Source organism: Triturus cristatus, chromosome 11 (assembly GCF_964204655.1).
Source record: "Triturus cristatus chromosome 11, aTriCri1.1, whole genome shotgun sequence".
Lineage (NCBI taxonomy): Eukaryota > Metazoa > Chordata > Amphibia > Caudata > Salamandridae > Triturus > Triturus cristatus.
Genome location: NC_140594.1, coordinates 1,149,596,324 through 1,149,668,412, shown reverse-complemented (window position 1 = coordinate 1,149,668,412; position 72,089 = coordinate 1,149,596,324).

Below are 72,089 nucleotides of genomic sequence, written 5' to 3'. Positions count from 1 at the left end.
ATGTAGAAATGGCAAGAACCTGGGATGTTGGCCATAGTTGCTATAGAACGGAGATGACTGTGTGGAGTTGTGAGTGGCGTTGTTATAGGCTATCTCTGCAACCCATAGCAAGTCGACCCATTCTTCCCTGCCCTGGTCCACAAAACATCGCAGATACTGTTTGAGCGTTTGGTTCAGGCGCTCGGTTTGGCCGTCCGTTTGAGGGTGGTAGCTGGTGGACAGGGCGGTCTTAACATGCAGCGCAGTGCACCAAGTCTTCCAGAATTGCGCAGTAAACTGCGACCCCCGGTCCGACACGATCACCCCAGGTAATCCATGCAGTCGTACCACATTCTTGAGGAGTAGTGACGCCAATTCCCTGGCCGTAGGGACTCTCTTGCAGGGGATGAAGTGCCCCATTTTCGTCAAGTAATCCACCACCACCAGTATTGCCGTCATCCCCTGGTCTACCGGTAGGCCCACCACGAAGTCCAGTGATATGCTATCCCATGGTCTATCCGGGGCCGGAAGTGGATGTAAGAGCCCTTGGGTTCGGCCATGGTCGGCCTTCATGGTAGCACACGTAGGACACTCCTGTCCCCACCTCCTGACATCCACTCTCATGGTTGGCCAACAGAAATGCCGTCCCATGCTAGCCACCGTTTTTTCAAAGCCCAAATGACCTGCGCATGGAGAGTCATGGCACCAGATGAATGCTTGTTTCCTTAGCCTAGGCGTGGGTATCAATAGGCACCTGCCCTTCAGGGGTATCCCGTCGTTCAGCTGCCATTCTCTGTGACTGAGGAGCCACCTCCGCCATGCGAATGACCTGATCCCTCTCTTTATTCCCCTCAGGAAAGTATCCGGTTGGATAACCCCCAATACCATCCTCGGGGAAATGATGGAATGCTCGGTCGCAGGCAATGGTTCCTTAACTGCAGATTGACGGGACAGGGCGTCCGCCTTCCGGTTTTCCGTCCCCGGCCGATATGTGATGCGGAAGTTGAACCCCGCAAAGAAGATCATCCACCGCAGCTGTCTGGGAGAAAGGTGTCTTGTGGCCGTCATGAACTGTAGATTCCGATGGTCCGTGTACACCGATACCACATGTCTTGCCCCCATCAACCAATGCCTCCATTCGGTGAAGGCGTCCTTGATTGCGAGAAGCTCCTTCTCCGCAATATGGTAGTTGCGTTCGGCGTCGTTGAGTTTGCGGGACATGTACGCAACGGGATGAAGCACCCCTGTGTCGTGGTTGCGTTGGGACAAGATAGCCCCCAGCGCCACATCCGATGCGTCCGCTTCCACCACGTAGGGGAGATCCGGATCGGGGTGAGCCAACACCGGCGCCTTACCAAAGGCGCTTTTCAGGGCCTCAAAGGCTTTGTTTGCTTCAGGGGACCAGACAAACTCCTTGGACTTCCTCAGTAGCTGTGTGATTGGGGCCACCAATCCTGAAAATCCATCTATAAACCGCCTGTAAAAGTTGGCGAAGCCAATGAAACTTTGGACGTCCTTCACGCTTTGGGGCACCGGCCATTCTTTCACCGCCTTGATCTTTCGTTCTGCCATCTCCTGTCCCTCTGGACTCAGCATCACTCCGAGGAATTCCACGGATGTGACGTGGAAGTCACACTTGCTGAGTTTACAAAACAGCATGTTTTCCCTCAGCTTTTGGAGCGCAGCTTTGACGTGGTGTACGTGCTCCTCCACACTGGACGAATAGATGAGGATGTCGTCGATATATACGACCACGTAGATATCCAACTCCTCTCTGAATACCTCATTCAAAAAGTACTGAAAGGCTGCCGGGGCATTGCACAGACCGATCGGCATGACGAGGTACTCAAAAAGGCCGAACCTGGTCTTAAAGGCGGTCTTCCATTCGTCTCCGTCCCTCATGCGCACCAGATGGTATGCCCCTTTCAAATCCAACTTGGTGTAGATACGAGCTTTCTTGACCTGTTCCAGAAGTACACTGATGAGAGGCAAGGGGTACCGATTCTTTACGGTTATCGCATTCAATGCCCTAAAGTCCACACAGGCTCTCAGCTCCCCATTAGCCTTCGGGATGAAGAAGAGTGGCGAGGCAGCCGGAGACTTGGACGGGCGGATGAATCCTAGCTTGAGGAGTTTATCCAGGTACCCCCGGAGATGCACGTTTTCAGGCTCCGTCAGGGCATACAGCCTGCCGCTGGGAACGCTGGCCCCTGGCACCAGGTCGATCTGGCAGTCAAACTGTCTATGTGGTGGTAGCACTTCCGCCTTCACCTCATCAAATACATCCTCAAAACTGTGATAAGCCTGGGGGAGAGCCACATCTTTTTCTGCCGCTGTAGCCACCGTCTGACTCCCGCTCTCATCTGCGTCAAGGGATTCCGTTCTTATTCCACAATGCAGGATGCAATACGGTGACGTCAGTTCGATGCGATGTGTTGGCCAATCCACAGAGGGGTTGTGTTTCTGTAGCCACGGCAATCCCAATATGACGCCATATTGGGGCGCTCGGATGATGTTAAAATCGATTTGTTCCAAATGGTTCCTCCCACATCTCATCGGAAGGACCCCCGTGTGCTGCCCGATGGGCCCCGTCACCAATCGCCTTCCGTCTACAGCATAGACGTCTTCGGGTACAGCTTTGGGAAGAAGCACTAGCCCTAGCCTGCATGCCTCGTTGTGGTCCATAAACATGCCAGTGGCCCCTGAATCCACCATGGCCACAACGGGTATCCACTGGTCATGCACTCCCACGTGCACCGTGAGAAACAGGTGTCGTTGTCCCTTAGTGACCGAGTTGGAAAGTGAAGGGATGGATGAGTGACTCCGAGATGCCCCTTCTTTGGTCTGGGAGTCCTCTAGTTTTCCGCCGGTACGTCCACCACGGCTGTTACCGACCGGTTGGCCCGATAACGTGACGTCTTCGGTTTGGCAGGGCATTCACGTACGTAGTGGCCTTTTTTGCCACAATATAGGCACAATCCTTGTTTACGGCGTGACTCTTTTTCCGTGGCTGTGAGGCTCACTCGTATTGCGCCGATGTCCATGGGTTCTCCCTTGGATGCGGTGGAAGTTTCAGGACTTCCCACTGTCACATAGGATGGAAGGGATTTTCCTTTTCTCCCATGATCCCCCTTTCTTTCACTTAGCCTATGTTCCAGCCGTAATACCAGGTTGATAAGGCCCTCACATGTCTTGGGTTGTGGGTCAATATGAGCCACGGCGTCCTTGAGCTCATCGCACAGCCCGTGATGGAAGAGCGCCGTCTGTTTAGCAACAGGCCACTTGGTTTCCGCAACCAGCCTTCGGAACGCGTTGAGATACTGAACCAGGTCGTTGGATCCCTGTCTCAACTCAAGCATTTCACGGTCCGCCGTGTACGAGTCAGCCCTTCTGTCGAAGACCTTCAGGAATTCCTCGCGAAAAGCACCCCAATCACATAAGATGGGGTCGTCCCTGCTCACCAGAGGTACGGCCCATTGTGCCGCGTTTCCAGCCAAATAGGATATAAGGAAAGCCACACGAGCCTGACTCGTGGGGAACGCCCTTGGTTTGCACGATAAATGTAGCGCCACTTGTGTGAGGAATACCTGCACTGTGTTAGGATCCCCACTGTACCTCTCTGGTGTTGCCAAGGGGACGGCTACCGGCATTTCCACTACTACCGCAGGGGTCTGGTTCGTGAGGGAGGTGCTGGGCGTGAGCGGGTCCAATTGGATAGCATCCAGTCTGGCTTTTACATCGGCTGTTTCTTGCCTGGAAGCAGCCAATTCAATTTGCACGGTCGCTAAAGCAGCCAGCACATCATCAAGTGTTGCCATGTCTGTTATCGACCGGGAGACAGTTAGTGTTATTAAGGTCGGATATTTTGTAACGCCCTGAACGTCTCAGGATCGTTTAACAGACACGATAATGAGAACGCAACCACTTGTGAAGGTTTAGTTATTTTAATGAAGGCAAAAATAATACAAGGAATAAACAAAGGTTATAGTCACTGGAATCCTCCAGGCTAAGTACGTTACCAGCCCACAGCACGGATGGTCCTAACCGTCCTCTGCATATACGCCGATCCCGGCGTATGCCAACAGAGGGCAGAAATGAAATGGCCGACAATGCCAATCGGTAGGCTGTGAGGGGCACGAAGAGTGTTGGGGAGAATCGAGGAGTCAGGGAAACACCCAGCCGGGGTCTCTACCTGAAGGGAGCAGCCGCTCAACCTCTTCCTCAGACTGCACCGGGACGCGGAGTCACCTCCTGGTGATGAGTCACCGATACCCCAATCACAAGCAAAGAAGACTGAACCGAGAGCAGCCGCTCGATCGATCCTGTGGACTTCAGAGTCTGTAACGCGGCAAACACCTCCTGGTGTGCGTTACAGCTGGCAGTCCCTGTATCTCTGGTCGGGCTGGGAGTTACGACTCCAACCAGCAAAAGCACCCCTGCGCTTTGACTCAGCCGAGTCAAAAAGCGAAGCTCAATGGTTATCCGGTAGAGCTTCCGGGTCCTTCACAGGTGACGATGGGGCAAGACACGGCCCAGGGAGTAACGACTCAACCTACCTCCGTTCTTGCCTTACTGGAGCACCACTCCGAAACACTGCTCTTCACTAAGCAGGTACGTCGGTGTAAACACAATATCCGACAGCGTTGTACCTCCCGGTTCCTCCATTTATAGGGCGTGTTTTCCTTGAGTTATGTAACAGCTCTCCTGTTTACATAAGGGCGTGTTTTCCTTGAGTTATGTAACAGCTCTCCTGTTTACATAACCTCTCAAGCATCCTGGGAGATGTAGTCCGTTTTCGCTGGTTACCGTTTTCCTCCCCTCGCATGACAGGAATTCTTGACACTTCCATCATCGGTGGTCATTGCTCTTCCATGACTCCTGGTACCCCTGAGAGGCATAGACACTTTTCCCTCTGCTTGCAGGTCCTTCTGTTAAATAATCCACCCTTGGATTCCACAGGACTCTTTCACCTTCTTTACCAGCGGCATCTTTCCTGAAGTCCTAGGTTGTGATCTACAGCGGTTTCCTTTGTCACTTCACACCTAAGCACCGGCTTCCCTGGTGTAGGTAAGGTATCCTGGTTCCTGTGGTTTCCACAGGTGGGTTGACTCTACAACCTTCCGTCTTCCATGTGGTTTCTTCAGGGTCCACTGGAAAGGGTTCTTCTTCTTGAAAACTACAACCACGACTTTCCCATTGACTTGCATTGAGTACGTGACTGTGTTTCCACACTGCACATAGCCTCCATGACGTTCCTGGGTACTTATCTCAGGTTGTTCCTTGTGTCCCCAGCTCTTTTGAGTCTCCTGGTCCAAGTCCGACATCGGTCCCAGTTCTCATTCTATTTCTTTAGTATATGGTTTGGTCTCCCCCTTGAGACCACTGTGTATTGTGCTTACTCACCTCTTGCAATTGAAGTATTCTTGTATATTTGTGTTGATATCTCCAGGTAGAAGATATACCAGTGTGTTAGTGAGTGTTGTGTAATAAATAGCCTTATTTTTATAACTACACTGTGTGGTTCATTTTCATTTAACCTACACTACATGATTAGACAAGGTAAAACAAGCTGCTTAACACTCCTTTGGGACGAAGCCTGAATGCTACTCTCCACAGCTACCACTTAGAGAGCTTTCTATGGTTGTCTAAGACCCCTAAAAACACCATAAGGGTTGTCTGGATTAGTGCAGAGTGCTTCACTTACAAAGTGAGCACCACCATCTACTAAGTTAGCCTCCTTCAAAAGGCTTCCCCCAGTGTTATGTAATAAGAAATTTGTAGGTCAAGCTTGGCGCAAAATACAAGCTACTGAATTAAATTCCCTACTTATAAACTCACTGCCCGAAATAGGGGATAACTTAGATCAGGTGGCAGACCACTACCTCGATTGGATTAGCTCCACCCTCAACAACATCGCCCCCATCAAATTAAGAGCTAATAATACAAAAGAGGTATTATAACCATGGTTTCAGGAAACACTCAGGGCTGCTAAACAGGGATGTAGGAGACAAGAGCAAAAATGCTGTAGGGGATATATTGAGGAAGAGAGAGATAAACTACAAACTCTGCTTAGCAGAATATAAAAAGATTTAATTTGTGGCCAAATCAGGATATTACACAGAGCAAATAAAACTAGCAAGTTATTCTAACAAAACTCTCTTTCTAACAGTAAAAAAAAGCTAGCCCTCCCTACAGCAAGCATCTCAGCAGTAAGTAATCAAGATTTTTGTGACTGTTTCGCTAGTTTCTTCAGAGAGAAAGTAGTGTCCATCTTTAACAAATTTACCGTTAGCTGCCCCAGTATTCGTTAAAATAACCATCCCTTACAGATGAGCACCAAAAATGCTGGTTTCAGGCCATTTGAGGCCAATTCAGTAGAGCAACTAGCAAACATCATTCCCAGTATTGAACCCGGGTCGCCTAAGGATCTCTGTCCCCCTAAGATAGTGCACTTAGCACCCAAGGCGGTAGCATTACATCTGATAAAAATGTATACCACTACGCAGGAGTCTGTCCTACCCCTTGGAAGCTAGCATCAGCTTTCCCAGTATTGCAAAAAGCTAATCCTAATGTTATGGATTTCAATAATCACTGCCCTTTATTGCGGCTTCCCTATCCAGCAAAGCTGGCAGAGAAGGTGATGAATATGCAACTTGCCTCCTTTATAGATACAAATCATCTCCTTGATGATACTCAGTTCGGCTTTAGGTAGGGCTACAGAATGGAATCCACACTTATTGTGGCTATAGAGGAAATTAGAGCGACGCTGGATGGGGGCGGAAGTGCAGCCATCATCTTGCTGGACTTGTCAGTGGCCTTCGATATGGTCAACTATGAGCTTTTGGTTGACCGTATATGAGAAGTCAGGCTAGAGGGTCCTACGCTGGCTCTATCACATTTATTCCTTTATGGCCAGCGACAAGCAGTGTCCTTGGGGGAGTTCACCTTAGAGTCTTATACTCTACCATGTGGTGTCCCTCAGGGATCATTGCTAAGCCTCACAATGTTCAATCTATACGTAACTCCTCTGGCCACGCTCATAAAATCATTTGGTCTGTCATTAGCATCATATGCTGCCGACACACAAATAGAAGATTCCCTTGCCAAAAATGATGCTCATTCCAGCGGTGTATTTAGGAAATGCGGTGAGCAAATAGATGGATTGTAATTGCTTAAAGTTAAATTAATCAATGGCAGAGTTTATTCTGTTTGGGAACAGCCCGTCTTTTTGGTCCACAGCCTGGTGGCCGCCTGAGTTAGGATCCCTCCCCACACCTGTCTCAAAAGTAAAAAAAATCTGGGGTTGTTACTGGAGAGTAAATACGATCACCTCATCCTCATTCCATGCTCTCAGAGTGATTAAGAAGATTGAGAAAAGTCTTACCCTTTGATCTCCTAAAAACAGTAGTCTTTACCTAGACCTGCCCAAGGTTTCTTTAAAGAAAACACAAACTCTCCAGAATGCTGCTGCTCGGTTCCTCTTGATATTTCCCAAATTCCAGTTGGGGAAAACAGCCATCAGCACATTTCACTGCCTCCTCGTCAGGGAGTGCATTCTTTTCAAGGCCTTGTGTATGGCCTAGAAGACCCTTCATGGGCATGGCCAATCCCACTTCAAGAAGTAACCCCCCAGTAGGACCTTGTGCTATAGCTCTGTGAGGCCCTTGTTGGTGCCAGCTTTCAAGCGTTCCTCCTGGGGCAGCAGAAGCTTTATAAAGCCCATGGCCCTGCATTGAAACCATCTTCCCTGTGAATTGAAAGCAGCAACAGAACTCACTGTCTTTAGGGAATCGCCGAAAACGTAGCTTTGTATCCAGTAAATAAAAATAAAAATAACTGAGCTCCACCGTCCTCATGGTTACAGCGCCAAGATGCCTCTGGGCAATAGTTGAGCTCAATAAAAACACGTATTCATTCATTCAGACATTCATTCATACAGTTACCCCTGATGAAGAGACCTTTCCGGAAATGCATTGGGTTTTATGAGTTTGGATGACAGCATCACTGACACAAGTAGAGGAATTACGTTCCCAATGACCTTTGCACAGAAAACATCAAGTTGCAAATACAAACATGGAAAACTTGAATACATACGTTTCATTTTGTTTAAAATTGATTAAAATTGGCTAAAATGGATTAAAATGAGAACACCAAGATTGTTGCTGAAATACAATGGGCTACCTCCTGGACATCAGCTTGTTGCTGAACCCTCTTGCAAAAGACATACCTGTCCACTGAGCTTTCTATATTGCCTACATGTAAAATGCTTCTGAGTCATGTAATAGAAAACAATTTTTTCAAGGTATAAATAATACAACCGCTTGGAACGCTGTGGACAATAGGGCTTCGATGCTCATTATATATACTTTGATTTTGATATATTTTGTGACCCTTAATTATTTTTCTTCTTTAGACGTTTCAGTTCAGACCAGTGTGAGATCACCCACTGTAAGAAGTTCATCTCATACTTTAGCACCTGTACCTGAAGAAGCTACAAAAACAAAAATAAAGTCAGTGCACAGTACAACCTCAACATTAACGTCTCCCAAAGACGAAACAACATTGTCAGCCTCAGGAGCATCACCGATCAGTCGAAAACATGAACATCAAAGCCAGTCTCAAGGCTCAGCTGTTGTCACTGTACTCATGATAAGTCAAAGCGCTTTGGTACATGCAAAGTCCAAGAATTCATCATCAGCAAAGTCAACCTCTGTAGGTGCAGCCCAAGGGCACATGAACAACACAAGCACAGCTACAACTGTCCATGTGCGACCAACCAGGTTAAGTAGGAAGATACATATGGCACAAATGTTCCACAATGCAACAACTAGGACAGCTGCTGACATGACGCTGACCACTGACTCTACACACAAGGACATCTCACTGGTGGAAACATTGTCCATCTCCGTTGGAGGTCCTCATATGCGCAGGAAAAGGCTTTCTGCATCTACTGATGCAGAACAGAACTATTCCACTTTAGTGCCAACGCCACTGAAACAAGAAGCCACAGCACTGCATTCTTCATACCCGATTTCAAGTTCTACTGCTCTGGCAAGAGAAACTTCACCCACATCTGATGATGAAAGCATGTCCACGACGCCTCCCACGTCAGTATCCACAGGAAGCCAAGCATCGGTAACAGGATCGACTCATTTGGTGCATGCTCTTCAGAGTGCTCCAGATGCACCCACAGTCACTGGCCCAGCACCCACAAATAACAGCTCTACACCCCTGACCAGTTCTACACTAGACTCCAAGATTGTTCCAGACACATTGACTGAGGAATCATTGAGCACCAACACTGGGGATACAGGTGAGTGTATTCACGCAGGCACATGAATTTTAGGATGGTGTGTTATTTTGTAGGCTTGGGAGCTGATTTAGTGTCTGGTGGTAACGGAAATGTCTCCAATTTCTGCAGGGAACTCTATGGGCTCCATCCCAAGCTGTGCAATAAAATGTGACCCAAAATGTTCAATAGCGCAGCGGTCATTACTTTAGGGATGCAGAATTAGTGTATTGTTTCATATTTGTCCATAATAAATAATGAATTACTGGATAAACCAGTGTTTTCCAACTAATTGGTGCATGTGTTTGCCTTTCAAACGGTTTTCCACACGTTCAACCAACATCTCATACAATAGACTTTCTAGGAGAGCCATCTGTTGGATGATGTCACAGTGTGTCTCAAAACCCAAGCAGATGTCATCAAACACAGCAACATTCACGTATGCCTCTTGTGGGTAATTGAGGTGCAGGTCTTCATAGATTGAACTGTGGCGTTTGTTTACACTGGATTACCCCTTTAATGTGAAAGTCATGTTTTTAAATCATTTGTTAGTAAAGATCAGCAACATGAGATTGGGTCAAAAGAATAATGTGTACAGTAATATTGTAGGAGGAATAGGTCACGTGGTGGTGTAAAACAAGCAGGCAGCATCCTGTGTCTTATCTCTGTCCAGCAAATCTACCTTTCAATTGTCCTCTGCATACCCTACCACCAGGATAGTGTAGCAATTTCATATGTGAGCTGCGTTCTTTAATGTCCATACAGAAGGAAACAAGCGTTGGTCATGACAATAGTTCTGCAACATGAATGGAAGAATCCTGGCACTCTAAAATTGTAACAGTTATTTGGTGTATAACCTCAGTCAATTTCTATACGAATATGACAAAATTCCGTTCATTCACAGGTTGGAGACCAGAGATAAATTCATAAACAAAGAATTTTTGTAACTCAAATTTTGAGAATTTAATTCATTTCAAAAGTGATTTGGCAAGTAAGCTAAAATCACCATCAGAGTACTAAGAGTCAGGACTGAATACATTTGTAATTAATCCCAAGATAAGTAATACCAGCAAAGTATTCCTCTGGTGATTACGTGCATCAGTCCAGATGAACAGAAACAGCCCACACGTGTTTGGTCACATTCAGTAACTTCCTCAAGGCTGTAGAGACAATATTGCAAACATAAATATACCATCCTTCCCAACCAAATGGTTAGGTCACAATACTAAAAATTCAAGTGCCAGACCACTAGGTTTAAGTCAATAGAAAGTATGCTCAGAATGAAGACCCAAAAGAAGCATAAGAACCAGTGAGATAAAAGAGATAGAAAATAGTTTTGAAAGAACAGTGTTCAGAAAAATTGCCAGAGTGGTGTTTAAGTGTTTATTTGCACCCATGATAGTGGGGTGTTAATAATCCTGAGTGGCACCACGACTTTTCTGATTACCTGTTTTTGGACACAAATTTGTTGGTTTTGTCACTTCATTAGACCTGTACACTTCTAGATTTTTTTCGATGTGTGATTCGTTTATACATCGATAACATAGTTCTGCAACATGGTGCAAGAGTGATGCAAACCTTAAGGCACATTTTTGAAGCCACGCAAGGCCACTTTGCGTGGCCCTGATTAGCTCCATAGATCCGGAGCAAGGCAAAGAGGCATAAATTGCAGCGTTGCCTTACTCTGCCATGTGAAGGCGTTCAATAGGCATTGCGTCGGTGTTCCCATGCAACTCCCATGGTTTTTTAGTCATTCCCAGATTTTTCAGAACTTGTAGACAAGGGAATGTGCCCAAAATATATGCCTTCCCATGAGAGATGTAACGAGGAGAAATAACTGAACTTTATTTTGCCTTGTTACTTCCTCTGCCTCTTTGTTCTGCATTCTGCAGCACACATAGAGAAATATGCCTCTCATGACTGTTTTTGTTCAGGAAGGTGTCCCTTCCTGCTTAAAAACAATCCTACATGCAATGCAGGCACCATTGCACCTTGGTGAAAGTGTACTTGCATTGGCGGTAGGAAGCCAAAAGAGTGCCAGCAAAGAGTAATAGACAGGATTTTGCTGTATTGCTTTAAATACGGCGCATTCCTGCTCTTCCCTTGACACACAACATTTTCATAATTAGGACTTTAGTGCTTTCCCTTACTCAACAAAGTTTGCCAGACTTTACTGTGAAGGGGTACCTGCCCAAACTTTCCTCCATTCCGTGTCTTCCTTACCAAGATTCAGGCATCCATCTGTGGTATAATTCCCAATCCCTTTATTGTTCCATAGTGTGATTTAAATTTAGTGTTGACTTTTCCCATGGTATCATCCTCTGCTCTGTTCTACAGTTGTTCAGTTTGTCTACTTACTCTTCAAACTGCATTTCTATTGACAATCATGTCAGCCTGAAGGTTCAGTGAGTTACTGGCCCTGTCAGTCTGGCTACCTCAGTCCAGGAGTTCCTGTTACATATAAGTAAATAAGAATGTGCAGTATCCTAAAGAGAGTCATCAAATGCAGGGGCTATTCATAGTCATGCATGTAATGAAACATAACATTCTGTGGTCATTAAGGATTACAGGATAACATAGTACAGTTTAACCAGCGATGTAACACAATCTGATCTGACAGCATTGATCTTAACATCGGCATATCAAAGAATCCCCCACAGAACACCCCCTGTCCCCCACTTGTCTTGTATTAGGTCATACAGGAAACAATAAGGCATCATCAGTAATGGATAGTTCGTGACATGACCACCAGAAGACGTCCTCCAGCCCCTTGGTCCTTTCGGTTTTCCGAATCATAGTGCCATGTGGGTATTCAGAGCCATCTCCCTGGCTGCGTGAGGGAGTATTATCCATGGGTTTTCATACTTCAGAGATCATGGCTGCACATTGCCGCAGATCATCCTTGAGCCTATCATCTTTGCAGATGTGTTTCATGCGGATTTCCTCTGCAGTTGCCCATTCAGTGACATATCTGAGCCTGTCCACATGTGTTGAAGGGTTCGTGTTCAGGTGCCTGATGGCAATTTGGCGTTTTGCCATCACAAGACAAAGTAGAATACATTTTTGACTAAGTTTTTTCTGGGCACATAATGGGATCAGACCTAACAACACCTGCTTCATTGAGAGTTGTAGGTTTCAACCCATGGCACTGTTGACGTTGTTGAGCACTGTTTTCTAAGTAGTTAGTCAGCGCTACATAGGATCATACCATGTGTCCGAATTGCAATTCAGGCCTACTACAGTGCGGACAGTAACGGCTAAGAGTAGTGTATATGACATGTAGGGTATTTGGAGATAAATAGCTTTGGTGTATGTAATTGTATTAAAGCAAACATGAGATGATGACGGAGCGCTGAAATGTTTCAGAAACTCACCCCCAGTGACAGATCTTGATTGAATCCATCATCATTCTTTAGCTCACTTTGCCACCTCAGTTCAGACCTTGTTCAATGCAAATCAGTCTTGACCCTGTGCCTCATGGGAACAGTCCAGTCCGAACTGCCAAGCCAGGTCTTCCTTGAACCAGAAACAAGCATCCTGGGACTGGTTTCTGGGTAACACCCTTCATCAGCCAGGCTAGCTGGAATCCAGTGGCAAAGTGAGCAAGGGACCCACGTCTGGGCATACACTGCTAACTTAGGGCAAACAAAGCAAACAGAAGGAGATAATGGACGGAGCGCTGAAACTTTTCAGACACTCACCCCCAGTCACAGATCTGGGTCGAATCCATCATCATTCTTTAGCTCACTTCACCACCTCAGTTCAGACCCAGCTATATGCAAATCAGTCCTGACCCTGTGCCTCAGGGGAACAGTCTAGCCCAAACTGCCAAGCCAGGTCTTCCTTGAACCAGAAACAAGCATCCTGGGACTGCTTTCAAGGTAACACCCTTCATCAGCCAGGCAAGCTTGAATTCATGGGCAAAGTGACCAAGGAACCCACCTCTGGGCAACCCTGCCAACTCCAGAAAGGTTTTGGTATCGCCCAGGTCACCACCAGGTTTTGGTGGGGGAGCTAGCTCTCTGTGAGCCCTTTCTATGATGAAGAACTTTGACAGCCATTTAGGGTTGAGAGAGTTGGTAATCCACTGACTGACCTTCAGCCTTCTCTGGGAACCCCACAAATCTCAAATTGTTTCTTCAGGATCTTCCCTACGCGTCTTCTGTTTGTTCATCAAGATGGACAGCTGGTTTTTTGGAGGGCAGAGATCGTGCCATGAAGGGACTGAACTTCCCGTTCCAGGGCATCCACAGTCTTTTCCGCAGTGGTGACCCTGTCTGTAACCCTTCATTGGTCAGCATGGAGGACGGTGACGTCAATTATGACTGAATCAATTTTGATAGCCAGTTCCGCCTTCGAGTTCTGTATTGCTGCCAATAGATCTGCGATTGTAGGGGGCGAGGTCCGCTGTTGTTGCATCTCTGCTTAACACGCCCCCCTCCCTGGGCTGTTTTCAAACCTGGAGACCCCATGCTTCAGGGCCTGGCCTCATCTCTTGGGTGCCCCCAGGGCACCCGGTATGCTATGGGACAGCGGGGTATACTGAAGGCCTCCGCAGTCCCGCTGGCTCCCTGCCTCCTGCAGGAGACGGCATTGCTTTCACAGTTATGAAGCTTCTAAACATGCAGCTCTCTTTATGTAAGTGTAATTATTTCGCCTGTTTCCCTGCCTACTTAACAGCAGATGAAACCTCTGCATCCAGCAAGTGAGAGTATTTTGTCAGCTCTCGCTTGCTAGAAGTGGAGTGTTTGCTCTGACTTGGCAGGAGCTGTCAAAGCTCCCATCAGGTCAGAGCAAACAGATATGTTTTGGGGGTGGGCAACGTTTGCACAGGAATGACCAAGTTACAAATAAAAGCACAGAAATCTTGAAAATGTATGTTTCGTTTCGTTTAAAATTGATTAAATTTACTAAAATGGAACTCATCCAAGCACAAACACTCTTAACATTCCAACCATACAATGACCTCACTCACTGCCTGAGCAGCAGGGAACATTAAGACTGTGGAGTGAATGCATAAGATATCCAGAGGCCACAACACATCTCCCTCCTTATGAAAACAATAGAAAATTCAGCAGGACGGGAAAACACCGCCCACACAAAATGTCAAATAAAACTATAAATACCACCCCAACGAAAGAAACAGAAAAGGTTACACAAACAATCTCTGCATAACTTCAATACTCCAATGGGATGTAAGGAGGTAAAATCCACAGGCAATCAATATGTCCCACAAATTTACAATAACAGTGTACAGATAACCCCAAACTCCTCTGCTTATTCATCAGGAAACATTAACTACCCTTGCCCCTCCACAACACGTTCACTCTAACAGGACCAGCCCGTTGCCCTCCACAGCACAAACACTCAAACAAGACTAGGGCTTCTTCCACACACTACTGCATTGGGGTGTAAACATGTACCCCCATTGCCATACACTTAAACAGAACCAGGGTTTCCCCTACCCTCTACTGTAGTGGAATGTAACAGCATACTCCCTTAACATTGGGATTAACACACCACCCCCACATCCTAAACCCCTTCGGAACAATGTTTAAAAATGTATTAAATAGGGTGTGCATTCCATTATTTATGTCATTACAAACTTTTTCTGTCCATCTAGAGTCTGCACCCCGTAATTAGTATTATAAACCGAATACATTGTATTTCAAGCTAGTGGTAATATCGAAGATCAGCCACTTGTTTACTTGTCTAGGTTATACTGCATTGGGTCAGTAACGGTTTCGGAACAGTTTATGCACTGAGGTAGTCTCGTGGAATATAAACATGTTTTGACAGCTTTACAAACGAGCATAAAGTGCATCACAATTGATGTTTATATGTACATATTTTAGGCAAAATGGTGGTTCGGTTCATTGTAGTTCATTTTATTTAGGCGCATGATTATTTACTTGTTTTCAGCCATGCTAGCATTTCTATCTGCACCATAGTATTTTGTTTATGTTCTTGTCTTTCACTGTGAACACTTGGGTCATGTGGGATTAATTAACTCCAGGATTCTTAAGAACAGGTATATTAGGTTTCGTTCAGCATCACTCAAGGTGGGGCTATAGGATGATGGCTAGATTTCACAAACTCTTGTGATTTCACTGGTGACACAATCTATAGCCCCATTGGCAGCCTGTTCTTTTGAAGCAGTAGTATATTGACTTTGGTGGACACAAGATGATGTCGCTTTTATGGCATATACACTGTAAATCCATGTTATGGTTTATTTGTCATCACACATTTTTAGTAATGTTTTGTCTTCACAGAATAAGCTGGTCTTGTAGTTTCACATCTTTAGTTTCTGAGTTTCAGCTGATTGTATGTGGGCTCTTCGGTACTCACTTTCACTGTTTTGGGAGGGACGCCATGTCACGTTTGGTCGTTTACAGCATATATTTTAAATTTGCAGGGGATTATGTGTCCTTGTGGGACAAAATGTTTGTTATAATATGTTTAGGATAACACAATACACTGTGTTATTATATTGAGCATCACTGTATCTTTATGCCCATTATGTGTGTTGGAAACATGTTAACTGATGTTTATGCTGATAGGACCTTTGTTAATTTTCATATTATAACCATTGCTTACTTCTTGCCTGGATTGACCCAGCAGAATCATCAATCTTAGCCCTTTACCTAAGGCCAAAAGTCAGGAGAACCCATTCTGTGATAAGAGTAGCAAATTAAAATCTCAAAATTTTAGGGTATCAAGTGCGCCCTCATGAAGCACCATTTTGAATTTGCAGAGTTTCTGACAGGACACGAAACTGACTTGGCATTCATCCTGGAAACTTGGGATGATGATAACTCGGACCCTGAACTTATTGTGGTGGTCCCTAGAGGATACACTATCTTTTGTTTAAACAGACCTAGTTATAGGGTTGAAGGGCTGGCAGTAATCTATCGAGAACACGCCCCAGCTGTTTTAATTCTATCTCGGTAGAGGGGTTTGAAGCGCTGTTGTTTAACATTGAATTAACTAAAACTCATTAATTTAATGGAATGCTTCTCTATCGTCCCCCAGGTCCTAGAGCAGTTTTTGCTGATAAGATCAGCTTGTTTCTCAAATCCCCTATTCTGAAGTCTGATTTCGCAGTCATTGCTGATTTTAACTTCCACTTAGAAAATAACCTAGATCTCGACACAGAACGGCTAATAGGCACTTTCTCTGGTTTGGTCTTTCCGAGATAGTGAACAAACCCACACATCAGGCGGAACATTTGCTGGATGGGATATTTACTTATAAACCAAACAATGTAAACCCTAACTCCCTCTCATTGATTTGGTCGGATCACCATGTGGTGAACTGGCATAGAAAATTATAAGGAAGGTGTAGGAAATAGGATTTGCTTTCATGGTTACCCTCACTTTTTGCTGCTGTTATTGTGTTTTATGACTAGTCTGACTGTGATCCTGCTAATCAGGACCCCAATCACTATGCTTTCTCCCTAAATTTGACAGTGATAAGTACTTTGGTAGCTTCCCAATTGGCTACTAGTGTACCCTTCTTAGTCCCTAGTATATGGTACTGAGGTACCCAGGGCATAGGTACACCAGAGTTCTCCCCTGGGCTGCAGCATGTATTGTGCCTCCCAGGTGAGCTCACTTAAACTGTGACTACAGGCTTGCATTTGCTGCCTGTGTGGGTTAGTACTTGCACCTCTCACAGCAGATATGTTTCCTTAATTCTGAGGTCACTACACTTAACCTATAAGTCACCCCTGTGGCAGGCTCTTCAGTCCTGATGGAAGGGTGCTGTTTTATAAGTGTGAGGGTGCCCCTGCATCAGCAGTACACCGCTACAAACCCCAGACTTGATTCTCCAGGCTTCGTAAGTGCAGTCAGCCATTTAATACATATAGTGAACCTAAAGTAAATGACGAGATGTCTAACTATATATATGAGCTGCACTGAAACCGGTCATGTTTGGTATCAAACATGTTTGAATACTACCCCTACGCCGATTCCAATGATGGCTGTAGGAGCCCTTTACTGGTGGGCTCCCCTAGGGTACCCCCTGTATTCCTGGTACCAGCCTTTCAGGGTCTAACAGCAAGGTAATAATGCTGCTGACCACAGACACATTTATACCCTCCTACTGCTGAGCTGAGCTCGAGCAGCGAAGGTAGAACAATAGGTTTCCTGTCACGGGGAGGTGTGACCACCTCCCAGACAGGACTTAGTGTATTGGGCTAGGGTGGGGGCGCTTGCCAGCACATTTGGTGCCCTCCTTGCATACTCCAGTTAGACCCAGTTCAGGAAGCCATTGGCACCTGCTCTGGCTAGAAACTGGACAAAGGACATGGAAGTATCCTCCCCTCTGTCCAGCCCCTCTTCTGGGAGGGACCCCGGAATCATTCCAAACCTTTCCCTAGGGTAATAAGGGCTTACCCATGGTTGGCTCTTCAGATTGATTGTGGGACAACATTCAGATCCGAAAACACTTCATCTTCAACCGTCTGTGCACTTTGGACTTGGCTTTAGGCACTGAGACTGCATCTGGGAAGTCTCCTGCTGCTCCTGGTCTTGATGTTCTGCAAATCTTCTTCATTGTCCGTGCCTGTGCTCCATCAAGGTTCCTCTCCAGGCCTGTGGGCATCAGTGACACCCAAAGCAATCTCCCGTGGAGTGAAGGAGTCACTTCCCTGCATCTGCAGATACCACAACAAACCTGACTGGTCTGCTGCTCCTGAAGTCCCACGAACTTTGAACGGCTCAACAACGCAGGTGGTGGTTCTATAACTCCCTCAAGGCCTGCCCTGTCCTCTCAGCATGTTTGAGGCCAGTATCCCTAGTTGGAACCGCTGGAACAGAACCTCTGTACAATGCTTCGTCTTGCCAAGGCGTTTTGGCTCTGTACTCCCGAGATCTTCGGGCTACATGAAGCTCCAGCCTCGAGCATCTCTTCCTGCCAATATTTTCACCCTCACCACATCTTCTGCGCAGTGGACCTACATCTGTGGTGAGCTGCTCGAGATCCTCTTGTGACTCCTGTGCCTTCGGCCTGTGGGTCCTCTTGAGGGTCTTCTTTGGCTTCAGTGACCTCCCCTGCTTGCTCGGGGCCTGTTATGACTCTCCTGCAATAGGTGAGTCAACCGACCTTGCTGGTCCCAACGTTGCTTCTTTTTCGTTTACCATGTCTGTTGCTGCTGCCAATGCTTTTTGGTGCTCCCGCAGGACACAACACCGTGGTTCTCGACTTCCAATGTTGAACAGCTTGTGAACTGCTCCTGTCCTTCCACCGCATCGCCTAGTCCTCACAACTGCAGCGACAAGTTCACCGTCATCACTCCAGCATCTTCCATCATCGGTGGTCATTGCTCTTCCTTGACTACTGGTCCCCCTGAGAGGCATAGACACTGTTTCCTCTGCTTGCAGGTCCTTCTGTTAAATAATCCACCCTTGGATTCCACAGGACTCTTTCACCTTCTTTACCAGCGGCATCTTTCCTAAAGTCCTAGATTGTGATCTACAGCGGTTTCCTTGTCACTTCACACCTAAGCACCCGGCTTCCCTGGTGTAGGTATCCTGGTTCCTGGGGTATCCACGGGTGGGTTAACTCCACAACCTTCTGTCTTCCATGTGGTTTCTTCAGGGTCCACTGGGAAGGGTCCTTCTTCTTGAAAACTACAGCCACGACTTTCCCATTGACTTGCATTGAGTACGTGACTGTGTTTCCACACTGCACATAGCCTCCATGAAGTTCCTAGGTACTTATCTCAGGTTGTTCCTTGTGTCTCCAGCTCTTTTGAGTCTCCTGGTCCAAGTCCGACATCGGTCGCAGTTCTCATTCTACTTTTTTAGTATATGGTTTGGTCTCCCCCTTGAGACCACTGTGTATTGTGCTTACTCACCTCTTGCAATTGAAGTATTCTTGTATATTTGTGTTGATATCTCCAGGTAGAAGATATACCAGTGTGTTAGTAAGTGTTGTGTAATAAATAGCCTTATTTTTATAACTACACTGTGTGGTTCATTTTCATTTAACCTACACTACATGATTAGACAAGGTAAAACAAGCTGCTTAACACTCCTTTGGGACGAAGCCTGAAGGCTACTCTCCACAGCTACCACTTAGAGAGCTTTCTATGGTTGTATAAGACCCCTAAAATCACCATAAGGGTTGTCTGGATTAGTGCAGAGTGCTTCACTTACAAAGTGAACACCATCTACTAAGTTAGCCTCCTACAAAAGGCTTCCCCCAGTGTTATGTAATAAGAAATTTGTAGGTCAAGCTTGGCGCAAAATACAAGCTACTGAATTAAATTCCCTACTTATAAACTCACTGCCCGAAATAGGGGATAACTTAGATCAGGTGGCAGACCACTACCTCGATTGGATTAGCTCCACCCTCAACAACATCGCCCTCATCAAACTATGAGCTAATAATACAAAAGACGTATTATAACCATGGTTTCAGGAAAGCTCAGGGCTGCTAAACAGGGACTTAGGAGACAAGAGCAAAAATGCTGTAGTGGATATATTGAGGAAGAGAGAGATAAACTACAAACTCTGCTTAGCAGAATATAAAAAGATTTAATTTGTAGCCAAATCAGGATATTACGCAGAGCAAATAAAACTAGCAAGTTATTCTAACAAAACTCTCAGCAGTAAATAATCAAGATTTTTGTGACTGTTTAGCTAGTTTCTTTAAGGAGAAAGTAGTGTCCATCTTTAACAAATTTACCGTTAGCTGCCCCAGCATTCGTTACAATAACCATCCCTTACAGATGAGCACCAAAAATGCTGGTTTCAGGCCATTTGAGGCCACTTCATTAGAGCAACTAGCAAACATCATTCCCAGTATTGAACCCGGGTCACCTAAGGATCTCTGTCCCCCTAAGATAGTGCACTTAGCACCCAAGGCGGTAGCATTACATCTGATAAAAATGTATACCACTACGCAGGAGTCTGTCCTACCCCTTGGAAGCTAGAATCAGCTTTCCCAGTACTGCAAAAAGCTAATCCTAATGTTATGGATTTCAATAATCACTGCCCTATATTGCGGCTTCCCTATCCAGCAAAGCTGGCAGAGAAGGTGATGAATATGCAACTTGCCTCCTTTATAGATACAAATCATCTCCTTGATGATACTCAGTTCGGCTTTAGGTAGGGCCACAGAATTCAATTCACACTTATTGTGGCTACAGAGGAAATTAGAGCGACGCTGGATGGGGGCGGAAGTGCAGCCATCATCTTGCTGGACTTGTCAGTGGCCTTCGATATGGTCAACTATGAGCTTTTGGTTGACCGTATATGAGAAGTCAGGCTAGAGGGTCCTACGCTGGCTCTATCACATTTATTCCTTTATGGCCAGCGACAAGCAGTGTCCCTGGGGGAGTTCACCTTAGAGTCGTATACTCTACCATGTGGTGTCCCTCAGGAATCATTGCTAAGCCTCACAATGTTCAATCGATACGTAACACTTCTGGCCACGCTCATAAAATCATTTGGTCTGTCATTGGCATCATATGCTGCCGACACACAAATAGAAGATTCCCTTGCCAAAATTGATGTTCATTCCAGGGGTGTATTTAGGAACTGCATGAGTGCGGTGAGCAAATAGATGGATTGTAATTGCTTAAAGTTAAATTAATCAATGGCAGAGTTTATTCTGTTTGGGAACAGCCCGTCTTTTTGGTCCACAGCCTGGTGGCCGCCTGAGTTAGGATCCCTCCCCACACCTGTCTCAAAAGTAAAAAAAATCTGGGGTTGTTACTGGAGAGTAAATACGATCACCTCATCCTCATTCCATGCTCTCAGAGCGATTAAGAAGATTGAGAAAATTCTTACCCTCTGATCTCCTAAAAACAGTAGTCTTTACCTAGACCTGCCCAAGGTTTCTTTAAAGAAAACACAAACTCTCCAGAATGCTGCTGCTCGGTTCCTCTTGATATTTCCCAAATTCCAGTTGGGGAAAACAGCCATCAGCACATTTCACTGCCTCCTCGTCAGGGAGTGCATTCTTTTCAAGGCCTTGTGTATGGCCTAGAAGACCCTTCATGGGCATGGCCAATCCCACTTCAAGAAGTAACCCCCCAGTAGGACCTTGTGCTATAGCTCTGTGAGGCCCTTGTTGGTGCCAGCTTTCAAGCGTGCCTCCTGGGGCAGCAGAAGCTTTATAGAGCCCATGGCCCTGCATTGAAACCATCTTCCCTGTGAATTGAAAGCAGCAACAGAACTCACTGTCTTTAGGGAATCGCCGAAAACGTAGCTTTGTATCCAGTAAATAAAAATAAAAATAACTGAGCACCACCGTCCTCATGGTTACAGCGCCAAGATGCCTCTGGGCAATAGTTGAGCTCAATAAAACCACTTATTCATTCATTCAGACATTCATTCATACAGTTACCCCTGATGAAGAGACCTTTCTGGAAATGCATTGGGTTTTATGAGTTTGGATGACAGCATCACTGACACAAGTAGAGGAATTACGTTCCCAATAACCTTTGCACAGAAAACATCAAGTTGCAAATACAAACATGGAAAACCTGAATACATACGTTTCATTTTGTTTAAAATTTATTAAAATTGGCTAAAATGGATTAAAATGAGAACACCAAGATTGTTGCTGAAATACAATGGGCTACCTCCTGGACATCAGCTTGTTGCTGAACCCTCTTGAAAAAGACATTCCTGTCCACTGAGCTTTCTATATTGCCTACATGTAAAATGCTTCTGAGTCATGTAATAGAAAACAATTTTTTCAAGGTATAAATATAACAACCGCTTGGAACGCTGTGGACAATAGGGCTTCGATGCTCATTATATATACTTTGATTTTGATATATTTTGTGACCCTTAATTCTTTTTCTTCTTTAGACGTTTCAGTTCAGACCAGTGTGATATCACCCACTGTAAGAAGTTCATCTCATACTTTAGCACCTGTACCTGAAGAAGCTACAAAAACAAAAATAAAGTCAGTGCACAGTACAACCTCAACATTAACGTCTCCCAAAGACGAAGCAACATTGTCAGCCTCAGGAGCATCACCGATCAGTCGAAAACATGAACATCAAAGCCAGTCTCAAGGCTCAGCTGTTGTCACTGTACTCATGATAAGTCAAAGCGCTTTGGTACATGCAAAGTCCAAGAATTCATCATCAGCAAAGTCAACCTCTGTAGGTGCAGCCCAAGGGCACATGAACGACACAAGCACAGCTACAACTGTCCATGTGCGACCAACCAGGTTAAGTAGGAAGATACATATGGCACAAATGTTCCACAATGCAACAACTAGGACAGCTGCTGACATGACGCTGACCACTGACTCTACACACAAGGACATCTCACTGGTGGAAACATTGTCCATCTCCATTGGAGGTCCTCAGATGCGCAGGAAAAGGCTTTCTGCATCTACTGATGCAGAACAGAACTATTCCACTTTAGTGCCAACGCCACTGAAACAAGAAGCCACAGCACTGCATTCTTCATACCCGATTTCAAGTTCTACTGCTCTGGCAAGAGAAACTTCACCCACATCTGATGATGAAAGCATGTCCACGACGCCTCCCACGTCAGTCTCCACAGGAAGCCAAGCATCGGTAACAGGATTGACTCATTTGGTGCATGCTCTTCAGAGTGCTCCAGATGCACCCACAGTCACTGGCCCAGCACCCACAGATAACAGCTCTACACCCCTGACCAGTTCTACACTAGACTCCAAGATTGCTCCAGACACATTGACTGAGGAATCATTGAGCACCAACACTGGTGATGCAGGTAAGTGTATTCACGCAGGCACATGAATTTAAGGATTGTGTGTTATTTTGTAGGCTTGGGGGCTGATTTAGAGTCTGGTGGTAACGGAAAAGTCTCCAATTTCTGCAGGTAACTCTATGGGCTCCATCACAAACTGTGCAATAAAATGGGACCCAAAATGTTCAATAGCACAGCGGTCATTACTTTAGGGATGCAGAATTAGTGTATTCTTTCATATGTGTCCATAACGAATAATGAATTACTGGATAAACCAGTGTTTTCCAACTAATTGGCGCATGTGTTCAACTTCCAAACAGTTTTCCACACGTTCACCCAAGATCTCATACAATAGACATTCTAGGAGGGCCATCTGTTGGATGATGGCACAGTGTGTCTCAAAACCCAAGCAGACGTCATCAAACACAGCAACATCACGTATGGCTCTGTGGGTGAATGTTTGAGGTGCAGTTCTTCGTAGATCGAACCGTGGTGTTTGTTTACACTGGATGGTCTCTTTAATGTGAAAGTCATGTTTTTAAATCATTAGTTATTGAAGATTAGTAACATAAGATTAGGTCAGAAGAATAATGTGTACAGTAATATTGTAGGAGGAATAGGTCAGGTGGTGGTATATAACAAGCAGCCAGCATCCTGTGTCTTATCTCTATTCAGCAAATGTACTTTTCAATATTCCTCTGCATACCCTACCACCAGGATAGTGTAGCAATTTCATATGTGAGTAGTTCTTTATTGTCCAGACAGAAAAAAACCAGCATGTATCATGGCATTAGGTCTGCAACACAGTGCAAGAGTGATTAAAACCTTCAGTCACATTTATGAAAACACGCAAGGCCGCTTTGCGTGGCCCTGAGTAGCTCCATAGACCCGGAGCAAGGCAAAGAGGTGCAAATTGCAGCATTGCCTTACTCTGCCATGTGAAGGCGTCCCAAAGGCTTTGCATCAGTGTTCCCATGCAACTCCCTTGGTTTTTTATTAATTCCTAGATTTATCAGAACAAGTAAGCCTGGGAATGTGCCAAAAAAGGCACACCATCCCAGGAGATGTGTAACAAGGAGAAATAACTTTATTTCTCCTCATTTCTTTCTGTGTGTGCTGCATTCTGGTGCAAGTGTGCCTGCATCGGTGCTAGTCAGCCAAAAGGATGCCAGCACAGGGTAAAAGAAATGAATGTACTGTATTGTCTTAAATACGGAACATTCCTGACCTTTCCTTGACACACAACCTTTTCATAATTAGTCCTTGTAGTGCTTTCCCTCACTCAACACAGCTTGCCAGTCTATACTGGGAAGGGGTACCTGCCCACTCTTTCCTCCATTTTATGTCTTCCTAGCCAAGAATCTTTATTCAGGCCTCCATCAGTAGTATAATTCCCAAACCCTTTATTGTTCCAAAGTGTTTTTTAAATTTAGTGTTGACTTTTCTCATGGTGTCATCCTCTAAACTGTTCCACAGTTGTTCAGTTTGTCTACTTACTCTTGAAACTGCATTTCTATTGGCAATCATGTCAGCCTGAAGGGTCAGTGAGTTACAGGCCCTGTCAGTCTTGTTATATTTCATATCGGTACCCCAATATAGGTTCAGGGAACATCGTACACTTTCCCTATACCATCTCCCCATTTTTTCATATAAACAAGCCTTATAAGGACATAACTCCAAATAAGGACAGAATACCTTATTGGGACATCACGCCTTAGAAGGACTGCAGCCTTTTATGGACTAAACCTTTCACCTAGTTGCATGCCGAAGGTGGGTTTTTCCCAATCGATATTGCTAAGACGTCATCCTTAGCACATATGAATAATTGATGAGTACACTCTCTAGGAGGTACACTTCACCTCTCCTAGCTACGCACAAAGGTTTAATCACTCAACGTCATCCTCATACTGAACAATGGGTAACACACATACATAGACTGTATAAATACAGCACCTCTTCCTACCAGAGAGCAGGAGGGAACCAAGACTTCAAGACCGACACACTGACCAGAGACGCTGCAGCTCTGGCATGCCATCGCTCCAGCAAACAGTGGTCTAACGATCCCTCGCGGGGTGTCCAGCTCAAGTCCAGGACCAAGTCCCACACTCTCACTATTCAGGTATGGGGGTTCGACTCAATCCTAGCGGGATTCTTGGCTCCTAGGCTTCTAGGCTCTGTAGCGCCTACTCACATGCTAGGTACACTTAGGTACATCTAGTCAGGCATCTTAGGAGTACGCACTTTATTTTATAAATGCATTTCATATTCATGTATATGTTTGTGACTATTGCAAAATGATAGAACAATACTATTCCTTTTTATTCACTGTACTGCTGGTTCTATATCTCTGCTACTGTGTTACAAGTGTAACAGCACACTTATTTTACATGAGGAGAACTACGGTGCAATAAATTCCTATTGTAAAGACGCTTGACTGTTTCTTCTCTGTATCTCTCTGAGAACAAAACAAGCAAGCATGAGTGACTAGGTGAAAAGTAGTATATTGTTTCCATGAGTCTGAGGTTATTGTGTTCTGAGGTTGCAAAAACTAATCTCTCTGATAACAGGAGATTCTAGTGGCACTGCGAGCAAGGTAATGCGAAAACAGGCTAACGTATTCAGCGGGGGTGTACAGAATCAGTCTGCAACCAGACCCACCGTTTATGTTATCCGCAAATGCGTGGGTCCTGCAAACGTGGTATATTGATGGCGCACTTACTCAACAGTAGAATCTGAGTAGCCCAGTCATGCTTATTCTCAGAGACCCTACTTGCAAAACCAAGAGACGTCTGGAGTAAGTTGGCAAAAACTCCGGCACAGCTGAGTAGGCGAGATATCCCATGTATTGGCTGTTGGTTAATCAAGCTTAAAGGACAAATTTCTCAAAATTGTGCATAAAACCTTTGCATAAAAACCTTTACATAAACTTCCTTAAAAACAGTAATTTCGTGTTCTAAACACAATGATTGAACAAGGGGAAGATTTAGACAATCTAGCCCGCGGACTTTATCAATCTGGTGAGGAAGATGCAAATGCAATACAAATTGCAGCCAAAGTAAGACAAACTTTGACAGTTAAACTACTCAAACATGGGTTACCACCCAGAGTAGGTGTAGTAATATTCGTGATGGAGGGACATGAAGATTTCAAAACAGAGGTATTCTACTCATGGGTTATATTCCCAGCAGCCGATGCTGTAACAAAAACTTTTCATTATTACATACATGATGACATTCAAGCGGTCTACACTCCTTTTGAGGAGACTGAGATTGCGCTTCCTTTCCAGGAACATATTTTCTGGTTTAATGGCGCCCTACCCCACATAAAAACAAGAGCAAGGCTTGGTCCTTTAGGGATTCCAGGAGCAACATGGCCGATATTAGTGACCTATGCACCACATCCAGACATTGACACAATGCCACAGGATGAACTACTTGTTCAACACAAAGAGTTGATAAAACTCTACCGAAACATGACACACTTTGTCTTGAGGACACTCGCGGTCCAACCTACAGTAATTACACCTACTGCAGCTCCTTCACAGAGCACAGGTACTAACATTACTCCACAAACATTACACGTGGTAATGGGCAAAGTGCCCACAAAAAGTGAACAAATTCCTTTCTGGGTAGGTCAGAAAATAATCCAGTCAGGAGCAGTATTCCCAAATACCACACCATTTGAAAAACACAGAATGTTAGCAATCTGTTTGCCCATGGGGATTACACCACAGTTAGAGGATGGCACCTCTTGGGGCACAGTCTTTGCTGCTGTATATACCAGAACACATGGTATTCATTCATTAGCAGTAGTACCAGATTTATTAAGACAAATACAAAACGACTATGGAGCAGAACCTGCCCTGAACGTAGGGATGAAATTTTTAATCTATGATCAGGTATCAGCCATAATACTAGCTAACATTAAAGGGGAAGCAGCATCAGTGGCAATCTGCCAACGCCTAAGGGAGTTCTCTCCATTGGAACAGGAGAATGAACTACCCAAAATAATTGACACTGGATATGCAGAATTAGGCAGGGATGGTTTGGGGGTGAAAAGCTTTGAAACCTCAACTACAGGACAGTCCTGAAAAGGACACTTTTAAACAGACACCTACTTCTTCTAAAAAGAAGTTGGATAAAAAGAAATCTCTAAAGACAAGAGATCTCAGTGCCGAGGTAAGTCTCCTCAGCAGGAGCACTCTGAAAAGAGGTACAACCTTAGAAATAGAGACAATATTAGGAAACCTGACAGGTATCAGGATACTGATACACGTTCCTCTCGTTCCTTTCAGGGCTCTAAGAAAGGCTCCAAAAGAGAAGGGCGGTCAGAACACAGAGAGGAGCGCACACGGTTCAGAGATAAGCAGCGCGCTCAAGACTTTACTTCTAAAAAAGAAGATAAGCAAAATCCAAAACCTCAATTTAAGAAATAGAAAGTTGCTGGTCTGAAAATCAGACATGCCCAGAATTCTGAGGACTCAACTTCTGAACGGGGAATGGGCTTTGACGATGTTAGACAGTGCGGCAGAAGTAGCAATAGCTCGCCTGAACCTGAAGGAATTTCTGGTGACAGCGGAGTTGAATGATTACATCACAGTGGAAACACCAGACACCAGGGTGAGCGCCCCACATAAGTTATATGAAATAACACTCCGGCTGAAGGGGGACAAGCCCAGGAAAGTAAAAGCTCTTTTTTGGAAGAACTTATCATCTGGTTATGACATCCTGTTAGCAGAACAAGATTGGCCGCCTGCATTCGTAATTGGGTGCCCCAGGGGAGAAAGTGTAAGTTTTCCTGCATTTTCAAACCACGTTCCCGTTCACCTTAAATATACATATGCACAGGAGTGGGCAGTATTCCAAGCTCCAGCATTGTACAAAAATCACGCAGGGTGGGATGAGAACTCAACCTACCACGTGATCCAGTTAAAAGTTTCACCTAATGCTCAGAGGCAATACCCAATAAAGCAAGAAGCTACAAAACAAGTCAGATAGATCTTAGACCAACTTGAATATCAAGGGGACATTGAAAAATGTACCTCACCAATGAACAATCCTTTGTTTCCCGTTTCTAAACCAGACAATACATATCGTCTAGTATTAGATTAGACACTTAAACTCATGCACAAATACATTTGCTGTCCAAAATGTACACAGTGCCACATTAGTGAATAACATTGTGTGCAAAAAATACAAAACCACACTTGATACCTCAAATGGAATTTTCTGCCAAAATATGGCGCCTGAAAGCAGGTACCTAACAGCCTTCAGTGCGTTAGGGTCCCAGCGACAATTCTGTCAGTTGGCACAAGGGTATAAAAACAGACCAAGTGTATTTTCAGCAAGAGTAACAGAGTTACTTCAAAATTTTGATGAAGAAGCGTTGTCCTATGTGGATGATATTTATCTGACTGACGACGACTTAGGGAGGCACTTGACCAGGGTAAGCACCATTATTATGGGATTTGCTGCAGAAGGCTACAAGTTCAACTTTAAAAAGTCGAAAATAGCCCACCTCAATGTCCTATTTTTGGTATATGAGTTGTCAAGTGAAGGCAAAAGTCTGGCAGCTAACTTTTTAGAAAAGAGTGCGCTGCTCCAGCCTCCAAAATCACTGAAAAATTTACAATCAATACTAGAATTCCTAAATTTCGGCAGAACATACATTTTAGATTACGCACAGAGGGTAAAACCTTTCTATGAATTAATCAAACCTGACTTTTCAGCCAAAGATTGGACACAAGAACATACTAATATTCTTCATTTACACCAGGAAGACATGATTGCTTCCAAACACTTACAGACACGCGTAAACGTACGCCACTTAGTGATCCGAGTAATAGCGGGTCAATGCGGGTACACTTATTTGACCTTTAATGATGGAGAAACTGTACCTATCGCTTACAAATCACACCTGTACACAAATGCAGAAATGTGTTTCACTTCAGCAGAAAAAATTCTGACAGTCGTTCAGACTGCTGTAGCAAGAAAAAGAGCACTGGCTCAGGAGAAACGCATCATTGTCATGACTCCAGTACCAGCTTTAGAAGCTGTTACAAAGGCCAGCATCCCAAATGCGAAAGTGTTACATCCTAGGTAGATACAATGGGCTAATTCTCTTACTGCAACAGACGTTGAATACAGATTTGACCGCAGTTTAAAAACTCAGGCATTCCTGCAATATGAAAATGAAATCTTGCCTCTTGACTAGTATGAATATATTATATACACTGATGGATCTGCGCAACTGGCCATAGGAAGTAAGCAACAATATTTTTCAGCATGTGCTATCGTTAAAGGTCGCATGTGTAATGGCAAGTTCCATCCTAGTTGCACAAAACGCAGTCTCTAGGAGACTGCACGGCTCAGTTGGCAGAATTAAAAGCACTAATACTTGCACCTGTAGATCCGGACCACGAATTCCCCACACTAATCGTGTGTGATTCTTTTTACTGCGTACTGTTGTACAATGAGTACTTCCAAAATTGGGAACAAAACGGGTTTAAGGACGCAAAAGGTGGCACAATTAAGCACAAAATTCTATGGGAACAAGTAGAGGAATTGAAATCGGAGCTACCAAGGACTCACGTGATCCATACACTGAGTCATTAACGAGATGGCTTTAACGTTGAAGGGAATTCATTGGCTGATAAAGCAGCAAAGGGGGCTGTATGCACAGCTTCCGTATCTGCGCTGACTCGTTCAAAAACGAGAATAGACGGAGATATAGTGGTAGCTGTCATCGCATCACGCAAAGGCAGCACAGCAGTACCTAAAAAATTTCCACTTAAATACTCCTACAAATTAGATGCACAAAACATTCCATATGCTCAGATTCCTGGAATGGGGAATAGAGTAATACCAAATATGGATCGTAGGCAAGGTTTAATACTAGCTGCATATGAGGGTTTGGGCTCTGCGCACACAGACGTTACGGCAACTATTTCTTTACTGAAACAACGCTACTGGTGGCCAGGGTTGTCCAAGCAAACTAAAGACTATGTCTTGAAATGTGACATCTGCCAGCAAATGAAAGGCTCCACCGTTACACGCCCTGCACAGACGCCATTACCAAAGTCAGACAAACCTCTCACATGTGTGTACTTGGACCACTGCGGCCCCTTACAAACGGACAGGGCTTACAGGTATATCATGGTGGCAGTGGATTCATGCTCGAGATTCCTATGGGTTTGGCCTCAGCGTTCTGCTGACGTTCGAACTGTTATAAAAGATTTGCAAGTCTTTATCGGTACATACGCAGTTAGCACGTTACACTCTGACCGCGGCCCTGCGTTTAGCTCACAGGCTTACAAAGAGGCCATGGAAGGAATGGGCTTAGCTTTGCGGTTCTCATCTCTGTATCATCCTGAGGGAAATTCTGTTATGGAGAGAAAAAAACGAGACTTAAAGCAATCTTTAACAGCTAGGTTATTAGGCAAGGGCGGTAGTTGGGTCACACACCTGTATGAGGTACAGCGGGTATTAAATAACCAGCCAAGAAGCTCTCTAGGGGGTGTCACTCCATATGAAGTCCTCTTTGGGACACGAATGTGGGTACCAGATCTTGATTGTGAAGGCGCAGTGGCGGATGAAAAACCATTTGATATCCATGATCGTTTGGCTGTTTTACAGTATCTAAAAGAGTCCAGGACAAAACAAAGCAATGTCCATCTAAAGCAGACGGCCACTGAAGAAGTCATGGTAGTCACGGCAAGACCTGTCTGGATCCCAATAGTCAGGGATGTGGTCAGAGAGAAAATTGTGGACAAAAAGGAATTTGGACCCTCTTACAGAAAACCTGTACCTGTCCTTGTAGTACACGGAACAAGAACTGCGCTGCTCTCGCCTCTTGCAGGAAAAAAGGAGAAAGATTTGTCTCAATCGACTTAATCAAACCACACTATGTGGCTGATACTAAACAGTAGGCCTAGTGGACTCCGATGTAGCAGACGTCCTCCTCTAGCTACAATCCAAGAAGTTCAAACAGAAAGACTTATCACGTTTGAAGAGCCACCTGTAAGGAATGAAGAACTAAGCAACGATGCTATGGAACTTGTTCCACTTGAACCAAACATTCAAAATCAAAATGAAAATCAGAATAATTCACAAGTTGCAATTAGACCCCATACAGATGTCTACATCAACATGCCTCGTCGAGAGGAAAAGGATATTTCAACTAATCCCGATGCAATTCCAACAATTGATCAAACTGCTTCTGGCTACTTCATTAACTTTGCTGGATCCAAGCGAGCCGGAAACGACGCCAGCCAAAACACCATTGAAGCAAGAATTAAAGAAATGTCTTCTCTTTCTTCAAAAGACAAACCTGGTATCACCTTGGATTGATCTCTGGGCAATTTCTGGGATAATGTTTTTTCTTTTATGGCTAGGTTTATTATTGACTTTTAGTATGCTTATTAATGGACATTATCTTCAACAAGATTCCACAGCCCGAAAGGTCAACATCCTCCTGAAGCCACACACATCGTCACATCGTGAACGAAGAGACTTGTCATCAGTGAACATCACAGCTGTTCCTATACTGGATGGTATAGTATGGGACAAGGTTGAATTCAATATTTTCGGACTAACCAAACTTTTAAAAATTAACCATGTATTTAAAATATCTTTGAGTGATATCATTACCTCGAGTACATTTTCTGATGATTGGGACACTGAAACAGTTAATAACATGTTATCTGATTTAGAGAAAACTGCTGCATTTTCTAATAATGAAATGTTAGAATGTTCTTCAGATTATGACACATTGTACGTTACCAACATTTTGGTAATCATTTCCTGCACAAATCCATTTCACCTAGGAATGTATTTGAATACAATCAGTGGGAACATTGCCCAACACCACCAAAAAGTAGTTCATATACGTTTGCACAGAAATTTGCATACTTTTCAGGGTTTAACATCACTGATCCAGCCTCATTCTATTATAAGGTTACACCAACATCAGCACTGAAAATCATGCTAACAAGCACTAAACAGATTTACTCTGCTTCATCTTTGGCCCAATTGTCTGAACAGGGTTTCGACCTATGGCAAGACGAAATTGACACAAAATTGATTTGGGGTTCAAAGGACTGGCAAGTCCAGGGTACAGAGGCACTATTTAGAGCATGTCTCATTCCACAGCAGATGATCTTTTTAAATGATACAGTACAAGAGACATCCTGTCTTGGAATAGCCAAGACAAAGGACATGAACTCTCCAAAGTTTCCAACACCAACACATGGGTGGCAGAATTCTTCTACAAAGGAAGGGGCAACAATTGATGACATATTGAAGTACAATAGAACAGACCCCAATTGGAAGGAGTGGGCAGTTTGGCCATTAGACACAATCAGATGTCATAAAAGGTTCCTGCACATCACCGTGGGACTCAATATGCATAGGTCGGACCCACGTTATGTACAGAAAGAACATCCAGGGTTAGTGACATCCTATAGTGTTGGGAAGTTGTGCCTACAATGGCTAGAAACCTTAACACTTGCAGAAGTGAAACAATACTTATCTTTACTCTCACAAGACATGGATCTTAGGGACTTTTTGCAAGGACCTAGGAAACAATGTCAAAAACGTTTCCTACATGCAGGTATTTGTCCTGCTTATGATGAAATCTGGAAGATTTCCCAACAAGAAGCCGCAGAGAGAATACAGGAAATAGACCGTATAAACTTAGAAAAAACTTTTGCTCTGGTGGATAATGGGTTAACAACTTTGACCTCCAGAGTATTTTCATTGGGCAACGTTGTATCTTCTGCTATTGACATACTGGAACAGGATTTAGCCATATTACAAAACAGCCAATCACAGTTACGTTCTATTATGTTATTGAGATGGACGCTACAATCTTTAAATGCAGGCCTTGTGCCTTGGCGTTTTATAAACAGTAAATCTCTGTTTTCATAATATAATCTAACTGATACACAGATTGAAATGGCACAAAAGGGCGCTAAATATACAATGCTGCAAATTGAAAAACTGGACAGACTACCATTTACAATAGCTGAATTACCATCAACTGAGTGGCTAATCCATGGCCAAATCACTATCCCGATCACTACATTTCAGTTTCACTATTGCCTTGAGCAAAGGCAGGCAGGCAGATATGAAAAATTGGGTAAAGAATGCATTAAGAAATTCTGGGATTTACCATATAGATGTCGATGCCGGAGTGGGGATCGAGAAGTGTTTCTTAGTGGTACCAACTGCAAGAACGCTTTAAGTGGTTCTCTCTCATATGCCAAGATATCGTTTTGCACTGAGCCTGTAATGGTTCAGTTTCAAATCTGTCTTGCCACATGAAAAGAACAACAGCTGCCGTAATATTGCCAGTGTTCAAGTTACTTTCGAATGGGAGCTACTTGATGCTGAACGATCAAGGTTGTTGTGGCATGCTTCCAGGCATTGGATATCTGGTCAGAGTGAACACCAGGGTTACTTGCTGTATGCAAGTAGTGTTTCCTCTGATAAATACAGGGAGGTGCTAGTATGACCTTCACTGAATGTTTTGTTGATACAGTTTGATGCTTTGAGCAGAATGAAAGCCATGCTTGTACAGAAAACCGTGCCACTGACCTCCGCTCTAGAAACCTTTGAACTTCAAGTTGCAAGGACCTCGACCGAGATACAGGCGCTAATTCGAACAAATTGCCCCCTACATTTTGTAGAAATGGCGGGACGTATCTTTAATATGTCTGATATGAGTGGCATTATACACCTATTTAAGACCATAGCGTCCCGATTCCTTAGCACTTTCCAGACTATCCTCTGAGTTATTCCTAACTTCATACACTCCGAGTTTGGAAGTATTTTCGGGGATCTACCTCTGATACTGCTCGCTGTAGCTGGAATCCTGATTATCGTCTACCTGCTGCGCAATGGACGGAGCATCCGCCAGTGAGATTGCGAAGGCTCTCCTGGAAACACATTCCCGTGAGCGCATGGTACAGCATCTCGGTGCACCTTGCCTACGAGAACTAAGTGCTTCTTGGTTCTCATCCTTCAGACCAGTCTTTGAGGACTGCATCGTACCTGTCTCCCGATGCCTGTTCTGCAGAGGCGAATGCGAGTTGGACATCCGTCTGACACCTCTGACGGAGACGCCAGCGGACTTAGACTCCAGTCTGGAACCTTTGTGGTCCCATGCACGACTCTGTCCCCAGCGTATTCCTATCTTGACGCATGCCTTCCTTGAGGAGCTGCAGGTGCCTTTCATGACTGAATTAAATTTCAGCTCCAGCATTGACACCGAGGTTTAGAATCCGGTACCGGAAGCCTACACACCAGCTACTGGCAACAAGGAGTTACATCTATGCACGCTTTACGTGCTATGCGAGGTATTGCATTGTTTGTCCCCTACTGTAGCAGGCAGCGATAATAATATGTCTCCCAGCCAGGACTTCTAATCTGAATCTGGCTCATCGTGTGGTGGGAACAAATATGGAACTTTTTTCCTTTCATTTTGTTTTTCTTCAAGGACTCTTTTTCAAATTGACACTTTCTATCTCAAAGCATGGCCTTCTAAGTACACTTGCAGTAGTTCAACTTGTGTGATCGAACTCGTTTAGAACTGTGATAAGCGGAACTTTACAACAATGTCAAACAATACCAAAGAACATTTTTTCCTCATTTTTTAAACTGTTTTTAACCCTTTTAGAAACTTTTTAAAATGATTACTTGATAATTTTATGCACTGACACTGTTATAAATGTGTATTCCAGAAATGTGTATTATTAGTGTTAAGTATAAGGTGGATTGGGTGTTATATTTGTTATCTGTACCCTAATATAGGTCCAGGGAACATCGTACACTTTCCCTATATCATCTCCCTGTTATTTCATATGAACAAGCCTTATGAGGACATAACTCCAAATAAGGACAGAATACCTTATAGGGACATCACGCCTTTAAAGGACTGCAGCCTTTTATGGACTAAACCTTTCACCTAGTTCCAAACCGAGGGTGGGGTTTTTCCAATCGATATTGCTAAGACGTCATCCTTAGCACATATGAATAATTGATGAGTGCACTCTCCAGGAGCTATACTTCACCTCTCCCATCGACGCACAAGGTTTAATCCCCAACATCATCCTCAAACTGAACAATGGGTAACACACGTACATAGACTGTATAAATACGACACCTCTTGCTACCAGAGAGCAGGAGGGAATCGAGACTTCAAGACCGACACACTGACCAGAGACGCTGCAGCTCCGGCATGCCTTTGCTACAGCTGACAGTGGTCTGACAATCCCTCGCGGGGTGTCCAGCTCAAGTCCTGGACGAAGTCCCACACTCTCACTATTAAGGTATGGGGGTTCTACTCAATCCTAGCGGGATGCTTGGCTCTTAGGCTCTGTAGCACCTACTCACATGCTAGGTACACTTAGGTACATCTAGTCAGGAATCTTAGAAGTATGCACTTTATTTTATAAATACATTTCATATTCATGTATATGTTCTTGACTATTGCAAAATGGTAGAACAATACTATTCCTTTTTATTAGGTCTCGCCTATGCAGCGCGCATGCGCTGTCTCTCCGAGACATCTAGTAATCCGTATAGCAAGGGTAATCCCGCCTGCTGCTTGCCTGCTGCTTTTAATTGGCTTATTTACCCATCACTGTGATTTCAGGCCTCCCTATTGGTTGCTGGTCCAATGCATCACTTCAGTTTTTATCGGCAGCAGCACCGACCAACTACAGTTGTATTGCGCCGTAGGGCTTTGTCAGTTTCGTTTAGGGACTACTTGGATTTTTTTTTACTCGCCAAGGCGCCTGCTTCATGGGCTGTGACGATTTAAAAAAACAGATGCTTCGTGTTTTGTTGTTTCTGTCAGTGCAGCACCCGTTTAATTTTAATTAGGGTGCGAAATGTTATTTTTTTTAAACCTGCACTTTCACTTTCATGGCGAGCACGCAGCTTTCTTTGTAAGTGGCTCCCCGTATTTATCTTTTTTGCTCCCAATCTCAGTTGCACGCCTGAACACATCTGCAATACCTATTGCACTTCTCGTATATCACTGTGATACAGTGACCACAGCCCACTGCTCCCCTGTCTAATGCCTATAGAACTACAAATGGCCAGTGTTCCCATTTAGCAAACCTGAGACCAATCGCATTGCAAGCTCACCGGTGCGGCATGGACCCCAGCGCCAACCAAAGGCAAGTGTCAATGAGGACAGTCCGGGCCGAGTCGCTGTGAGCCCTTAGTACAGCAATAGAGGAGCTGCTCGCCACTTGCATTTTACTGCAGTGATATTCATCCCACAAGTATACCAGTGTGGCTTGCGCTTCTATGCTTCTCGCTTACTTGTTGGTTCTACCAGTGAAACTCGATCAACCCTGCGGCGAGCTGACGTATTTAATGTCTGTAATGCAACTTGTGCTCATGTAAAACGCTCTGATACCTTTGGGTCCAGTTCGCGCTATATAAGATTTGTAAGATTATGTTCCATATGCATTCAATAGGTGTAACGTAACTCACTATGTAAATAGATTTATTTGAGGTATTCTTTGGAAAAATTACATCTCCATCTGTTAGGGCGCTATGCTATGGTATACATTCTTGCTACATTGATGGGCGTGGTACCAAGTCATGACTGACACATCCAGACAGTTTTTCCATTTTAGCCAGGAGGACTGCACCGGTCGTTTCAATCCCTTACTTCTAATGAGATGAGTGAAACTACAAGTCTCACCATGCACAGAGTTAGATGTTCCTTGAAATCTATGACTGCTTGAGGATGGCTACGCACGACATATGCAAAACGGCAACACTTAGGGCGCTTCGAACTTCTATGACGTAAGCATTTCGATTATGTAGGAAAGAGAAGGGAATGGTCCATCACAGCGCATCTCCAAGGAGTTAAAAGGAGTGACCAGGCTTTCACCAGGGAGTGCAGAAGTGTGTTCTGGGAGTGCTGCGCTCGTGAGGACACTGGTGGACCAGGCAGGTGAGGAAGACTGATGCTTTTCAGGTATATATTTACGTTTAGTCTATCAGGGGATGAATGCACAATATATAAAGTGAATGTATGTATGCGTTGTCCTGCCACTAGTGCTCTGAAGCGGCCGTGAGCTACCAATAGCACTATAAGGAGTTCAACCAATGAAAACTGAATTCTTATATGATGCGCTATGCTAAGAACGGATGCTGTATGTACCTTAGAGTCAGGAACCAATGTTCTTTTGTCAGAAAGTATGTGAACAGTTTAGATAAAACTTAAAAAAACTTGGAAACATCGTTCCTAATAGATTTCACCCACTCTAACCTCTGCTTAATAACATCAGGCATCATTATTAAAAGTCTATTCAGACTTTAAAGTTCCACCATTTTCCTCTATACACCCACCATCTTCGGCACACTAAAGTAATATGATAGCCACTTGAAGCGCTTTACAAAACTACTCATAAATATGTAACATTCCATTGCCCAAGGACATTGCCTACAGCAAGGAGACAATCTACTACATTCCTTCATCCTAAGGTGTATCCAAATAAGTTTCACCAGGTGTCATTTGGAGGCAAATCCCGTTTTCCTTCTTTGGCCTATTTCAGGTTTAAATTCTGCCTCCCTATATTCATTTTCGTGAGGGTGATTTAACTGTGGAATCACGTGTAGGCATTAGTCCGTGCTTGAGCTGCACAGAAACAGACCTGGTACAATTCCTTGGAAATCTTCTGTTCTATGCTCGCAGACAGTGCAGAGAATAGGGAGGTGTTTTTCATAAGGGTGCACTGACATCACCGCCTCTGTGAGCCCTGTCCTCGGGGGTGGCAATGGCAATGCCAAGGACAAAAGGTGAACAGTGCCCTCAGCCATGAGCACTATTTATCCCTGCAGTTCCCACTGCGACAAGGTGCATTAAACGTTTGGTTTTATAAAACAAATAATTTCAGCAGTGAAAGACTCTCGTCCAAATATATTTATTATTTATTATTATTATAGCATTTGTAGAGCGCTCTGCAACCCTACGGGCATCCTGGCGCTAAGGTACATACAGCTGAGGGCCTGTTGAGCAGAAGGAAGCCGTGGACAGGTACTGATCAGTTAAGTTTTTGAGGTTTTTTTTTGCAGAAATTTTGGGAAGATTTTTTTGGGAAGAGCCATGTTTTCACCTTTTTTCGAAAGGCCATCAGTTCATTTGTTTTTCTGATGTCAGTAGTGAGATTATTCCACAGGTGCGCTGCGGCAATACTGAAGGCTCTTCCCCCACATGTCGCTTTCTTGATTCTGGGAATACTGATGAGATTTAGGGAAGAGGATCGGAGAGACTGGGTCGGCTCATACCAATTGAATTTGTTTTGAAGTGGTCGAGGGCCTAGCCCATGGACTGCCTTAAAGACAGTACATAAGGATTTAAAACAAATCCTCTGATGTATGGGCAACCAATGAAGATCGGCCAGGGCAGAAGTGGTGGAAGATCCTCGTTCCCAAGAGAGTGCCAGTTTGGCTGCAGCCGCTTGGATACTTTGAAGTCTGTAAATGAGATAGGCAGGAGATTCCAGCAAAAGAGCATTGCAGTAATCCAAACGGCTGAGGATGGTACTCCTAACTATGTTGGCTCTAGTCTGTGGGGGCAAGAGAGGTAGCAGTTTTCGCAATCCACGAGGCAAGGCAAGACAGTAGCTAACCTGCTTGTTGACGTTAGTCTCAAGGCTCAGAGTATTACTAATAATGACTCCGAGGTTCCTTGCTGAGTTCACAGGGATAGGCGAGTCTCCTAACAGCTGAGACCAGAAATCTGTAGGTAAGTTTGTAGGGATTCTTCCTACTGCACAATGCAGTATTTCAGTTTTATCACTGTTAAATTGTAGTGAATTCTGGTTCAGCCAGAGTGACATTTGCAGCATGCAGGTGTGGAAAGTCTCCATTGAATTTGCCTGGGCTCCATCAAGAGAGATCGTCAACTGGGTGTCATCAGCATAATTTATTACGCTAATGCCATGACTTTTTATGATCCTCAACAGGGGTTGCATATAAATGTTAAACAGTATAGGGCTGATAGCAGACCCCTGTGGGACCCCATGCCCAACCAGTCAAGCACAATTCCTCCAACTCCGATGTTCTTCAATCTTTTTAACAGGATGACATGATTCACCGTATCGAAAGCGGCGGACAGGTCCAGCAGAATGAGAATTGCTGATTCGCCCCTGTCCGCCCTCATGCGAAGGTCATCCATGACTGTCAGCAAGGCTGACTCAGTTCCATGAGCTGGTCTGAAACCAAATTGCTCCTCTTCCAAGATGACATTACTTTCAAGGAAGAGGGCTAGAGATCTGCTGACCCAGCGCTCTATGATCTTTATCGGGTATGGTAAGAGGGACATGGGTCGGTAGTTCTTTTGGCTGTTAGGGTCCAGATTTGGCTTCTTTAGTAACGGGGTCACAACCGCCAATTTCCAGTTTCTTGGTACGGAGCCTGTGAGGAGGGATTGATTACAGAGCTGATGCAAAACTGGAAAGATATCAGCCTCAAAATTCTTGGCCATTTTATGGGGAAGAGGGTCTAGAGGGGATCCTGATGACGTGTTAAGGGCTGTTCCAAGAAATTCCTGTTTAGAAGGGATCACAAAATTTTCCAAGCTAGCGTTTGGAGAGAAGCTCCTGGTAAATTCCACCAATTCATCTCTGTTTGCTTGGTTGCTATTGTCCTGCGATGTGGAGGTGGGCTTACTATTCATTCCCTCGATTATTTTATTGATTTTTTCTTGAAAGAATACTGCAAGGCCGTCACAAAGTTCTTGCGAGGGCTTAATTTGGCTATCAGCACAAGCAGGATGAGAGAGCTCTCTAATGATCTTGAAGGTGTCGCGGGACTTATTAGAACTTTTGATAATAAGATCTGCGAAATGGCTAGTTTTAGCTATAGTAATTTCCTTCTTATATTGTAAAATAGTGAGCCTCCATCGTTCTTTCTCCTGATCTGAATAGTTTTTCCTCCAGAGCTTCTCTGCCTTTTTGCAGATGTTTTTCAAATCCTTCAGTTTGTCCGTTTACCAGGGGGCGGAGGGTTTACCCCTTCTCTTGATTATTTTCAGCGGTATGATGTCGTCCAGTTTCTTAGTTATCTCATTGCAGAATGAGAGATATAAATGAACAAGCATTTGTATTGCAGTAGGTCTTGCATTTACGTGAGTTTGAGCTATTGAAATTGTTTTCGTTTTTAAAACATAAATAAAAGGAATTGTCAATTACAATGCCAACAGCTGAAACTTGTGTAAATGCGAGACCTATTGCATTGCAAATGCTTGTTCACTGTACTGCTGGTTCTATATCTCTGCTACTGTGTTACAATTGTAACAGCGCACTTATTTTACATGATAAGAACTACGGTACAATAAGTTCTTATTGTAAAAATGCTCGACTGTTTCTTCTCTGTATCTCTCTGAGAACAAAACAAGCAAGCACGAGTGACTGGGTGAAAAGTAGTATATTGTTTCCAAGAGTCTGAGGTTATTGTGTTCTGAGGTTGCAAAAACGAATCTCTCTGATAACAGGAGATTCTAGTAGCACTATGAGCTAACTAATGCGAAAACAGGCTAACATATTCGGCGGGGGTGTACAGAGTCAGTCTGCCACCAGACCCACAGTTTATGTTATCCGCAAATGCATAGGTCCTGCACGAAGGGTACTATTGGAACTACACTACAGTCTGGCTACATCGGTCCAGGAGTTCCTGTTACAAGGATGTGATCTCATCCAAACTGCTGTAGAAATATGAGATTTAAGAATGTGCAGTATCCTTAAGAGAGTCATCAAACACAGGGCCTAATCATAGTCTTGCACGTAATGAAACATAACATTCTGTGGTCATTGAGGCTTACAGGATAAAAAAAATGCAGTTTAACCAGCGATGTAACAAAATCTGATCAGACAGCAGTGAGCCTAACATTGGCATATCAAAGAATTCCCAATGAAACAACCCCTTTTCCCCTGCTGCTCTTGAATTAGGTCATACAGTAAACAATAAGGAATCATCAGTAGTGGATAGTTGATTCACCGCAATGGAAAAGGCACAGGATACACCCACCAGTGTGGCGGGCACATCCTAATGTGCATCGTGGGACCGCTGCAGCTTCGGCGGGTGTTCCCACACTTCGCTACGGTCCGCCATCGTAATAGGCCCCTTAGTGTCCTGGGAGATAAATAGGCTTGGTGTACGTAATTGTATTGCAAAAATTTGAATCATGCATTGGAACTAACCATCTTCAACCTCTCATGTATCCGATTCCAATGCTTTGGGGTCATAGGGTCATCTAGTACTTCTTCCCATGTGGTCTGGACACAGAGCATCACAGTCGGGACATCAGCTTGTTTAGCTTTATAGATTGTAGAGATCAGTCTGCATCCCGCGGTCATGTTTAATGGTGTCACTAACGTATCTGCGGCCTGTGGTGCCTTCGGGAAGGTCAGCCATAGGTCCCACGCAACAGCCAAGATTTCTGTGTTCTTAAAGTATTGGTCTCTGCCCAAAGTGTGTAATTCATAGTGTCATTTGGAGTATAGGTCCCCTACTGTGTTACAGCCCCCGTCTTTCCACTTCTGAACAGACATAGAGTCTGTAGTTTTTAGAAAAGGCTATAGGACACATATGGTGCCCTTCTCAGTACCCTTGTTATTGCTACCTCCCATAATTCACACACCAGTTGCACCATATTGGGTGTGTCTGGGGGAAACCTTTTGCCTTGTCATCAACTCCCTCCCCAGAGCCGTGGAGAAGCCTCTACTCCCAGCTGTCTTCTAGGTCAAGCCAATGGATTGCAAGTTGCAAATGCGCCACCATGTAATATAGTTCGATGGAGAGGATTGCCAGTCCTTCCAGGGCCCAGGTTCATTTAAGGGTGGAGAGGCTCATCCATTGTTCTCTGTTGGCCCACAAGAGTTCCACTATCAGGCTATCAATTGTTTTAAAATAATAATGGGGGATCAAATAAAGGATTCTCTGAAGGAAATAGGCATTGGGGAAGTATGATCATCTTAACGATAGTGACCTGGCTCATCACAGAAAGAGGGAGCTACTTCCAGAAACATACTGTGGTGTGCAGGCCGTTAACCACTCTCTCCAGGTTTAAGGTTAAGAAGGCCTGGGCTGAATGGGCTAGTTTAATCTCCAAGTATCTCACACCCTCTGAATCCCATGGAAGACCTATCTGGGGGAGCGCTGCCATTGGCACATCCGTTCAGTTCCCTAGGGGAAACAGCTTGGGTTTTGTTGGCTTGACTTGGAGGCCAGAAAATTTCCCGAGCTCCTGCCTCACATTCAAAAGCACCGGGACTGAGTGTTCAGGTTGTTTTATATAGATCAGGGCATCATCCGCGTAGAGGGAGACCACATGAATTGTCTACCCAAAAAGATTCCCCTGGGGCCCAGGGACCTGCGCAACTTCTCCGCCTCCAGCTCCATGGCGAGCACAAACTGGAGGGGTGACAGTGGAAAACCTTGCCTTGTTCCTCCCTGCAACGGAAAGGCCTCTGAAACCTCCTTCCCAGACCTCACTCTGCCTCAATGGGCAGTGTACAGCAGCTGGAGCCACTGGACATATTTAGGGCCCAAGCCCATCCTGTGGAGGAGTTGCCACAGGTATGACCACTCCAGTGAATTAAACGCTTGCTCGATATCTAGGAGGGTTATAACATAAGAGTCTCGCCATAAGTGAGGGCCATGGAAGATAAGTAATAGTGGTCTTAGATTTTGAAGTGTGTATTACATTGCGTGCTTTTACAATGCGGTTATTACAATGACTGCGTTGTTAGTACGGGATGCATTTACATCGCAAGTCATTAGAGCGACTTGCTGGAGGGGGTGCCCTGGACTTAGGAATAGTATTATTTACTATTCCTACTCCAGTTTGCGCAACAGGAGGGAAGGTGTTGGAATTCATTTCCAATACCTCAGCGCCCCCTACAGCAAGTCGTTGTAATGTCTTTAAATATAACGCATCGCTTACTAACAACGCGGTCGTTGTAAAGACCGGTTTGCAATAGTCTTGAGATGTAATGACAGCGTTGTAAATGCTGTTTCCCCTATTATGTGTGTTGGAAACATGTTAACTGATGTTTATGCCCTTGTTATTTTTCATATTATAACCATCTTTTACTTCTTGCCTGACCTGTGATAGTAGAATCATCAATCTTAGCCCCTGTTTTAACTTTATTTACCATTTTCATGTTAAATCACAAAAAAAGGGAATTGGTTCCTCAATGTAGCAGCATAGAAACATATCAGTCTGGGCGGATACAGTCTTAGAAAGGACAAAACACTGTCAGATAGGGGGAACCATAGACATGATACACTGTGAACCCAGAGACCCCCCAACAGGCACCGGCCTTCCACCCGCCCATCCAACACACAGTATGAATCAATATATAACATGGAAATGAAGGGTCAACCCACCCCGGTGGGAACTATCCCTGCAGGCAGCAGTGTGACGAAGGGGCACATTCAACTTCTAGCAAATAGCACTTCAGCTTTCTTCCAAATGTCCTTGGGTCTCGATGTCAAGGGTTGGGTTGTTGCAAACAACTCGCAATTTGTATTACAATTAATGAGGCTATTAAGCCAAGCTTTTTTTGAGGGGCTGATTCTGTTGCCCCAGTGTAGCGCTATCTCCCGCTTGGCGAGCAATAGAGCAATGGAAACAAATCTGCTCAGTTATTTAGGAAAATCACGCACATACCCCAGCAGGTCTACCTCAGGCACAGGGCTAATGTCAAAGTGAGTCATACGCGATACTATTATGTAAACATCTCTCCAATAATTCCCTATCTTAAAACAATTACAGGTCACGTGGGAGAAGTCCGCCCGATGTGCTCCACACTTGGGGCATGCGTGCGGTCAGGAGGGATCAGTGGAGGTGAGATTTGCAGGGGACATGTATGCCCTCCACAGGAACTTGAAATTAATCCGTCTATGTCGACTGTTCAGGGCAACTTCTTTGTTCTGAGTGCAGCAGAAGGACCATTGGGGGTCATGTATAGGACGTTCCAGGTCACGCTCCCAGGTGTCTTGGACCTTGGTGCCTCTGCTAGGGATTAAGTCCATACAGGCTTTGTAAAATTAGGAGATGGGGTGGCCCCCACTTTGTTTGTGATCAGCAGTGTTAGTGGTGGGAAGAACTCCAGCTCCAATGGGAACTCAGTGATGTGCGCTCTAAGTGCACCACGAATCCTACTGAAATTGAAGTGGTCCATGAAGGAAGGTTCACTGAACCTCACTTCCTCGGAGCTAGAGAAGGCGTGGCCCTCCGGAAAGAGATCTGCCACTGTGTCTAATGCATATGTAGTGAGTGTGCGTTGAACCAACTGTTCTTCTGTGATGGGTATCCATGGTTTGTTAACTATTGGGAGTTCAGAGGAGTATAAGGTATGACCGCCTGTCACACGTGCTAATTTCTTCCAGACCCAGCTAGTGGTGGAGACAGTCTGTATATCTCGGGGGTCTCTTGGGAATCCCTTCAGTAAAATCATTCTTAACTGGTTAGAGAGTACGAGATCAGCCTCAGGTTTAGAGTAAGGAATCCAAGTGTCAGAGTGGTACCAGGAATGTGCAAAATTGCATGGCACGACTAGGTGATAAATCTGAAAATTTGGAACCCCAAGTCCCCTCCTTCCCAATAGTAGGGTCAATGTGTCCCAGCTGACCCTAGCTATGCCACCTTCCCAAGTCAGCCTAATGATATGAGAGTGAAGTATCCGAAAGAGGCTGTTAGGCAACAGAATAGGAATATTATTAAATAGACATTGGGGCGCATCACCATATTGATGATCGGTACTCTTCCGGCCAACAAGAGAGGGAGTTTTATCCAACATTCCACCTGCTGTTCTAGCGTATGTAGCGTGGGGCCATAGTTCAGTAAAATGACTTGCTCAACCTTTCTGTGGATTTGCATTCCCAAATATTTAGCCGATTCATCACAATACGTCAAGAGGAACTCAGAATCCCACCTAGTTGTACAAGGAGTCAAAGGAAAGATTTCCGATTTGCCCCAGTTTATGCCCTGTTCCGAGAATCCCCCAAAACGGATGACCTCTCTGATGAGTGGATCTAAATTCTCTTGGGCGGTGCGAATGTACAACATGATGTAATTGGCATATAGGGAGATCATACGAGGGCCTGTGTTAAACTGAAGTCCCCTATGCAAGTGTCTTTCTTGGAATTGCCTGACCAACGGGTCCAGCGCTATAACAAAAAGCAATGGTGAGAGCGGGCAACCCTGCCTAGTGCCAGGGGTAAGTTTAAACTGAGAAGATAGGGTGCCTTTCAGCCTGAGTCTAGCAGTGGGTGAGGTGTAGAGCAGTGAAGTCAGATCAATGAATCCCTTAGGCATTCCCATTCTCCTCATAACGGCAAGGAAAAAAGGCCACTCCAAAGAGTCAAAGGCATTTATATGGCAGCACCCGGAACTTCCGGGGCAATCCTATGGATTACGGCAAAAAGCATGCAGAGATTTAGAGCCGTCGATCTGTGTGGGAGGAAGCCCGACTGAGCTGGCGAAATAATCTTATCTAACAACAGGGCTAGCCTAAATGCTATAATTTTTGACAAAATCTTATAATCGAGATTTAACAATGACAGTGGTCTGTATGATCCGCACAGGAGAGGGTCTTTACCAAGTTTAGGGAGTAAGATTATCACAGCTTCACGCAGTGGTGGGGGGAAGTTCCCATCGTTCGAGAGCTTCGTTATAAATCTCAAGGAGTTGTGGAGCTAAAAGTGTCTTGTAGGCCTTGAAAAAGTTTCCGGTGAAGCCATCAAGGCCAGCGGCAATCGAGCCGTTCATGGCATCGATAGTACCAATAATTTCAGCAGTAGAGAAGGGTTCTGCCTAGAATTGTTGCATAACTTTGTCAAGCCATACTACTGCAATTTCTGCCAGATACTTATTGTGATCTTCCTCGCTGTGTGTTACGTGCGTCGAGTATAAAGTAGAATAATACTCCAAAAACTTGTCTCATATGTCCGGAGTGCCTGTCAATGTCTGCCCATGAGAGGAGCGGAGACAGGCGATATATGATTGGCCTGTGGGGGGCCTCAAAAGCTGCACCAAGGTTCGGCCAGGTCTCTCTCCCTCCCAATCAGATCGCGTAACAGCATATTTACATAGATAGCATGCTTCTCGCTCTGCAGTTTCCCTGAATCCCGTTAAGAGTGTCAGGCAGCAGCCATGTTGGGTCGGTTCAGGCAATCTGACCTGTTCCTGATCAAGTGAGCCCAGCTTCTGCTCTTTGTTTGCTAGTGTACGTCGCAAGTCCCTCAACACCCCGGCATGTTTGGAGATGCAGACTCCACGTAGATATGCTTTGAATGTCTCCTATAGCGTGGCCCAGGATTGGACCGACCCTGTATTTAGGTCAAAATACTCAAAAATAGCGCCATGTAGCTCAGAACGAAAACCTCATCCAACAAAGACTGACTGGGAAACCTCCATTGCCTCTCACATCCCTCAGGTCATGGGATCCTAAGTTTTAAGACGACAGAGGAGTGGTCAGAGAGTGTTCTAGGTAGATTCTGGAATGTTCTATACCAAGTTGCCAAGTTGGTTGAGACAAGCCAAAAGTCCAATTGTGTCCAAGTGTTATATTATGTGCAGAATAGTGGGTATATACTGAGTCTTGTGGTCGACAGTGTCGCCACACATCTATAAGACCAAGTGTATCACACAGTTCTAGTAAGGCGCGGCGCGCGCAGGGATTGGTGTCTGGAGAATCAGACGTACCATCTCGTGTTGGTTCTAGTAGTAGATTAAAGTCCCCACCAATGTAAATGTAGTCAACATCTAGTTGAAGTAGGTGTGCATGTAGGTTGTGAAAGAATTCTGGGCTATCAACATTGGACACATAGACACAAACAAGTGCCATCTGACGGCCCATTATATGCCCCAACACTATAGTGTACCGACCCTTGCTATTAATGTGAATCCTAGAGAATTGTAATGGCAGACGTTTATGTCTAGCGTACATGCTGTAATTCGCAAAGTATCTGTGGGAACCCCATGACGAGGTGAAGCGGACCGCAGCTGTCTTTGGCAAATGTGTCTCTATGGCGTGCGGTCAACGTAACAGCCTCGCCTGACAAAAATTGAGACCGCAAATTGAGTCACAACCAGCTCCCACACAAGCAGCCCGACAAGCCGCATGGCTGGCCACCAGACTCACCCGTGGCCCCTCACCGCGGGGCCTCCGGGAGCAAGGATTTTCACTCCAGGCAGCTCATAGTCACCATGTCTCTGCACATCGGGCTGCACCGCTCTTCACTGGGCATGAGTTAGGCCTTCATTACAAGCCCAAGGCGGACGAGTCCTCAGCTGCACTGCGCCAAGCTCCGGCCACTCTATCTCGGGCTCCACAGCCTCCCTGGAGCTCAGAACGCCTCCGATCTCAGGAACCATGGGGCGGCATCCAATTCTGCCATCAGCAGGGATGGCTCGGTAACTTGCTCGGATGGGGCAGAGGATGTAGGGTCAGATGGCGGAGCTGCAGCGCTACGCGGCCATCTTGGTCGGTAGCCTGGCTACACCCCCAATCTTAGCCCTTTAACTAGGACAAAAAGTCAGGAGAACTCATTCTGTGATGAGTGTAGCAAACTAGCATCTCATAGATTAAATATCAAGGGGCAGATTTATGTTTCCTGGCGCATCCCTGCAAATCAGCAGGGATGCGCCAGGAAAGATGCGTCACGCAAGTTTACCCTTGCGCCACCACAGATGCGCCGCATTTACAATGCAGCGCATCGTGGCGCAAGGATAAACAGATGCGTGACGCATCTGATGGCATAAGGGCGGCGCATTGCTGGAGTCGCGTCGCAAGCACGACGCAACTCCAGCAATGTTTAGGGGCTGCCCATACCTAACATGCTGCGTCATGCCTTACGCCTGCTTCAAGCAGGCGCAAGGTTTTGACGCAGCAGCGTCGGAAAAGTGACTGAGTGAAATCTTGTATATTTCACTGCGTCACTTTTCCGAGGCTTTTTCCGATGGAATGCTCCCCCTGCATACATTAAACCTGACGCAGGTTTAATGTAGCGCTGGGCTCCCTAGATGCGTCACGTTGTAAATAAGGCGCAACATGGCGCATGGCTTACGCCGCCGCTGCGTCACAAAAGTGATGCAACGGCGGCGTAAAAGTGGCGCAAGTCTAACATAAATCTGCCCCCAAGTGTGTGCTTATGAACGTCATGTTCCTGTTTGAGCACCATTTGGAATTTGCTGAGTTTGTGACGGGACACCAAACTGACTTGGTATTCATCACGGAATCTTGGGATGATGATAGCTTGGACCCTGAACTTATTGCTGTATGTGCCATCTTTCTTTTAAACAGACTTAATAAAAGGAAGGGAGGGCTGGAAAAAATCTATCGAGATCACGCCCCAGCTGTTTTAATTCTGCCTCGGTAGAGGGGTTGAAGGGCTGTTGTTTAACATTGAATTCACAAATACTGAGTCATTTAATGGAATGCTTCATCTATCATGCCCCAGGGCCAAGAGTAGTTTTTGCTGATAAAATTAGCTTGCTTCTCGAATCCCCCATTCTGAAGTCTAAATTCAGTCATTGGTGATTTTAACTTCCACCTAGAAATTTACTTAGATCTTTACACAGAATTTCTTTTAGGCACTATACATGGTTTGGTCTTTTCGAGATAGTGAATGGACCCACACATGAGGTGGGACATTTACTGGATTGGAAATGTATTTATAATCCCAACATTGTAAACCATCACTCCCTCCTTTTGACCTGGTCGGATCACCATGTGGTTAACTTGCAGATAAAACTATAAGAAAGGCTTCCCCTAGTATTATGTTAAAAGAAATCTGTAGGTTGAGCTTGGCACTAAATACAAGCTACTGAATTAAATTCCCTACTTATAATTTCACTACCTGAAATAGGTTAGATCAGGTGGCAGAGCACTCATCTGATTGGATTAGCTCGGTCCTCAACAACACTGCCCTCGCCGTCTAAGAAAAAAGGTATCTCAACCGTGGTTTGATGAAACACTCAGGGCCGCTAAACAGAGATGTAGGCGACAAGTGTGCAAATGGTGTAGGGGATATAAGGAGGAAGAGAGAGATAAACTAGAAACTCTGCTCAGCAGAATATAAAAAGCTTTATTTCATGGCCAAATCAGGATACTACGCGGAGCAAATAAAACTAGCAAGTGATTCCAACAAAACTCTTCCAAACAATAAAAAAGCGGACTCTCCCAACAGCAAGCAACTCAGTAGTAAATAATCAAGGTGACTGTGACTGCTTAGCTAGTTTCTTTCAGGAGAAACTAATGTCCATCTTCAGCAAATGTTGCCCATAGCTGCCCCAGCATTTGTTACAATAACCAACCCTTACGGATGAGCTCCAAAAATCGCGATTTCAGGCAATTTGAGACCTCGTCAGTAGAGAATCTCGCAAACGTCGCTCCCAGTATTGATTATGGATCTCCTCAGGATCCCTTTTCCCTTATATTGTGCATTTAGCACCCAAGGCGGTAGCATTACATCTGATAAAAATTAAGACTGCTGTATTTTAGACAGGAGTCTTTCCTACCCTTTCGGCGCAAGCATCAGTTCTCACAATCCTAAAAAAAAAATCCAATCTTAACGTTATGAATTTGAATAAATACTGTCCTATGTAGCTTCCCTATCCAGCCAAACTGGCAGAGAAGGTAAAGAATATGCAACTTGCCTCCTTCATAGATACAAATCATCTCCTTGATGATACTCAGTTCAGCTTTGGGCAGGGCCACAGCTTATTGTGGCCACTGAGGAAATTAGAGCGATTCTGGATGGGGGCGGCAGTGCAGCCCTCATCTTGCTGGATCTGTCAGTGACCTTCGATATGGTCAACCATGAGCTTTTGTTTGACCGTATGCGAGAACTCGGGATAGAGAGTCCTGCGCTGGCCCTATTACAGTCATTCCTTTCTGGCCAGCGACCCTGCGGGAGTTCACCTTAGAACCTTATTCTCTACCCCGTGGTGTCCCTCAGCGGTCATCGCTGAGTTCCACAGTGTTCAATCTATACGTAACACCTCAGACCACGCTCACAAAATCATTTGGTCTGTCATTAGCATCATATGCTAAATAGAAGATTCCCTTGCCAAAAATGATGTTCATTCCAGCGGTGTATTTAGCAACTGCATGAGCGCGGTGAGCAAATGGATGGATTGTAATTGCTTAAAGTTAAATTCATCAAAGACAGAGGTTATCATGCTTGGGCACAGCCCGTCTTTTTGGTCCCCATCCTGGTGGCCGCCTGAGTTACGATCACCCCCCACCCCTCTATTGAAAGTAAAAAATCTGGGGGTGTTACAGATCAGAGAGTTAAAAAATAAAGATCAAGTAAATAAGGTCACCTCATCCTCCCTTTATGCTCTCAGAGTGATTAAGAAGATTGAAAGGTTCTTACCCTTTGATCTTCTAAATACAGTAGTCATTTCACTTGTGCTCGCAAGACTTGACTACTGTAATAGTCTTTACCTAGACCTGCCCAAGGGTTCCTTAAAAAAAATGCAAACCCTCCAGAATGCCACTGCTCGGTTCCTCTTGATAGTTTGAAAATTCCAGTTGGGGAAAACAGCCATCAGCACATTTCACTGCCTCCTCGTCAGGGAGTGCATTCTTTTCAAGGCCTTGTCTGAGGCCTGTAAGACCCTTCATGGGTGGACCAATCCCATTTTGAGTAGAGACTTAGGTGGTACATCCCGGTAGGACCTTGCGCTTCAGCTCTGCGAGGCACTTGGTGGTGGCAGCTTTTAAACGTTCATACTGGGGCGACAGAAGCTCTTTTTGTGATGTTGAGGTGGCGTAGAATTAGTGCCACACTGCGCTATATTTACAGTGGGCAAATGCGTCACTTTGTAAACCCCAGGGCAACATTATACTTACAAGAGGTATAAAGTATGCAGGGTGGGCTTTCCAGTGCAGAAAAGGCTCATAGAAGTGTTGCAGTAAAATCTATGAGGTTTCACTACGACACTTCTGTTTTATTTATTAACTTATTGGATGTTTTGACAAGAAATAACACAGAGAAAAATATAAACAGATATAAATACACGGGCGATCAAAAGAAACACAAATTCGTAATCAGCATGTACACCACTGAAAAATAAGTCACGTTAATGAGAATGAAAGTGAAGTAAATGAAACAGGAGAAAAGAGAATATAAAGAAAAGAGAAAAATGAAAAAATGAACATGAGGCATGACAGGAAGAGTGGGCAGTAAGCCTGTGACTCGAGCCACGAGGACATATATGATAGCAACTCTAGTGTTGTAAACATTAATAACATTATGAAGTGCAAGCGTATATTTGCAATAACGTGTAACATAGTGGGATGAACCTCAACCATGTCCAGGCCCCTCCCCCTTAATCAGAAAAGAGCAGTAAATAGTTTTGCAGTGGTTGCCATATGTTTTTGAGTGTGGAAGAGGGTGGCTGTAATGTAGCATATGTGTCACTCGTGGTGTTGCAAATCCCGGATCCACCACCTTCACTGTTGGAACTGATGGGCCGCCCCAATGCAAAGACTCCTGACAATAGGAATGCAATAGCTGCATAGTGTCAAATTCCCACAGGCAATGGCTTAACAAAGCCTAATAGCTCCATTAATGGGGTCGGAGTGAGTACAGACTCAGTCATCTGGGATGGATGAGAAAAACGTCTTCTCAGTAGGCGAATATCGGCGCACAGTTTTATGCCAGATGTGAGAAATTGGCATGCTCCATGGCACACCTTGGACAGCAGTGTGAATTGGTAGGGGTAGTGTATGTGTGGTGCAGGTATTTGAATTGTAGTAATTTATATCAGTGATTATTGGATACTAGATGGGTCTGTTCATAGCAGTAGTACCAAGTCGGATCTGGTAGGGCTTGCCAGGTCTCTCTCACATGCCACTCAAGCCCCCCACCTTCTACGTCAGGTCTCAGCGAGAAAGATGCGTGATATAATCAAGACATCAAATGGGCATTATCTGGGGTCATAACAACCATGGAGAGTGGCCGAAAGTCCAAAGGCTCCAATGGAAAGGCCCGGAGCACAGTGTGAACAGTATTATATAGTCAATAAGAAATTGATCTGGCAATATAGGACACGTTATGCCCTTCTGTCAGCTAGGTGGCGGAGCGTAGCGCTGCATTTGCATAGAGGTCACCCAGTATGTGGAGTCAGCATGTGGTCAGAGTCTGCTTAGTAGGTACCTATGTAGTCAATCAATCAATCACATAACTTTATTCTGTATAAAAAAATACCATAAAAGTACAAATAGAATACATCGAAGTTAAAAACCATTTCAACAATCTAAAATTCTCCATAATACATATTCAATACATCAATGATTAGGTGCCCCTCCCCTCAGCCAATTCCTTCATAAGGCCATAAAAGGAGAAACATCACGGGCAACCTACGTTCTCCCAATGCCCCTTGTTGCTCTATGCCTGACCACTGCCCTTAAGAAATTTACAGTACAAAACAGAGTCAAAGCATCTGAGGACAGTTTTCAAAATAACAAGGCCACCATTGCGTGTTTGAATCTAGCTTTCCTTAAAATTCTGTTTATAAAAAGGCTCCTAGATTGTGAATAAAAGGGACATAGTAGAACAAAGTGAAGGGTATTCTGTGGAGACCGTTGGTCGCAGCCACATGGTCCCTTCATCTCCATGGATGATGTATATCCTGCCGGGTCAGCTAATACGTGGTGCAGAAGATTTAGCCTAAACCGAGTCATTAAAAATCTATCTTGGGCATTATAAAAATAAGACAGGTAAGATTCGATGCCCATGGATGTTTTAGTTAAAAGATATTCTCTCACCTTTGTAGTCATCGGAAGCCAGGGATTATCAGGTAGAGGAATGTGTGGAGAGTACAAGAGATCAAATCCAAGGTATCGTTGGTGTCTGGTCCAGGTCCAGTGTGTGATCGGGAGCATCTGTATCTCTGAAGGAATAGGCCTCATGGCATAATAGTGGAAATAGCATATGGGTGGGCTTGAGTCAACTCTGGTTTCGGAAAATGAAGGCGTGCATCAGGGTAGAACCAGTAGTACACAAAGTGCCTGCACTACTAGATAGTAGAGATAAAAGTCAGGAACTCCGAGCCCCCCTGCCTGTGTAGGGCATAGTTCAATCAATCAATCAATCAATCAAGCATTTGTAAAGTGTGCTACTTACCCGTGAGGGTCTCAAGGCGCTGGGGGGGGGGGGAGCTTCTACTACTCGAATAGCGAGGTCTTGAGGATCCTTCTGAAGGTGAGCAGGTCTTGGGTCTGCTGTAGATGGGTGGGGAGGGTGTTCCAGGTCTTGGCGGCGAGGTAGGAAAAGGATCTGCCGCTGGAGGTCGTTCATTGGATGCGCAGGACGGCGGCAAGGGCGAGGCTGGCGGAGCGGAGCTGTTGGGTGGGGGTGTAGAAGTTGAGTCTGTTGTTCAGGTAGGCTGGTCCGGTGTTGTGGAGTGCTTTGTGTGCGTGGGTGAGGAGTTTGAAGGTGATCCTCTTGTTGACGGGGAGCCAGTGCAGGTTTCTTAGGTGGGAAGAGATGTGGCTGCGGCGGGGACGTTGAGGATCAGTCGGACTGAGGCGTTCTGGATGCGTTGTAGTCGTTGTAGGTGTTTGGCCGGGATACCTGCGTAGAGTGCGTTGCCGTAATCCAGCCTGCTGCTGACGAGGGCCTGGGTCACTGTTTTTCTTGTTTTGGTTGGGATCCACTTGTAGATTCTGCGGAGCATTCGGAGAGTGTTGTAGCAGGAGGAGGAGATGGCGTTGACCTGCTTTGACATGGAGAGGGAGGAGTCGAGGATGAATCCCAGGTTGTGTGCGTGGTCCGACGGAGTCGGGGCTGCTCCCAGTGCGGTCGGCCACCAGGAGTCGTCCCAAGCAGAGGGGGCGGGACCTTGGACGAGGACTTCCGTCTTCTCCGAGTTCAGTTTCAGACGGCTGCTCCTCATCCACTCTGCGACGGCCTTCATTCCCTCGTGGAGGTTGGTTTTGGTGGTGTGCGGGTCCTTGGTGAGGGAGAGGATGAGCTGGGTGTCGTTGGCGTAGGAGATGATGTTCAGGTTGTGCTGGCGGGCCACTTGTGCGAGGGGGGCCATGTAGACATTGAACAAGGTCGGGCTGAGGGATGAGCCCTGGGGTATGCCGCAGATGATGTCGGTGGCTTCGGATCGGAAGGGCGGGAGACGGACTCTCTGGGTTCTGCCGGAGAGGAAGGACGTGGTCCAGTCCAGGGCCTTCTTCTGGATTCCGGCTTCTTGGAGGCATGTTCTTAGTGTGCAGTGGCAGACTGTGTCGAACGCGGCTGATAGGTCCAGGAGGATGAGGGCTGAGGTTTCGCCGTTGTCTAGCTGGCGCCTGATGGCTATAAGGGCAGTCTCGGTGCTGTGGTTGCATCTGAATCCGGACTGGGATGGGTCTAGGATGCTGTTGTCCTTGAGGTGGAGGGTCAGCTGCATGTTGCGATTTTCTCGATGACCTTCGCCAGGAAGGGGAGCAGGGAGATGGGCCGGAAGTTCTTGGGCCCTAGGGAGGGGGTAACGTTCTGGCTGGGTTAGAGAGGCTCTGTTGAGCGGGTTCTATCTGATCCGAAAACCCAAGCAGAACATTACCCCCTCCCTAGGGCCCATCCACACCTAGCCCATCCACACCTAAGAAACCACATATATATATACCACCTAAGGACAGGGAATTCCTACTATATATATATATATATATATATATCAAGACCTCTTATAATACAAGTGGCGGCCTCGCGGTCCCAAATGGACCCAGGACTTCCTGCCCAGACGGCAGCCTCAGCCTCGCGGTCCCAAACGGACCCAGGACTTCCTACCCAGACGGCAGCCTCAGCCTCGCGGTCCCAAACGGACCCAGGACTTCCTACCCAGATGGCAGCCTCAGCCTCGCGGTCCCAAACGGACCCAGGACTTCCTGCCCAGACGGCAGCCTCAGCCTCGCGGTCCCAAACGGACCCAGGACTTCCTGCCCAGACGGCAGCCTCAGCCTCGCGGTCCCAAACGGACCCAGGACTTCCTGCCCAGACGGCAGCCTTAGCCTCGCGGTCCCAAACGGACCCAGGACTTCCTGCCCAGACGGCAGCCTTAGCCTTGCGGTCCCAAACGGACCCAGGACTTCCTACCCAGACGGCAGCCTCAGCCTCGCGGTCCCAAACGGACCCAGGACTTCCTGCCCAGACGGCAGCCTTAGCACGAGTTCATCCTATAATTACCACGACATACAACAAGGGAATCAGTGTTACTATGTATCAGATCACACAAAGACTACTAGTTGAGCACAACCTGTTCCCCAGTTCGAGGGGCTCCTTTCTCCCTTATTCAGTTACCACCTACCTGATCAGGATTAACATCTGTTCATGTCAAGTCACAGCTGACTAGAAGAATAGGCTACCCTCTTATACAAGAACACGCAGCACATGTTGATTCACTACAAACTGGATACTTTATTTAGTCACTACATACACGCTCACAGAACATAATACATATCACATATGACCTGCAAAGAAAAGTGAAAGATTAAGTTGTACACTCTAATAATAAAGGGGTTGACATCACCTTGGTCGTATGTAGCCTGCACTCAATGGTCATCTAGGTTCCCTCCTCGTCTGTGCCTCGGCTTCGCCTGGAAGTCACACCTCCGCAGTCACGGATCTACTCCCTTCTCCTTCTCCGAGTCACTGGGACCTTTTCCTCATCGGCTACTCTCTTTTCTCTTTGGCTATTCTGTTAGAAGAATATCTATCTCTCGGTTTTTCTCCACCTTCAAGTTTGTCATCTGTCTTCCCTGGAATAAGTAGTAGCTTTACTGCTAACGGCCAGGTGCCGCCTACGGACTAAAAGCAAGTGCCAGTATCTGCCTCAGACTTTCACTAATATAGAGGTGCATTTTCTCATGGAAAATTCCAGCCCGTAACCTGCCGCCCACCAAATTCTTGTACCTCCCCGTACCAAGGACACGTTCCCAGCCGGCCGGCCTGATGTAGTGTCTTCGGCATGAAGAAAAATACAATCCTTCGATAAGGGCCGGCCTGAACCGGTTCTCTCCAAGCGAATAACACCTCATAACTAAAACATCACCCTCGACCTAGAAACTTTCCAAGCTGCCGGAGAGGAAAGAAAGATGGAGTCCCTCCCGTTTAAGGCCTACCAGGCCTGGATTCAGCACGACTCCATGAAATACCCTCACTATAGAACAGATTACCCCTAATACTTAACGGATCTATCCTCTAGGATATATGTGCAAACCCTAATCTATGGGGAAGAACACAGGATCATGTCGAAGTGCCTAATAAATAGGCTCTATACACTACTCTAACCCTTAGACTTGGATGGAAAGAGACTGAAGTCACATTAGTCCCCTTAATCACAAGAGAGCTGGGAAAATCGAGCAGAACATTTCACCCTTGACTTCAGTCTCTTATACATTCATTAAATGGAGCTAACATCTGTGGAAGAATAATATGAAACAAAGCTAACTGATCTATGTCTAGTACCGAGTGTACAGAATTGAAGCAGTGAAGGAATACACTGAATGAAGCAACAGATAGAAATCAAAACAGCAACAGCAATCAGAATACCACCTAATGTTTGACGTAGCATGTGTACGTCAGGCAACCAATTAAAGAGCCAGTCAAACCAGCCCTGGTCAACGTGTTTTCTAACTTCTTCCGTTAAATCACGCAACTTGTCAATGTGTGCACGAATGGATTGTGTATGATCGGACAAGTTAAAACAACAGAGACCTTCGAAATCGGAGCAATCATGTCCATGTTTAAGCAAAAGATAATCAATGGCCGCTCTGTTTTGCAAAATGGCCCTACGTTCACCCTGGGCATCTAGTAACATGTCGGACAGGACTGTAGAAGTATGATTAATGGATTTCACCATCCAACAGGCCATTTTCCCAATGGATTTGGCATTATAAACTGCCAGAGCAGGAACACCAATAATTGAAATAGCTAGGCTAAGGTATTCAGACTTGGAATATAAATGCAAAGATGAGTCACAATCCTCCTGTAACATCACAGTATCTCGAATCACACGAGAGTTGGCATTCGGATGTGATGAAAACATTAACAAACTGAGTCTCGTAATAGCACAAGGGCCTCCGGAAATGTTTGCAGGGACATATGGCCAGGAAGTATTACCACATGAGATAAGCCATCCGGCAGGTAGTAACATCGTGCGATAATGACTGGGGGTAACTACCAAACTATTGCAAGTCATATTGTTCTGAACTGAAACACATGTGGTCGGTGTCCTTTGAAAGCACAAAGTCCGTTCATGAGCGGTAAATGAAGTGGCGCCTTTTAGTTTGAGGCGTAGACATTCAGAGATCGCACTAGGATTACACGTAAGAAAGAAGCATAAATCACCTTGTGTGATATTATAGGTAACTATTTGGGACTGGATGGGGGGTGGCTCGTTCGGCAGTTCAGTGCATAAAGGGCAATATACATGGGTAGCAAAATCACCCAGGAGAACATTGGGACGAGCCTTTGAAACATTAAAAATGTGAATTAGGGTTTCCAACGAGGCAGGGACAGCAACCAGACAGGTCGCCAGAATATCATGTACAGATCTCATCGGTGTCAAACAGAAGTGAGGGGCATCAGTCACCCTCTTGGCTAATGATGTCCAAAAGTTCGATGATGAATCCCACGCAGCGAAGGAACGCAACACTCGGGTTCTCAGTTCATCCCGGGTTGACGGGATCCCTCCTTTCTCGTCGTACCATCCCAAAAGGAGTCCAGTACCGACACATCCTGCAGCAACAGTCCAAAGAATGATCTGAAAGAGAATCAAATACAGGCATTAATCATTCTCGTAAATAACATTTGTCAGCCGGGACCGCCTCCCAGCTATCTTTCCCTGGTCTCATAACCAAAATGGTATTGTCCTGACCAGTGGCAATAACCTCTGCTTGTTCAGGGGGATTTTTAGGCGACTGCACCCAAACCCTAGCCCCAGGGTTATCCGTAGAGCCAAAACCTTTCTGGCCTCGTACAGTTAGCAAAGTTGGGGCAGTGCCTTTCATTAATGTACCACTGAAAACAGACATAATGAGTAATTGAGCCACTCGGTCAGTGCGGTATATCAGTAAGTCAACCTCACTGCTATTCAGCAGGAGCACCTTAATCTCTCCCTGATAATCACTGTCAATTATTCCTCCAAGCACCTGAATGCCTTTTACAGCCAGCCCCGATCTAGGGGCGATTAATCCGAAATTCCCAGGTGATATATGAATACCAACACCGGTAGCAATGATGACCCGATCCTTACTTTTTAAAACGGTGTCATCCATGGCATGCAAGTCTAAACCTGCCGACCCTGGGGTCGCTCTACATGGAGCCAAAGCTCCAGGAGTAATTTCCCAGTACATCACAGTCTCTCTTATTTCATTGGGCTTAGCATCAACATTCGGAGGAAACAAACGCATAAGTGGGGATTCAGCATTTAGGAAAGGACGATTATTCAAAATCAATAACGCTTGAGGCAAAAAGTCTCGCCAATTCTTATACTTGTCATTTGTCAACTTACGCAGCTGGTCCTTTAGCAGGCCATTCAATCTCTCCACCAGGCCCGAGGCCTGTGGATAGTAGGGTATATGGAATATCCATTCAATATTGTTTTCCGCACAGAATTCCTGTACCAATCTTCCACGAAAATGGGATGCATTATCAGATTGAATTTGGAATGGCACACCATAATACATCATAATCAATTCTAATGTTTTAATGGTATTCAATTGGGTAGCTTGCTTACAGGGAAGGGCTACCAGCAGGCCACTGTATGTATCAACAATAGTGCAAACATATTGACAATTCCTACTCATAGGAAGTGGACCAATGTAATCAATCTGCCAAATTTGAGCGGGCAGTTTTCCGCGATGTAAATGACCTTTAACAATTTGGGGCACTTTACGCTGTCTGATATGTTGACAAACGGGACAGTGTAAGATAACATTTTTAATTAAATCTAGGGGAATATAAATTCCTCGATCAGCAGCCCACCTGCTAGTGGCCTTCTCTCCAAAATGTCCTGCCTTCTGGTGTGCCCATTTCGCCAATCCCGCAATGTCAGAATCTTGCCTGTCCACCACTTCCTCAGCAATTTTAGATTTCTCATCTGCAATGTTATGAAAAAATTTGTCAAGAGAATCTATCGGGGTGTGAGCATCCACATGGAAGATTGTAACAGTACTCTGTGGGAGCATCTCCCAAATCTCTTGCCATAACTCTTTTCCCCACAATTCCTTGGAATGTAACTTCCAATTATGGGAATGCCAAGTCGGCAACCAAACAGCCAGTCCATTGGCAGTAGACCAAGAATCAGTGAAAATATGACATGTACCAGGTAACTCTTGTTTCAAAACTTGATAAACAGCGTACAGCTCGGCAAATTGGCTGCTTTTACCTTCACCAGTTGTGCTCAGCAATTTCTGTGTGACCGGATTATAGGACACCGCCTTCCAGTGCCGTGTCGTCCCTATAAACCTCGCTGAACCATCCGTGAACCAAACATGGTTTCTGTCCGCTGCGGACAAATCATCAAAAGGCTTACCCCACTTGACAGGAGACTCCTGTGCTAAAGGTACGGAACATTCACTCTCAGTCTCAGTCGACGGCGCTCGCGCCACCTGCTCATGTAAAGAAGCAACTCCTTTCGGGCCCACACGTGCCCTATCTTGTATATACCATTTCCATTTAATCACACTCGCCTCTTGAGCATGTCCAATTCGGTGAGTTTTCGGCGAACTCAGAACCCACTGCATGATAGGAATTTCAGGGCGCAAAACTATATCATGTCCCAAAGTCAATTGCTCGGTATCCACCAGAGCCCAATAACAAGCAAGTAACTGTTTCTCAAAGGGTGTATAACGCTCACCAGCATCAGGTAACTTTTTGGTCCAAAAACCTAACGGTACTCTACTCCTGCCTTGTTTCTGCCACAAACTCCAATTTGCATAAGGGCCCTGTACAGACACATTCAAATCCACATCACCATCACGTACAGGCCATAAATCCAGAGCATGTTGAATTTCTTCTTTTGCCAGACTAAACGCATCTTGCTGTGGTTTATCCCATTCAAATGCATTCTTTTTACGCGTGACCCGGTACAAGGGGGCCAATATTTGACTCAAATGAGGAATATGCTGGCGCCAAAAACCAAACAGGCCAATGAAGCTCTGGGCTTCTTTCCTATTCCTCGGAACTGCAAAATCAAGAATTTATTATTTTATTTAGTAGTCTTATAACGCGCATAGCTGCCCCAGCAATGGGGCGTCCCAGCGCGATCAGAGACGCAAGAGAGAAGCTAGGCAGGTAGGCATTATGCCATTTGGGGGTAGAGCCAGGTCTTAATTGCTTTACGAAAGGTCAGATGAGTCTGGATTTCTCGAATTGACAGCGGGAGTTGGTTCCAGAGGGTCGCCGCAAGGCAGCGGAATGATCGCCCCCCGGCTTTTGCTCTTGCAACCCGAGGGACAATTGCCAGCATCTGATTGGCCGATCTAAGAAGTCGCTGAGGCAGATACGGTTGCAGCAGCTTGGCCAAGCCCAGAGGGGCCTGTTGGGTGAGAATTTTATGAGCGACACAGAGGGTTTTAAATTGAATTCGTCGCTCAACCGGCAACCAATGTAGTTTTGGTAGAATATGGGCAACTGATGCCGATCTCGGGAGTGCAACCAGGAGCCGAGCTGCGGCATTCTGAGGTTAAACAGAATCTTCTGTTTAACCTGAGGGATCACTTCACGGTGCCCTTCATGCCAATTAATACCCAAAAATTTTACAGACTGGGACGGACCTTGCAATTTATCTGGGTTGATTTCCCAACCTTTCCCACGCAGGCACTCAATGATCCTGTCCAATTGGGTCTGAACTTCCTCCTGTGTATCGCCTTGGATCAAAACATCATCAATATAATGACATATCTGAATTTGGGAATGAACCGGTACCTCAGCCAAATGCTCTGCCACCAGCCGGTGACATATTGTAGGACTATGCACATAGCCCTGAGGAAGACTCCTAAACGTCATCTGACGCCCGTTCCACGTAAAACTGAACTGTTCCTGACACTCAGGGGCAATTGGAATAGAAAAGAAAGCATTAGCAATATCAATGGACGCATACCATGTACCTGGATGCTTTTGGATTCTTTCAATTAGGGTAATAACATCCGGCACTGCAACAGTCAAAGAGGGCGTGTGTTTGTTCAATTCTCGATAATCAACAGTCATGCGCCAAGAATTATCACTCTTACGTACAGGCCAAACAGGATTATTCCAAGCAGAAGTAACCGGGGTTATAACACCTGCATCCACCAACTCCTGAATAGTGGTACTAATCTCCTCATGGCCACCTGGAATACGATACTGCTTCTGACAAACCACTTTTGTCGCCTGGGGAACTTGTATGGAAGGCATTCTTAAACGACCAACCCGTATAGGTCTGGACGATATATAATGCGTGGTTCCAAATTGGTAACACCCATCATCTAGATGCAACGTCATTCCTTTCAAGATATCAATTCCAATTATGAATTCTAAGAGTGGCACCACTAGTACAGAATATTCTTTTCTAGGGATTCTACCTATTCTCATTTCAAGCAAAGTTTGAACGGCAGGGTTTTTTTTTCCACCTAATCCGGTAATAGTAAAAGGCTGACCTGTAAACTTCTTTGATTTTCCATGAATAAGAGTGGCCTCCGCTCCTGTATCTACCAATGCTCGGGCCCTTTGGATATTACGATGTCTCCAATAAATATCAATATCTACATAGGGTCTATTATCTCTGTGAGCCCATCTGTGTACCGGAGCTTGACCTATTTCCTAGTCATTCTTACTGCATTCTGTGTACCAGGACAAATCAGGATAAAGGCTCTCACGTTTCTTAGGTATCGGTACCTCCTGTTCATATCCATTCCCCGTACGGAACGGACTCGAGTCTTCAGCATTGTACTGCGGGTTACGATCGACCAAACTGTGACGATCCTCTCTCCTCCTCAAGTCAGGGGATTGATCCCTATCATCTCTACGTCTGCTGTTAACATAATCATTTCTCCCCCTTTCTCTTTCCCCCTCTCTCTCCCTGTCTCTCTCTCGACGGGGGGACACATCACGTACATAACGTTGATCATCACGACGAACAGAGCGCCCACGGCGGTCGTCATCACCGCTACCGTCAGAACCACCACGATCACACTCAGTGGTCCGAACACGCCGGGCACCCTCCTTCCGATCCAAACCACGTTTGCGAAACAACTCCCACAAACGAGCGGTAGTCTCACCGTCAATGTCCTCCCTACGCACACCATCAGCTAGAAGACCAGAAAAGATATCACGCCTAGTAAGTTTATTTTCACCAGGAGTACGGGTGTCAGGCCGGGACTGACGTTCAGGTTTAAACCACTCACCCAACTCACCGAGTTGGCGTACCGACTCCAGTACCGTAGATAACACATTACCAGTCTGATTAATCAATAAAGTCATCATGACCTGCTTATAGGCAACAGGGGAAGACCGAATAATGCGATTCCGCACAGAAGATGTCAACAAACCATCAAGCAACCTGTCAGCAGTACCCAAAAAAATTGCCGTTTTCATCACCTCCTCTTTGAGACGTTGTGCAGCGTCGCGCAAAGTATACCACGGTTTGTCATTCACAGGCCAATCAGACTCAGTAGGATACTTTTGATTACAACCCTCAGTCGCCAATTGAAGTAAAGAAATTTGACCACCACCATTATAGTTACGAAAATGATCCTGTACAGTAGAATCCGAACTCAAGGAACAAAACTTCAAACAATCGCCAATATCTAACATAATGCCAGCAGCGCCCAGTTCATAAAGGCGCACCATCCATGTGAGCAAGGTCTCACCAGCTCGCTGCCGAAATCGCTGCAAAATATCACTAATTTCCTGTTGAGTAAAGTCCTCTAAAGAGTCCAAAGAAATACCCTGCGGAGCAGCGGGAGACTGCTGCAACTTCCGACGAAAAACTGGATGCGCAGAGACCGCGGGACGAGCATCACAAGGAGCCCGATCAGTACTCGTAGAGGGATAATCAGTGTAAGAGGTATCGATCCCACCCGAAGAACGAGCGTAATCACGGGGTGCACCATCAGAGGTGCGAGAAGCAGACTTACAATCATGACGGGAACGAGAAGACTCGCGCTTGGCAGATTCCTCACCCGAGGAACAAGAATCACTCGAATTCCAGATATTACCATCCCATTCATCAGGATTCCAATCCAGTCCGGCTTTCGCCACGACCAGACGCACCTTTTGCGTCGAAACCCGACCACGCCGATTCTTGTATTTATAACGAGCAATTCGCACAGCCGCCCTTTCGGCAATAGTTTGGTAAGTCTCCAGCTTATCAGCAAGCAACTTATTTTGACACCGCAACAAAGTATGAGAATTCTGAATCTCAACAAAGTGCGCTTCCACATCTTTAAGAGATATCTGTAATTTCAACAATTTCTCATGTAGAATCCGATACGCAGACAGAACAATCCAACCTCTGCGCCCCAAAATAGGAATCTCTTCACCCTTCGATACGGGTGCCTTCTGCAAACAAGTAATCACATTAGCCGGCTCCGCCAGCTCCAAAGAAGAATTCCAATTCTCACTCAAACCAGTAGAATCAGCCCACTCACGGGCCAAGGCTTCATAAGGCGTTGAATCCCATCCGGGAATATCAACGGGCAACTTAAAAGTAGATTTAGATCTTCTAGAAAACATCGTGGAAAAGAAAAAGAAGAAAAAGAAGAAAGAAGAAAAATAAAAACTATACACACAAGTATACAAAAATAAAATGCAAACAAAACCACGCACGCGCCGAAAGCAAACACAAGACAACCACAACGCACACAGGTTTCGTAAACGGTTCGTGACGCCAAATGTTCTGCTTGGGTTTTCGGATCAGATAGAACCCGCTCAACAGAGCCTCTCTAACCCAGCCAGAACGTTACCCCCTCCCTAGGGCCCATCCACACCTAAGAAACCACATATATATATACCACCTAAGGACAGGGAATTCCTACTATATATATATATATATATATATATATATCAAGACCTCTTATAATACAAGTGGCGGCCTCGCGGTCCCAAATGGACCCAGGACTTCCTGCCCAGACGGCAGCCTCAGCCTCGCGGTCCCAAACGGACCCAGGACTTCCTACCCAGACGGCAGCCTCAGCCTCGCGGTCCCAAACGGACCCAGGACTTCCTACCCAGACGGCAGCCTCAGCCTCGCGGTCCCAAACGGACCCAGGACTTCCTGCCCAGACGGCAGCCTCAGCCTCGCGGTCCCAAACGGACCCAGGACTTCCTGCCCAGACGGCAGCCTCAGCCTCGCGGTCCCAAACGGACCCAGGACTTCCTGCCCAGACGGCAGCCTTAGCCTCGCGGTCCCAAACGGACCCAGGACTTCCTGCCCAGACGGCAGCCTTAGCCTCGCGGTCCCAAACGGACCCAGGACTTCCTACCCAGACGGCAGCCTCAGCCTCGCGGTCCCAAACGGACCCAGGACTTCCTGCCCAGACGGCAGCCTTAGCACGAGTTCATCCTATAATTACCACGACATACAACAAGGGAATCAGTGTTACTATGTATCAGATCACACAAAGACTACTAGTTGAGCACAACCTGTTCCCCAGTTCGAGGGGCTCCTTTCTCCCTTATTCAGTTACCACCTACCTGATCAGGATTAACATCTGTTCATGTCAAGTCACAGCTGACTAGAAGAATAGGCTACCCTCTTATACAAGAACACGCAGCACATGTTGATTCACTACAAACTGGATACTTTATTTAGTCACTACATACACGCTCACAGAACATAATACATATCACATATGACCTGCAAAGAAAAGTGAAAGATTAAGTTGTACACTCTAATAATAAAGGGGTTGACATCACCTTGGTCGTATGTAGCCTGCACTCAATGGTCATCTAGGTTCCCTTCTCGTCTGTGCCTCGGCTTCGCCTGGAAGTCACACCTCCGCAGTCACGGATCTACTCCCTTCTCCTTCTCCGAGTCACTGGGACCTCTTCCTCATCGGCTACTCTCTTTTCTCTTTGGCTATTCTGTTAGAAGAATATCTATCTCTCGGTTTTTCTCCACCTTCAAGTTTGTCATCTGTCTTCCCTGGAATAAGTAGTAGCTTTACTGCTAACGGCCAGGTGCCGCCTACGGACTAAAAGCAAGTGCCAGTATCTGCCTCAGACTTTCACTAATATAGAGGTGCATTTTCTCATGGAAAATTCCAGCCCGTAACCTGCCGCCCACCAAATACTTGTACCTCCCCGTACCAAGGACACGTTCCCAGCCGGCCGGCCTGATGTAGTGTCTTCGGCATGAAGAAAAATACAATCCTTCGATAAGGGCCGGCCTGAACCGGTTCTCTCCAAGCGAATAACACCTCATAACTAAAACATCACCCTCGACCTAGAAACTTTCCAAGCTGCCGGAGAGGAAAGAAAGATGGAGTCCCTCCCGTTTAAGGCCTACCAGGCCTGGATTCAGCACGACTCCATGAAATACCCTCACTATAGAACAGATTACCCCTAATACTTAACGGATCTATCCTCTAGGATATATGTGCAAACCCTAATCTATGGGGAAGAACACAGGATCATGTCGAAGTGCCTAATAAATAGGCTCTATACACTACTCTAACCCTTAGACTTGGATGGAAAGAGACTGAAGTCACATTAGTCCCCTTAATCACAAGAGAGCCGGGAAAATCGAGCAGAACATTTCACCCTTGACTTCAGTCTCTTATACATTCATTAAATGGAGCTAACATCTGTGGAAGAATAATATGAAACAAAGCTAACTGATCTATGTCTAGTACCGAGTGTACAGAATTGAAGCAGTGAAGGAATACACTGAATGAAGCAACAGATAGAAATCAAAACAGCAACAGCAATCAGAATACCACCTAATGTTTGACGTAGCATGTGTACGTCAGGCAACCAATTAAAGAGCCAGTCAAACCAGCCCTGGTCAACGTGTTTTCTAACTTCTTCCGTTAAATCACGCAACTTGTCAATGTGTGCACGAATGGATTGTGTATGATCGGACAAGTTAAAACAACAGAGACCTTCGAAATCGGAGCAATCATGTCCATGTTTAAGCAAAAGATAATCAATGGCCGCTCTGTTTTGCAAAATGGCCCTACGTTCACCCTGGGCATCTAGTAACATGTCGGACAGGACTGTAGAAGTATGATTAATGGATTTCACCATCCAACAGGCCATTTTCCCAATGGATTTGGCATTATAAACTGCCAGAGCAGGAACACCAATAATTGAAATAGCTAGGCTAAGGTATTCAGACTTGGAATATAAATGCAAAGATGAGTCACAATCCTCCTGTAACATCACAGTATCTCGAATCACACGAGAGTTGGCATTCGGATGTGATGAAAACATTAACAAACTGAGTCTCGTAATAGCACAAGGGCCTCCGGAAATGTTTGCAGGGACATATGGCCAGGAAGTATTACCACATGAGAAAAGCCATCCGGCAGGTAGTAACATCGTGCGATAATGACTGGGGGTAACTACCAAAGTATTGCAAGTCATATTGTTCTGAACTGAAACACATGTGGTCGGTGTCCTTTGAAAGCACAAAGTCCGTTCATGAGCGGTAAATGAAGTGGCGCCTTTTAGTTTGAGGCGTAGACATTCAGAGATCGCACTAGGATTACACGTAAGAAAGAAGCATAAATCACCTTGTGTGATATTATAGGTAACTATTTGGGACTGGATGGGGGGTGGCTCGTTCGGCAGTTCAGTGCATAAAGGGCAATATACATGGGTAGCAAAATCACCCAGGAGAACATTGGGACGAGCCTTTGAAACATTAAAAATGTGAATTAGGGTTTCCAACGAGGCAGGGACAGCAACCAGACAGGTCGCCAGAATATCATGTACAGATCTCATCGGTGTCAAACAGAAGTGAGGGGCATCAGTCACCCTCTTGGCTAATGATGTCCAAAAGTTCGATGATGAATCCCACGCAGCGAAGGAACGCAACACTCGGGTTCTCAGTTCATCCCGGGTTGACGGGATCCCTCCTTTCTCGTCGTACCATCCCAAAAGGAGTCCAGTACCGACACATCCTGCAGCAACAGTCCAAAGAATGATCTGAAAGAGAATCAAATACAGGCATTAATCATTCTCGTAAATAACATTTGTCAGCCGGGACCGCCTCCCAGCTATCTTTCCCTGGTCTCATAACCAAAATGGTATTGTCCTGACCAGTGGCAATAACCTCTGCTTGTTCAGGGGGATTTTTAGGCGACTGCACCCAAACCCTAGCCCCAGGGTTATCCGTAGAGCCAAAACCTTTCTGGCCTCGTACAGTTAGCAAAGTTGGGGCAGTGCCTTTCATTAATGTACCACTGAAAACAGACATAATGAGTAATTGAGCCACTCGGTCAGTGCGGTATATCAGTAAGTCAACCTCACTGCTATTCAGCAGGAGCACCTTAATCTCTCCCTGATAATCACTGTCAATTATTCCTCCAAGCACCTGAATGCCTTTTACAGCCAGCCCCGATCTAGGGGCGATTAATCCGAAATTCCCAGGTGATATATGAATACCAACACCGGTAGCAATGATGACCCGATCCTTACTTTTTAAAACGGTGTCATCCATGGCATCCAAGTCTAAACCTGCCGACCCTGGGGTCGCTCTACATGGAGCCAAAGCTCCAGGAGTAATTTCCCAGTACATCACAGTCTCTCTTATTTCATTGGGCTTAGCATCAACATTCGGAGGAAACAAACGCATAAGTGGGGATTCAGCATTTAGGAAAGGACGATTATTCAAAATCAATAACGCTTGAGGCAAAAAGTCTCGCCAATTCTTATACTTGTCATTTGTCAACTTACGCAGCTGGTCCTTTAGCAGGCCATTCAATCTCTCCACCAGGCCCGAGGCCTGTGGATAGTAGGGTATATGGAATATCCATTCAATATTGTTTTCCGCACAGAATTCCTGTACCAATCTTCCACGAAAATGGGATGCATTATCAGATTGAATTTGGAATGGCACACCATAATACATCATAATCAATTCTAATGTTTTAATGGTATTCAATTGGGTAGCTTGCTTACAGGGAAGGGCTACCAGCAGGCCACTGTATGTATCAACAATAGTGCAAACATATTGACAATTCCTACTCATAGGAAGTGGACCAATGTAATCAATCTGCCAAATTTGAGCGGGCAGTTTTCCGCGATGTAAATGACCTTTAACAATTTGGGGCACTTTACGCTGTCTGATATGTTGACAAACGGGACAGTGTAAGATAACATTTTTAATTAAATCTAGGGGAATATAAATTCCTCGATCAGCAGCCCACCTGCTAGTGGCCTTCTCTCCAAAATGTCCTGCCTTCTGGTGTGCCCATTTCGCCAATCCCGCAATGTCAGAATCTTGCCTGTCCACCACTTCCTCAGCAATTTTAGATTTCTCATCTGCAATGTTATGAAAAAATTTGTCAAGAGAATCTATCGGGGTGTGAGCATCCACATGGAAGATTGTAACAGTACTCTGTGGGAGCATCTCCCAAATCTCTTGCCATAACTCTTTTCCCCACAATTCCTTGGAATGTAACTTCCAATTATGGGAATGCCAAGTCGGCAACCAAACAGCCAGTCCATTGGCAGTAGACCAAGAATCAGTGAAAATATGACATGTACCAGGTAACTCTTGTTTCAAAACTTGATAAACAGCGTACAGCTCGGCAAATTGGCTGCTTTTACCTTCACCAGTTGTGCTCAGCAATTTCTGTGTGACCGGATTATAGGACACCGCCTTCCAGTGCCGTGTCGTCCCTATAAACCTCGCTGAACCATCCGTGAACCAAACATGGTTTCTGTCCGCTGCGGACAAATCATCAAAAGGCTTACCCCACTTGACAGGAGACTCCTGTGCTAAAGGTACGGAACATTCACTCTCAGTCTCAGTCGACGGCGCTCGCGCCACCTGCTCATGTAAAGAAGCAACTCCTTTCGGGCCCACACGTGCCCTATCTTGTATATACCATTTCCATTTAATCACACTCGCCTCTTGAGCATGTCCAATTCGGTGAGTTTTCGGCGAACTCAGAACCCACTGCATGATAGGAATTTCAGGGCGCAAAACTATATCATGTCCCAAAGTCAATTGCTCGGTATCCACCAGAGCCCAATAACAAGCAAGTAACTGTTTCTCAAAGGGTGTATAACGCTCACCAGCATCAGGTAACTTTTTGGTCCAAAAACCTAACGGTACTCTACTCCTGCCTTGTTTCTGCCACAAACTCCAATTTGCATAAGGGCCCTGTACAGACACATTCAAATCCACATCACCATCACGTACAGGCCATAAATCCAGAGCATGTTGAATTTCTTCTTTTGCCAGACTAAACGCATCTTGCTGTGGTTTATCCCATTCAAATGCATTCTTTTTACGCGTGACCCGGTACAAGGGGGCCAATATTTGACTCAAATGAGGAATATGCTGGCGCCAAAAACCAAACAGGCCAATGAAGCTCTGGGCTTCTTTCCTATTCCTCGGAACTGCAAAATCAAGAATTTATTATTTTATTTAGTAGTCTTATAACGCGCATAGCTGCCCCAGCAATGGGGCGTCCCAGCGCGATCAGAGACGCAAGAGAGAAGCTAGGCAGGTAGGCATTATGCCATTTGGGGGTAGAGCCAGGTCTTAATTGCTTTACGAAAGGTCAGATGAGTCTGGATTTCTCGAATTGACAGCGGGAGTTGGTTCCAGAGGGTCGCCGCAAGGCAGCGGAATGATCGCCCCCCGGCTTTTGCTCTTGCAACCCGAGGGACAATTGCCAGCATCTGATTGGCCGATCTAAGAAGTCGCTGAGGCAGATACGGTTGCAGCAGCTTGGCCAAGCCCAGAGGGGCCTGTTGGGTGAGAATTTTATGAGCGACACAGAGGGTTTTAAATTGAATTCGTCACTCAACCGGCAACCAATGTAGTTTTGGTAGAATATGGGCAACTGATGCCGATCTCGGGAGTGCAACCAGGAGCCGAGCTGCGGCATTCTGAGGTTAAACAGAATCTTCTGTTTAACCTGAGGGATCACTTCACGGTGCCCTTCATGCCAATTAATACCCAAAAATTTTACAGACTGGGACGGACCTTGCAATTTATCTGGGTTGATTTCCCAACCTTTCCCACGCAGGCACTCAATGATCCTGTCCAATTGGGTCTGAACTTCCTCCTGTGTATCGCCTTGGATCAAAACATCATCAATATAATGACATATCTGAATTTGGGAATGAACCGGTACCTCAGCCAAATGCTCTGCCACCAGCCGGTGACATATTGTAGGACTATGCACATAGCCCTGAGGAAGACTCCTAAACGTCATCTGACGCCCGTTCCACGTAAAACTGAACTGTTCCTGACACTCAGGGGCAATTGGAATAGAAAAGAAAGCATTAGCAATATCAATGGACGCATACCATGTACCTGGATGCTTTTGGATTCTTTCAATTAGGGTAATAACATCCGGCACTGCAACAGTCAAAGAGGGCGTGTGTTTGTTCAATTCTCGATAATCAACAGTCATGCGCCAAGAATTATCACTCTTACGTACAGGCCAAACAGGATTATTCCAAGCAGAAGTAACCGGGGTTATAACACCTGCATCCACCAACTCCTGAATAGTGGTACTAATCTCCTCATGGCCACCTGGAATACGATACTGCTTCTGACAAACCACTTTTGTCGCCTGGGGAACTTGTATGGGAGGCATTCTTAAACGACCAACCCGTATAGGTCTGGACGATATATAATGCGTGGTTCCAAATTGGTAACACCCATCATCTAGATGCAACTTCATTCCTTTCAAGATATCAATTCCAATTATGAATTCTAAGAGTGGCACCACTAGTACAGAATATTCTTTTCTAGGGATTCTACCTATTCTCATTTCAAGCAAAGTTTGAACGGCAGGGGTTTTTTTTCCACCTAATCCGGTAATAGTAAAAGGCTGACCTGTAAACTTCTTTGATTTTCCATGAATAAGAGTGGCCTCCGCTCCTGTATCTACCAATGCTCGGGCCCTTTGGATATTACGATGTCTCCAATAAATATCAATATCTACATAGGGTCTATTATCTCTGTGAGCCCATCTGTGTACCGGAGCTTGACCTATTTCCTAGTCATTCTTACTGCATTCTGTGTACCAGGACAAATCAGGATAAAGGCTCTCACGTTTCTTAGGTATCGGTACCTCCTGTTCATATCCATTCCCCGTACGGAACGGACTCGAGTCTTCAGCATTGTACTGCGGGTTACGATCGACCAAACTGTGACGATCCTCTCTCCTCCTCAAGTCAGGGGATTGATCCCTATCATCTCTACGTCTGCTGTTAACATAATCATTTCTCCCCCTTTCTCTTTCCCCCTCTCTCTCCCTGTCTCTCTCTCGACGGGGGGACACATCACGTACATAACGTCGATCATCACGACGAACAGAGCGCCCACGGCGGTCGTCATCACCGCTACCGTCAGAACCACCACGATCACACTCAGTGGTCCGAACACGCCGGGCACCCTCCTTCCGATCCAAACCACGTTTGCGAAACAACTCCCACAAACGAGCGGTAGTCTCACCGTCAATGTCCTCCCTACGCACACCATCAGCTAGAAGACCAGAAAAGATATCACGCCTAGTAAGTTTATTTTCACCAGGAGTACGGGTGTCAGGCCGGGACTGACGTTCAGGTTTAAACCACTCACCCAACTCACCGAGTTGGCGTACCGACTCCAGTACCGTAGATAACACATTACCAGTCTGATTAATCAATAAAGTCATCATGAACTGCTTATAGGCAACAGGGGAAGACCGAATAATGCGATTCCGCACAGAAGATGTCAACAAACCATCAAGCAACCTGTCAGCAGTACCCAAAAAAATTGCCGTTTTCATCACCTCCTCTTTGAGACGTTGTGCAGCGTCGCGCAAAGTATACCACGGTTTGTCATTCACAGGCCAATCAGACTCAGTAGGATACTTTTGATTACAACCCTCAGTCGCCAATTGAAGTAAAGAA